Here is a 72,089-nt window from a genome sequence, read left to right on the forward strand (position 1 = left end):
TTCTCTAAATATACAATGCCAACTGAACATTACCTATACATTTACTTATATTCAACCCTTTTTGAATTAATACAATAATTTTATCATTCTCTTTGGAAAATAAGCAAAGGAATGAGTTTTATTAGAATAAACATAATATAGCTCTATCAAATCATTGAAATATTTTTGGTAACATTTTCGGTAATATTTAAATTACCCAGGGCTGAAGTGATAGCACAGCGGGTGGGGCGTTTGCCTTGCACGCAGCCAACATGGCTGACCGGAGTTTGATTCCTCTGCCCCTCTCAGAGAGCCTTGCAAGCTACTGAGAGTATTTCGCCTGCACACCAAAGCCTGGCAAGCTACCCGTGACGTATTCGATATGTCAAACACAGTAACAACAAAGTCTCACAATGGAGATGTTACTGGGCCCGCTTGAGCAAATTGATGAACAACGGGAGGACAATGACAATGACAATGACAATGACCAAATAGTAACTTAAATCCAATTAGTAATTTAAATCCTAAATAGTAGTTTTAATAAGTCAACTGTCAGCTCTAGAAATAAGGAAAAAATTTAGAGGAGTAACTATAGGCTTGGATTTTCTAAAGGGATTGCAACATATAGACTTCCTTGACATTTTTAGGTTTTCAAAAACAAGTTTGATAATGCAGTTTTAATGTGTCTGATATTATGTTATATTGATAATGCTATATAACAAACTGTGATATAGAATTGAGCAATTCAAAAAGATATAAGTAAATGATACTTCAGTAATACTAATTGTAAATTAGAATTAACTTACCACAAGTCAATTTTTTTGGTTTTTGTCTTGTTTTGTTTTGGCGCCACAGCTAGCTGTGCTCAGGGCTTCTTCCTGGCTCTGTGCTCAGGGATCACTTCTGAGGGTTCAAGGGACCATAGATGGACCCATGTCAGAAGCCTGCAAGGCAAGCTCCCTTTCTGCTGTACTGTCTCTCTGGCCCTGTCAATTTAAAATTTTTTTAAAAAGTCACTCTATTTCCAGCTATAAATCAAATAATAACTTACAGCAGATCTTTAATTCAAAAAATCATTAAATGCCAATAAATTTATTTGTATTCTTAAAAATTAAAAAAAAACTTAAGGAAGCTTACTATTTTCTTGTGTTGTTGTAAAAACATCCATTAGGTTTGAATTTGCCATCTTGCAGATTTTGTTTCATCATATCAACTGAGTCAAGAAGATCCATAGCACTGAAATACAATAAAATTTTTTTAAAAAAGCTCTTTAATTGTTCACATTTTTACTTGCTCAATTCTAAAAAGTACTATATAAATGAATTTCTTAAAATAAGGGCGTTTGCCTTACAAGCGGCCAACATGGCCGACCCGAGTTCGATTCCTCCGCCCTTCTCAGAGAGCCCAGCAAACTACCGAGAGTATTCGATATGCCAAACACAGTAACAACAAAGTCTCCAATGGAGACGTTACTGGGCCTGCTCGAGCAAATCGACGATCAACGGGAGGGCCTTTACCTTTACCTTTACCTTTACATTTAAACTGAGTTGTGGGAGGCGGGGTGAAGCAGCTGAACGATGAAGAACCTCATGTACATGGGCCTGGGCTCTATCACCAGCACAGAAACAGCACCACCAATACAATGAAACTCTTAGAAATCTTGCTGAACAGTTCCCAAAGTTAAAGAATGCAGACATCCAGATCCAAGGAGCCAGAAGAGTGCCAGCTAAAAGAGACCCGAATAAAAACACTCCAAGGCTAAGCGAAATGAGTCAAAAAGAGAGGGACAGACATAGAAAGATTGCGTTTATCTGGGAATATAAAGTAACAAAATAAGAGACTAACAACCAAGAATAGCCGAGATAAGTACCAGGAGGTTCACTCCATGACTTGGAGGCCAGCCGCACATGCTGGGGGGAAAGGGAAAAGGCAGCTCAGATAGAGAAGGGAGCACCAAATAATGGGTGTTGGGAGGATCCTCCCAGGATGGGAGAAACATGCTGAAAGTAGACTATAGACCAAACAAGATTGCCACTCAATGCCTCTTTTGCAAACCACAATACCCAAAAGGAGAGAGAAAACAAAAGGGAATGCCACAGGGGTGGTATGGAATGGGGGGAATGGGGCGGTGGGAGGGATACTGGGAGCACTGGAGGTGGAGAATGGGCACTGTTGGAGAGATGGGTACTCAATCATTGTATAACTGAAATCCAAGCACAAAAATTTGTACTTCTACAACTGTACCTCATGGTGTTTCACTAATAAAAATTAAAAAACAAGTCAAAAAATAAATATTTGAACTTTAAATTCAATTACTATGCCATATAACTCAATTTTCAGGTTTATTTTAGGGGCAGAAAAATAAGAATCAAGTTTGTCATCATCAGATATACTATAAAATATAAAATAATAGGAAAAAATTTAATTTTTTAAACTGAGCTATATTTTAAGTGATTCACAGTACTAAGGGGATCAAGTGTAAAGGATTGTTTTATTTACTTTCAATAATTCCTAGGTTCTCAAAGATTTGCTCAAATGAAATGTTCACTCCTAAATAATACTAAATAATACTATTTATCTTTGTTCTCGGAGAGCCTGGCAAGCTACCGAAAGCATCTCTCCCACATGGCAAAGTTTGGCAAGCTACCCGTGGTCTATTTGATATGCCAAACACAGTAACAACAAGTGTCACAATGGAGACATTACTGGGCCCGCTCGAGCAAATCGATGGACAACTGGTGGACGTTGCTACAGTGCTACCTAAAATTAATATTACTTCTTTTTTTGGGGGGGGGGGCATACCTAGCGATGCACAGGTATTACTCCTGGCTATGCACCCAGGAGTTACTCCCGACGGTGCTCAGCGGACCATATGGGATGCTGGCGACCAAACCCAGGTTGGCCTTGTGCAAGGCAAATGCCCTACCCGCTGTGCAGCTTAATTTGTGGCTCCAGCCTCAAATTAATATTGTTTTAAGTACAAAAAAAAGGTCAAATGAACTCTTCTCAAAACTCAAATATAACTTTTATAAGTGGAAGCACACTTCAAATAGTCTGATAAATTATTTGAATAAAAGTATAGCTTTAAGGAATGCATGCAGGTAAGAAATGCTGAAGAGAAAAAGCACACCACACTGTATTCTGATATTGGAGAAAACAGCAGCATTTTCCCAAATGACTGCTGCCATTCAGTTGTCTGGTGATGGAGACTGAATGTGTACATGGTCTGTTTCACCAGCAGGGTGAGCTCGGTCCTCTGCGATAAACGTTTCTATGTAAATCTCATGGAAGCTAAAAGAAATCTTTTCTATAGTTACAAGCATGGGTGAATACATGCATAAAAGCAAACTATTAAATATGATTGTAGACTAATACTAATTTATTATTTACTATTAAATATGATGGTATAAAAATTTCATAGAGCAGCCCTACAAAAAGAGCTTTAAAAAGTAATTACTATATTAAGATTCTACCACATGTTTTGTAGTCACAGTGTCTCCAAAATAAAATTATATTTTACTGAAGTATTTAAATCTCTCCTATTTTTCTTATTACTAATCTTTATTGTTTTCTCACTTGTATTTGCTAATTTTGGTTTTGCTTTTCCTATTTTTTTTAATTCCACGTGCTTGGTTTTTCATCTTTTATAGGATTATGGTTTAGCTCTATACTAAACATTAAAATAAAGTCAATTATTTTCAGTGTAAATATATAGTATACAAAGCATATTGAAAATATTTCAAATTTTAAGTGTACAATAACTTTAAGCAAATATTATTACCAAATACAAATTTTATTTATTTATTTATTTTGCTTTTTTTAGGTCACACCCAGCGATGCAAAGGGGTTACTCCTGGCTCATGCACTCAGGAATCACTCCTGGCGGTGCTCAGGGAATCATATGGGATGCTGGGAATCCAACCAGGGTTGGCTGCGTGCAAGACAAACGCCCTATCCACTGTGCTATCGCTCCAGCCCCCAAATACAAATTTTACATATAAAATATTTCAGAAAATTTAACCACAATTCTGAACAAACTGCCAAATATAGAGGACTATTTCATCAACATAAAGGAGAAAGTGCTTAATAACTGACCTAGTAGAAGAAGGCACTATGACCAAATGTCTTCCAATGCAGCTTCAAATGGTTGGGTATAAAAGTTTATCCATAGGATTATAAGATCAAGTTAACCTACATATGTATTAAAAAGGATGTTTAAGTCAATACAGTTCAATGCCACCTTAAAAATCAAACACATTAGTTTATAATGCGAAACTTACTCAGTATTGTCATGACATTATAAAATAAATAAAACTGCATCCTTAATAACAAATTGCAATCTTCAGATTAGTTATGTGGATAGATTATTGCCTTATTCACAGAAAAATTTTAGAAAACAAGAAAGCGTACATGCTGTCTGAAAACCCAGAAAACAGGAGCAGGTATTAAAAGCAGAAATAATGGTGCCTCACCTGGACTCCTTAACCCCTACTCCTCTATACCACATGGACGCTCAGACTGCAGAAAGAGCTGTCAGAAACCTAAGAAACTGAGATGGGACATTTTGGCTTTCAAGTAACTTTTAATACCTAATAATATATATAATTTCTTAGTCTTTTAACAAAGAATACACTGAACTAACAACATTTTTAAGTTATGCAACTCAGATTTATGTAAAAACAATTGTTTCCGATAATGCTCAATAACATTAAAGGTATATTACAGAGATAGGTATATTATTATGGCCATTCGCTTTGAAAGAAATTCCGAGAATAAACATAGCTTTCAACGTTAATTCACACAATGAATATATGACCAACTTTAATTTTATTTATTTATTTATTTTTTGCTTTTTGGGTCACACCTGGAGATGCACAGGGCTTACTCCTGGCTCTGCACTCAGGAGTTACTCCTGGCGGTGCTCAGGGGACCGTATGGGATGCTGGGAATAGAACCCGGGTCGGCCACGTGCAAGGCAAACGCCCTACCCGCTGTGCTATCTCTCCAGCTCCGACCAACTTTAATTTTAAATGGTATATCTGCTGACTAAAAAATATGCAAAACATATAAAACACATACACTTCAGCAAAATTAATGGATACTTCTTTTCTATAAAATTATGTAAAGGGTTTAAATTAACTTTTATCTTTGACTTTAGTGAATTTAAACTATGTGTAATAATAATATTATCATCCATATAGGAAAGGAAAAAATCAAGCTCTCACTATTCGCAGATGATATGATACTATATCTAGAGAATCCTAAAAGCCTCTACCAAGAAACTCCTTGAAACAATAGACTTGGACAATAAAGTCGCAGTACCCAAAAATTGTGCCCCAGAAAATCAAGTACCTCGGAATCAGCCTAAGGAGTAAAGGACCTCTACAAAGAAAACTGCAAAACGCTACTCCACAAAATAAAAGAGGACATGAGGAAATGGAAACATATCGCCTGCTAATGAATAGGAAGAATTAATATTGTCAAAATGGCAATACTCCCCAAGGCACTATACAGATTCAATGTGATCCCTATGAAGATAGCCATGAAATTCTTCAAAGAAATGGATCATCAAGCACTCCTAAAATTCATTTGGAGCAACAAATGCTCACGAATAGCTAAAGCAATTCTTGGGGAAAAGGGTGGGGAGGCATCACGCTCTCCATCCTCAAACTCTACTACAAAGTGGTAAGAATAGTTGTAATAAGTACCAGGAGGTCTGCTCCACGTCTTGGAAGCCGGCAGCACATGCTGGGGGAAAGGGCAGTTCAGACAGAAAAGGAAACACCAAGTAAAGGGTGTTTGGAGGACTCGCTGGGGATGCAAGATGCGTGCTGAAAGGCTGAAAGTAGACTATAGACCGAACACGGTGGCCACTCAATACCTCTATTGCAAACCCCAACACCCTAAAGGAAAGAGAGAGAAAAAGGGAATGCCCTGCCATAGAGGTGGGGTGGGGTGGGGGTGGGGTAGTGGGCAGGCTACTGGGTTCATTGGTGGAGAATGGATGGGCACTAGTGGATGATGGGTACTTGATCATTGTGTAACTGAAACCCAAATACGACAGTTTGTAAGTCTATTTACAAACTAGTTACCATGTAGCTGTACATGGTATCTCACTAATATATATATATATATATATATATATATATTATCATTACAACATATAATTATAAATTAAACTCATAAAAATTAAATTTACAAAATTCAAGGAGATTAATCTTTACAATATAATTAAGGGAAAAGTTTTATAGAAATACGAACTACCTAGTCATGCATGGTGTCCAGTATTTGATTTAACCAGTCATATATAACGTAAAATCTTCTTGAGATGCACATGTCAGTCATTTCTTGGAATTATTTAAAAAAAGGAAATCTATCAAAACAAAAAATAGATTAATTTCTTACATTTCAGATATTTATCATTTTTCTCTAAGAAAGCATCTTTAAATAAACTAGTAACTTGATAAAACAGAACTGAGCTTGAAATTCACTAGAACAAATTAACAGTAGGCACAAACTAGGCAAATTTTCAGCAACTGATTAGTTTCTCATATTTTATGTGTTTCTAAATTCTCTAAGAGTTTCTTTAAATAAACTACTTCATAAAAAAGAATTGAGCTTAAAAATTCACTAGGACAAATGAATACTAGGCACAAAATGGGCAAAATATCAGGTAGTGCAACAGGCAGAGTGCTCTCATTGAGCATGTAGCCAGACTTGATCTTCAGCACCCTGATCATCATCAGGACTGAGCCCTGAGCACAGGGACCGGAGTAAGTCCTGAGCACGCCCAGGTGTGGCTTAATCAAAGCCCACCCACAAATGTTTTCCCTCAATTCCCTGTTCTGTCACAATCACATCTCAGGGTTCATTCCCACTGCTGACTGTCAAATACACTTACTTTGCTTCTTCATCCTCCACATGAGGACGATCATCTGGCATTTGTCTTTTTCTTCTCAGCTCACTTATTATAACAGCTTCCAATTCCATCCAAGTTTCAGCCAGGTGAAGCTTTCACCTCTTCTCACAGTTGAGCGGTATTGCACGTGTGTTTGTACAAGCTCTTTATCCACTCATCTCTTGTGGGCACTTGCGTTGTTTCCAGATCCTGGCTGCAATCAACAATGCTGTGATGAGTACAGGTGTGGAGATGTCCTTCAGGCTGAGCCAAACCAGTCTCTCCAATGAAAAATGAGGTTCCTATCTGGCACACCCCCACTGGCACTTACTCATTTCTGGCTTTGTGTTACACATTTGTGAGTCCCCATGTGAGTGATGTTTTATTTTCACTTTGATTTGCATTTCCCTTATAATCAATGATGACGAATTTCCTTTGCCTCTGGGTCAATTTCACATCTTGAGACCATGTCATTCCTTTCCTTTCCACATTTTTGAATCGGTTTTTCTGATGGAGAGTTGTTTTTTTTTTTTTTTTTTTTTTTTTTTTTTTTTTTAGTGAAACATCATGAGGTACAGTTGTAGATTTACAAATTTTTGTGCTTGGGTTTCGGTCATACCATGATCAAATACCCATCCCTCCACCAGTGCCCATTTTCCACTACCATGGAGAATATCCCTCCCCCGCATCCCCTCATCCCCCCGTGCCACTGTGGCAGGGCATTCCCTTTTGTTCTCTCTCTCCTTTTGGGTATTGTGGTCAGCAAAAGAGGCATTGAGTGGCAAACATGTTCAGTCCATAGTCTACTTTCAACATGCATCTCCCCTCCTGGGAGGATCCTCCAAACACCCTCCATTTGGTGCTCCCTTCTCTATCTGAACTGCCCTATCCCCTAGAATACCCGGCTGGCCTCTAAGCTATGGAGTAATCCTCCTGGTGTTGATCTCAGCTATTCTTGGGTATTAATCTCATATTTTGTTATTTTATATCCCCCAGATGAATGCAATCTTTCTATGTCTATCCCTCTCTTTCTGACTCATTTCGCTTAGCATGATACTTTCCATATTGTACCACTTGTATGTAAATTTCATGACTTCATCTTTTTTAAGAGCTACATAGTACTCCATTGTGTAGATGTACCAAAGTTTCTTTAACCAGTCATCTTTTCTTGAGCACTCAGATTTCTTTCAGTTTCTGGCTACTGTAAAGAGTGCTGTAATGAACAAACAAGTGCAGATGTCACTTCAACTATACATTTTTGCCTCTCTGAGATATATTCCCAGGAATGGTATTCCTGGGTCAAATGGGAGCTCAATTTCTAATTTTTTGAGAAGCGTCCATACTGTTTTCCAAAAGGGCTGATCTAGTCGGCATTCCCACCAGCAGTGAAGGAGTGTCCCTTTCTCGCCACATCCGTGCCACATCAATTGCTTTTGTTCTTTTGAATGTGGGCCAGTCTCTGAGGTGTGAGATGGTATCTCATTGTGGTTTTGATCTGCATCTCCCTGATGATTAATGATGTAGAGCATTTTCTCATGTGCTTTTTTGCCATTTGGATTTCTTCTTTGAGAAAGTTTCTGTTCATTTCATTGCCCCATTTTTTGATGGGTTGGATGTTTTCTTCTTGTGGAGTTCAACCAGTACTTTGTATATCCTTGATATCAACCCCTTGTCAGATGTGTATTCGGGGAATATTCTTTCCCATTCTGTAGACTGTCTTTGTATTTTGGTCACTGTTTCTTTGGAGGTGCAGAAGCTTCTTAGTTTAAGAAAGTCCCATTTATCTATCTCTGTTTTCACTTGCTCAGTCAGTGGCGTGGCATCTTTGAAGATACCATTAGCTTCAATATCATGGAGGGTTTTGCCAACTTTGTCTTCAATGTACCTTATGGTTTGTGGTCTGATGTTGAGGTCTTTAATCCATTTTGATCTTACTTTTGTATATGGTGTTAGGCAGAGTTCTGAGCCCATTTTTTTGCATGTAGTGATGGAGAGCTTTAAGAGCACTTTATGTATCTTAGATATTAGTCCTTTATCTTGCGTATGGTCTCAAAATCCTTTCAATCAGCAGAATGTCTTTTAATTGTAGGGCACATTGCTCACAGAATGCAGAAGTGTTCTAGTTTGATATAGTTCCGTTTCTGTTTTTATTACCTTTGCCACTTGAGTTCTTACATTTCAGACTTCACTGTGGTCATGATTTTGGAGAGTCTTGCCTCTGTTTCCCCAATGGATTTTTCAAGATTCAAGTGCAATATAAAAATTTTAATTTACTTGAGTTGATTTTTGTTTACAGGGTGAAAGAGGGGTCTATTTTTCCCTTATTCCTTCTGTTTTATTCTTTTTCTTATTTTTCACGATTGTCTGAGATTTCTAACACCTTACTCTGAATGGAGCAGGTCAAGATCTCACAACGTTTCATAATTGCAAGCACTGTGGGAAAGCACAGTGTCACTCCAGACCCAAGTATGATGAAGGCTTGCACCTAATTTCATTTTTTTTAATTGTGACTATCTAGTTTTCCCGTAATCATTGGCTAAAGAGGTTTCCTTGCTCCAATTCATGCACTTCTTCATAAATAAATTGCTCATGCATCTGAGGGTTTCTCCCTGACTTCTCAATCCTATGCCATTGAGAAGAGACTTTTTTTCTTCCGGTACCAACCAATTTTGATTGCTAAAGCTTTGAGTCAGAATTTAAAGTCTGGGGACACAATGCCTCCCATTTTTCCTCAAGATTGCTTTGGCTATGTCAGGAGTTTTGTAGCTTAATGCAAATTTTAGAAAAATTTACTCCATGTCCTTGAATAATGCCACGGAAATTTTTTCAGAATTGCTGTTTCTGTAAACTACTTTGAGTTAAGATAGTCATTTTCAAGATGGCAATTATTATGATCCTTAAACCAAGAATATTTTTCTATTACATTAGTTCATTTTAAATTCCTTTCAGAAGTTTTGCAGTTTATACTAAATAGGTCTTTTACCTCTTTTGTTAAACTAAGGGGTTTCTGTTTTTTACATGATTGCAATCGGGTTTATTTCTATTCTGGATTTGGGTTTTTTGTTGTTGTTGTTGTTTGTTTACATGTAAGAATAAATTAGAATCCTGTGCACTGGTTTTGTAGCCTGCTACTTTACTACATAAATATATTGTGTTGAGGAGTTTTTCAGAGGAGCCTTTTTGGGTTCCTACATACGAAATTCCTAACAGTGCTTTGTAGGTTTTAATAAGTAAATCTTTCACCTCCTTTCTAAAAATTGATTACACATTACCTAATTTTTTTCATAACTATAAGCAGGATTTTTAAATTAAATCACTCTTTTATCATTGTTTACATATAAAATCACAAAAGATTTTCCTGTTTGCTTTCGTAAGCTGCAACTTTCCTGTAAAGATTTATTGCTTCTAGGAGTGTTTAATGAATGATTGGTTATGCAGTCTTAGGGTTCTTGATATGTCATTTGTAAACAGTGAATTTGATTTCTTTGCCAATTTGAACACAAATTTAAATTTTTTTCTTGCTTAATTTCTGTGGCAGCAGCTATCAGAACTGTATTGAATAATAGTGCTCTCAATATATTGTTACATCCATAACAGCGTTGGGAAGTCAAGCACTAAAGAAACAAATTGTGATTGAAGCCGACTTCAGGTTAACCATGTCACCATAACACTAGAAAATACTTTATCTGTGAAACAAACAAACAAAAAACTATAATGTATTTACAGAATAAAATAAGGGATTCACACTGTGCTAACACACACCTACAGAGAACAAAGGCAGTAAGAAAAATACAAAACCCAAGAAAAGTAAGACAGAAATAACATTTTTCCCTTTCTGATATTTGGGCCATTCTCAGTGGTACCTGAGAGTGACTCCCAGTTATTTGCTTGGGGTCTTCCTGTGGACCTTTGGGGGCCAAGCAGTGCCAGGGACCCAGCACAGGAGATTCATGGCAAAACATGCTCTCAAGCCATTTGAGTCATTGCTCTGGACAGAGGATTATTTTTTAAGGGCAATACTGACTCTGTCCCCAGTGGCAATTACTTTTAATATAAGTTTACTCTTCCCCATAAAAAAACATAAATGGCCAAATACATTAAAAAAAAATAAAGGCCCTCCCGTTGTTCGTCGATTTGCTCGAGCGGGCCCAGTAACGTCTCCATTGGAGATTTTGTTGTTACTGTGTTTGGCATATCGAATACATCACGGGTGGCTTGCCAGGCTCTGCCGTGCAGGCGAGATACTCTCCGCAGCTTGCCGGGCTCTCCGAGAGGGGCGGAGGAATCGAACTTGGGTTGGCCATGTTGGCTGCGTGCAAGGCAAATGCCCTACCGCTGTGCTAAATTTTTAAAAACACACAAAAGCCAGAAACCTACTTTATATTGTCTACAAGAAATTCTCCAGCTCTAGCGACACACAAAGGTCAAAAAAATGGAAAAAGATTTCCCATGATGGGAGAATTATGCTGAAAGTAGACTATAGACCAAACATGATTGCCACTCAATGCCTCTTTTGCAAACCACAGCACCCAAAAGGAGAGAGAGAGAACAAAAGGGAATGCTCTGCCACAAAGACAGGGAGGGGGGGGGGCGGGGGATGGGGCTATGGGGGGATGGGGGGTGGGAAGGATACCAGGACCCATGGTGGTGGAAAATGGGCACTGGTGGAGGGATGGGTATTTGATCATTGTATAATTGAAATCCAAGCACAAAAATTTGTAAGTCTACAACTGTACCTCATGGTGTTTCACTAATAAAAATTAAAAAAAAAATTCCCATGCAAATAATAGCCAAAAAGGAGCCACAAATGTAACCACAGTAATATTAGACAAACACTTACCAAGAAAAGCCTGTATGAGTGTTTGGATGAGCGCATGCGGCCAAGAGACCTGAGCGTTGGTGCTGGAGAAGTAGGAATCTTTAGAGCAGTGAGTGAATCCACGGAACTGTGAGGTCTGGAAAACGGGTCTGCAGCAGAAAATGAGGCAACCAGGGCATTTGCTCCCCAATGAAATGGGTTCATGTTTCCACGAACAGCCTTCACCAGGCATAGAAGAGGATGTTATCTGCTTAGATCCCAGTAGAAAAAGCTCCAGAATTTGTGCAATAGCTTAGAAAGGTCAAAGGAGTGAGAAGCTCTCTTAGATCTCCCATCCTGTCCAGCAGCAAAATCCTGCTCTTTTGTTTCCACAGGGCAACCAACAATCACCCTGATACCAAAAGCAGTCAGAGACAGCACAAAAAAGGAAAACTACAAACCAATAGCCCTGAAAAATAAAGATTATATGAACCTATCAATAGGTGCAGGGAACACATTTGACAAAATCCAACATCCATTAATGATTAAAAACTCTCAATAAAAAAATGGAGTTGGAGAAATTTCCCTCAATATAGTTAAAACCATTTAACACAAATCCATAGAAAGCATAGTACTGCATGGAGGAAAACTAAAAGCCTTCCCTTTCAGCTGAGGCACAAGAAAAGGATGGGCTTTCTCACAATTTCTATTCAATAATGTACTGGAAGTTCATGCCATAGTAATCACGCAAGAAGATATTAAGGTAACCAGATAAAAAGTCAAGCTCTCTTGATTTGCAAATTACATGATACTCTACTTAAAATCTCTGAACACTCTACCTAAAAAAAAAACCCTCCTAGAAACAAGAGAATTGAATGATAAAGCAGTAGGCTAGAGAAAAGACACCTCTCAGAGGAAGATAGGTGGAAGAGCAGTAGGCAAACAAAAAAATGCTCAACATCACTTATCAGAGAAATCCAAATCAAGACAACAAGGACACATACCACCTCACACCAGTGAGAATACAATCTGTTCATAGACTAGAAGGATTAATGTAGCCAAGATGGCAATAATCCTCCAAAGCATTATACAGATTCAATGAAATTGTATGATTCAATAAATCATTATAGATTCACTTCTTTATAAAAATGCCCCTTGAATGTTCCTGACATTTATATGGACTGACAAATCCCCACCAAAAATAGCCAAAGAAATCCTAGGGAAAAAGAAAACTGGAAGAATCACTCTGCCCAATCTCAACTATACTGCAAAGCTGTAGTAATTAAAGCAGTGTGGTATTAGAATAACACCACAGACCTTGGTATGTAAAATAATAAACAGACATTAAGACCAGTGAAATAGAACTGAAAACCCAGGAACAGATCCTCAGGTATATGGACAGCTAATCTTGAGTAAATAAGCAAAACATCTTAGGTGGAGCATGAGAACTTCTTCCACAAATGGTGCTGGGAAAACTAGTTGGTCAATGCAAAAAAAAAAAGAAAAGAAATCAGAACCTTTTCTAATACCATGTACAAAAGTCAAATCAAAATGGTTAAGTACCTCAATACCCAAAAAAACATAGTCAGAAGAACACTTACGGACACTTGAAGCTAGAGGCATCTTTAAGGAGCCAACTGCCACTGGCCAAGCAAACAGAAACACAGATAAGCAGGACAATATCAAAACAACTTATCTGAATGAAAACTGTTACAAAAACACAAAGATTCCCCCCAAACTGGAAGATAATTGACCATCATTCATTTGATAAATTGTTAATATCCAAGATGCATATAAGCACTGATAGAACCATGGGAAAAATCCAACCCCATAAACAAATGGAGAGAAGAGATAAAACGAAACTTCTTCAAAGACATACAAATGATCAAAAGGCATATGAAAAAATGCTATACATAAGTAATCATTATGGGAATGGAAATCAAAACAATGAGATAGCACTTTACACTACAAAACTGGCACATATCAAAAGATGAGGAAGAAGAGGCTGGGCTGATAAAATCTCAGGGCCAAAATAGGCTGCCAAAATGAAGAAGGACAAAAATGACTGTACTTTCAGTGCACGTATGCTGGCATCAGATGCATCCATCGAGGACCTGATGGTGCAGGCGCGAAAAATCAAGTAGAACATCATTTGTCTGACCGAGACGAGAAGGCATCAATCATGCCATTTTTGACACTGGGGAAGACCTGTTCCTCAGAACATGTGACAAAAGAGGCGTCGGTCTTGTCAGTGTCCTTTTCAACACAAACTTGGCCATAAACATTGATTCATTCGAATGCCTAACAACCCGAATTGGACAATTATACTTAAACAGACGTGGCTGGAGAAGTTCTATAAAGAAGACCACACCTTCTACAAGATCATTGTCAGTGATTTTAATACCAAGATAGGACCGAGAAGATCAGCCGAAGAACTCCACATCAGGACACATGGCCTAGAATGGAACGAACAGGGTGAGAGACTGTCCGAGTTCATCATGTCGACCAAGACCATCTATGGTATCTCACAATTGCAGAAGGCTAAATCTAAACGTTGGATATGGGAGTCTCCCAGTGGATGATTCCACAATGAAATTGACCACATCATATTCAATCAATGGTCTTGCCTGACCGATATTGCTGTCTGCGCTCTCCCCTCGCTCCAAAGAGGTGCATAATAGCAAAAGGATGCTTAGCGCGTGTGTGCATGTGCAAGAACTACGGGAAAAGGTCAGATTCCTGCACAAGACCAACCGGAGCTCAATCCTTGAGACCCCAGGTGTCCCTGAGGCCTCCAGGAGAGACCTCTAAAATGCAGAGCCAGGGTCAACCCAGGGCACTGTAGGGTGTGGCCGCAAAACAAATGAAAAAAAAAAAAACAACTGGAGGCAATTGAATGCAGCCTAAAGCTGCAGTGCTGACCCTCTCATGGCCCATAGTCATGGCCATGTCCCTGTGTGTGGCAGCTGCAGACTCTGGAAGTCAGTTTCCACACCAAAGTGTGGTTCATTTTGGGGATCCTTGTATGGTCACCATCCTCATGTCCCTTGGGGGAACTTGCAGCACTTGGTGCCCTACACGAAGCCTAAGTTCCAGAGGCCCATCATCAGGATGTTGCCCATGTCACACCCACATGTCACACAGCTGGGTGTCTCTGAAGTATCACCAAATATGTGGACACCTTATGGTAGTGATAGGAGGCCTATGTCCTCTACAAATTCACGAGCTTCCTAGTCAACTTCCTGAAGAGCTGTTTTCAACCTAAAGTCATGGGGAAAGGCAAAGAGAAGCACAAGTCCTCACTTCCCTTCTTCTGCTTCCTTCCGTGCTCCATGGGAGAAATTCTGCTGCCCTGGTGCAAGGGGGTTGTGCTACAGTATGTCACGATCAGACTGGCCACCACAACCACCTCTGAGATCTGTGAGACGTGCAACATCTATGTGAAGGAACATTCAGCTTGCAGAGAGCTTGCGTGCATTTGGTCATCATCAACGTGCCCCTGTTCTTTGCCATGTACAGCCTCCTGATATTTTATTAAACACCAAAGGAGGATCTGAGCCCATCTAGCAAATGGGGATGTTCTTTCATGTGAAGCTCATTATCTTCTGGAAAACAGTGGTGATTGCTTTGTTGGTAAAATTTCATGTGATTTAAGACAGCAGAGACAGAAACATTCTGCATAGAAATGTTCATTGCTGCCATAGTCCACCACTACACCTTATATGGGAGATCAAGAATTACGAGTGTGCAACTCTTCGTTCCTCGAAACGTCGCTTTTTCCACTTCACAACCACACACTGGTAATTACCACGAGCTTGGAGACACACTGATGGCACAGAATGTGCTCAGTACAGTTAGAGGTACCTGAAGACCTTTAAAATGACAAAGAACATCACATAAAAGCCGAAACTTCGGAATCCATAATCCAGTGCTGCACTTCTTTATGCTTTTTCTTTCTTCCTTTATTTCTCTATCTTCCTTTCTTCCCTCCTTCATTTCCTCCTACCGTGCTCCCCTCTCCCTTTCTCCTCTTTTTCTTTTATTCTTTCCTTTTTCCTTCTTCCCATCCTAGAGCAATGCAGAGGACCATGGGTTGGACAGCCAATCTATGGAGAAGACATCAGACATAAGGACGGTCGGTCCAGGTACAAGTTCCAGTTCTGCACAGACTCATTAGGCTCACCTTGACCTGCCTCCAGTGAGGCTCCCACACTCCCACAGGCAGAGAGGGAGTGTCCCAGTGTCTGCCCACAGGAACTGAGGGGGGGGTGTTCAAGAAAGAAAGAAAGAGAGAGAGAGAAAGAGAGAGTGGTCTGCCATAGGGGCAGGCAGATGGGGGGAAGGAAGACATATGGAGAACATGCATACTGGCATACTGCTGAAGAAATGGGTGTTGGAACATTGTATGACTGAAACCCAATCATGAGAAACTTTGTAACTGTGTATCTCATGGTGATTCAATGCAATAAAAAATATTTGAAGTGCCTCTCAAATCTGTGTGTGTGCGTGCGTGTGAGAGAGAGCAAGAGAGCGAGAGAGAGAGCGAGCGAGCGAGAGAGAGAGAGAGAGACTATCTTTTTAGTCACTGTATCTGTGTATATTTGAAATACTGGAACGTTAAAGCCAGGGTAAAATAAAAATTAAAGGCCCTTAGGACAAGCTGGAGTTCAGTTGTGAAGTGTCATGTACCAATATTTAGAACTATCTGGTTTTTGATATATTTTTAATGATTCTAGGATGAGGACTCCACCCAGCTACTTAGTGAAGTTGAAAGGAGAGCAAGCCAGCCATACCCTGGAGAACTTAGGGTTTACTTGTGAAGAGTTAGCCCTGATACTAACTGGAAGAGGCCACTTTAATATGGGAGCAGCCTGGAAGCTGTCTTTCCTTGCAGTTTCATTAAAGAACAAATCAAATAAATCAAGATAATTAATTGTAATCACCATTTTAAATTAAATTGTTAGTATGTATGTTAAAGTAATTGATTTAAATTTGTCTTGAAAGTTTTACAATTATGATGTTGAAATTAATAAGTAGCTATTGTTTTGTGAGAACTTTGGTGGAACAAGGCTTCCCAGAACTAGACTCTAAGGAAAATTTTGGATAGGAAGCAAGGGAAGTGCTCAGGAATAATCATTCCATGAAAAGAATGGAATAATAAAACATTGCATGATATTTGCTTTTATATAAATTAAGATCCATTTGGAAGACATTGTCGTTTTAAAAAAATCTTTACTATTTTAATTATATGACTATAAAGTTAAGTATATAACTTGTAGTTAGTTATATAATACAATAATTTATGTTATATTATTAAATAATTATTATAGCACTGTCACTATAACTCTGTCCTCCCGTTGTTCATCGTGTTCATCAATTTTCTTGAGCGGGCACCAGTAACATCTCCATTGTGAGACTTGTTGTTACTGGGGTTTTTTTTTTTGCATATCGAATACATCATGGGTAGCTTGCTAGGCTTTGCCGTGTGGGCAGAATACTCTTGGTAGTTTGCCGGGCTCTCCGAGAGGGGTGGAAGAATCAAACTCAGGTTGGCCATGTACAGGCAAACACCCTACCGGCTATGCTCTCACTCTGGTTCAAATAATTATTATGTGCTACATAATTTAAATTAAGTATTTGACTACAAAATTAAGAGAGAGAGAAGGAAAGCGCCTGCCATAAAGGCAGGCTAGGGGAGGGGCAGTGACAGGAGTTTCCCCCGGGTCATTTGTGGTGGGAAATGGACACTGGTGGAGGGATGGGTTTTGGAACATTGTATGCCTGAAAACCTGGTCATGAAAGCTTTGTAACTCTGTATCTCATAGTGATTCAATTAAAAACTTCAAAAAAGCCAATAATTTAACATACCTAGCAATATTTGATCTCTGAGATTTTTGGTAAGTTTAAATTGTTAGGCTGATTTGGTAACCTTAGCAATAGCTCCATTCCTCGATGCTCCTGAAGAGACTGGAGGAAGTCTCCAGCTCAGGAATTTATTGTTTCTTCACTATGGATTACAGATGAAAGGGAAGAGAAATGGGGGCGTTTTAAACTTCAAACTGCTAGGTTACCCTGTGACTTTGGGTGATTTCTAAAATAAAGGATTAAGTTTTAAAAAACGGGACACAGTTATAAGAAGAATTTTTTGTTTGTTTCTGAATTTTTTATTGGATTCTGCAAATCCAGAGAGCCCTAATAAGAATTTTTAGGCTATACTGCTAATTATTTTGCCTAGAACATGAAAATGCATTTCATTAACACAAATCATCTTATATGGTAGTTTTGACACCTGGTCTGAAACACAGTCATGACCTAAGTCTTAAGTATAAATATGAAATTTTTATAGTGCTTAATATGTGATTAAATTAAATAATTCTTGATATATGATAATATATGTGAGTTTTTAAAACTCTTTAATATGTTTTCCTAGAAATTGTGGTTTTAAGGATGCAAAATAAACCTAGGTTAATTTACAACAGGAGCAAAGCTTTTTTTGTGTTTTTTGGGTTTTTTTTTCTTTTTGGGTCACACCTGGCGATGCACAGGGCTTACTCCTCGCTCTGCACTCAGGTGTTACTCCCGGCGGTGCTCAGGGGACCATATGGGATGCTGGGAATCGAACACGGGTCGGCCGCGTGCAAGGCAAAGGCCCTACCCGCTGTGCTATTGCTCCAGCCACGTAGCAAAGTTTTGCTGGAGCAAAAGTGTAGTATGTAATAGTTAACTCTTAAGTATTCTAAAGATTTTGGCTATTTATAGAATAATGTTTTTGTGTTTGGTTTTTGTTACACTTGAAAGTTTTGTAATTTTCAGTGTACCAATATTGTCTGGTCTATGCATGTGAAACGGTGCTGTGAAACGGTGGCTCTTAAACCAAGTTTGCGAATGTCTCCAGTATTTTAACTCAGAACTGTGATAGGATGCGAACCCACGTGTCCATGCTTTTCTGTTACTACGTGAGACCACAACTTGGGCTCTTCATAGAAAGGTTCCCCTGATGAAGTAAAATGAAGAAAGAAAAAGGAGCACAACCTGATGACAGTTAGCTCCCCATCCCTCTTTGCAAAACTGAGAGCTGGGATTATGAAGACATCACCATCTCAGGATGGCGATGGTTGGATAGTATGATATTTTTAAGAACAGTTCTGAGTGCTTTATGAATAGGGAATTTTAGGAAAACAAAATATGTCTTAGGGTAAAGGGAACTTAGGATTTTAAATACTGTAGTAGAAGTTATTGTCTCGTGGGAAAATGGCCTTTTAAAAAAGGAGGAAAAATAGAAAGCTAGAAGAAATATTTGACTTCAAACTAAGGTAGACATAACTGATTTTAAATATTGTCCCCTTTCATAAAATTGTGTTAATTTTCAAGCACTGTTTTAAAGATATAAATATGAACAGTGTCTAACATTATCTAAACTGTGTACTGCAGATGGGGAAAATGTGGTTAAGCTAAATTTTACATCAAATAGAATGTTTTTACACAATTTTAAAGTTTAAAAGAAATAGAGGAGGCCCAAGCGATATTACAGCAAGTAGAGTGTTTGCCTTGCATGTGACAGGCCAGTTTGATCCCTATATGGTCCCCTGAGTCCTGCCAGGATCCCTGAGCACAGAGCCAGGCACAAGACCTCAGCTTCCTCACTCCCAACCTTTCACTGAAGTAAAGAAGAGAAAAAGAGAAAGTCAAAGAAAAGGAAAAATAGAGTTGTCATGCGTGTAACAAAATGTTGAAGATGAGCATAAAATTAAATAATTTGGTGCATGATCATACCAAATGTTTGTTTGAAATGAATTTAGAAACATTGTGTTCTTTCAGTTAATTACCTGAGTATTACACATCAGGATGTTAGTGAGATATTTGCTTGTATCTTTCCTTAATGCCTTTTGTGTGTTTTGCTCATGTCAATTTCTTGTTGTGTTGGACAAGGAATACTTATAAAGCTATGCTTTTTCTATAAATTAATGTATGAGTGGATTAATTCTAAAATACTAGCAATGCAGGTGGACTCTGATTAAAGAACCTGGGCACTCATCACATTCACTTATTTTAAGCTTGAGTTGCCTTACATTGGTCTTAAATCCTAATACCTCCTTGGATGGCCCTGAGACAAGCTCTATACTAGCCTGACTTCTACACCGGAGTGTGTCTGGACCCACATGAATTATAACTGGATAATGGCTCTTCTTTGGAAAAGGCTTAAGGAAGCAACTGACAAGGAAACTAAGGGGTTGGGAAAATGAAAACAAATTGGCCTGAAGCCAATTTGTAGTTTGGGGAAGAGGACCAGGTGTCCCTACACACCCAAAACTCCAAATCAACAACCTAAATACATGTCTCAAAATCTGGAGAAGGAACTACAAATAAAATAGCACTGTAGCACTGTCCTACCATCGTTCATCTATTTGCTCCAGCGGGCACCAGTAACATCTCCATTGTGAGACATGTTGTTACTGTGTTTGGCATACCGAATACGCCACAGGGAGCTTTCCAGGCTCTGCCGTGTGGGCGGGATACTCTCGGTAGCTTGTCTGGCTCTCAAAGAGGGACGGAGGAAGTGATTCCAGGTCAGCCACGTGCAAGGCAAACACCCTGCCCGCTGTACTATCGCTCCAGCCCACAAATAAAATACAAAGACTGAAAGGATAAAATTGAAGTCAAGAGAGGAAATCAATAATATAGAAAGCACAAAAGAAATTCAAAGAATCAATAAAACTAGCAGCTGCTTCCTCAAATGATAAGCAAGAGAGACAAACCTTTCACTAGACTCACAATCAAGAGAAAAGAAAAAAAGTTCAAATAAAATAAATCAGAGACCAAAAGTGTAGATCATTACAGATCCCTTGGAATTTCAGTATGTAAGAGGTCACTATGAAAAACTTTATGATATTAAGTTGAAGAATCTGGAAGAAATGAACAGATTCTTAGAATCAGCACTGTCTGTCCTCCTATTGTAAATTGATTTGCTCGAGCGGGCCCAGTAACGTCTCCATTGTGAGACTTATTGTTACTGTGTTTGGCATATCGAATGCATCATGGGTAGCTTGCCAGGCTTTGCCATGCAGGTGAGATACTCTTGGTAGTTTGCCAGGTTCTCCAAGAGGGGCGGAAGAATTGAACCCAGGTCGGCCTGGTTGGCTGTGTGCAAGGCAAACACCCTACCCGCTGGGCTATCGCTCCAGCCCTCTTAGAATTATATCATTTAAAAAATCTGAATGAGAAGGATGTAGTGTTTATTAATAGACCGATCATGACTAAGTAGTCTCATCAAGAACAACATTCCAGGTCCAATGGGGTTACTGGAAAGTTCTATCTGACTTTCAAAGAAGGTTTTTACTAAAATGGAAGAAAAAAATCATAGATCATATTGGTGAATGCAGAGATAACTTCTGACAAGTTTCAGAATCCATTCATGTTGAAAAAAAGAACTTTATTAAAATAGGGGTGGAAGAAACCCTTTTCAAGGCAGTAATGACCATCTGTAACAATCCCAAGGCCAAGATCTTTGTTTTTTTTAATTGTTTTTATTTTATTTTCATGATTTTTGGTAACACCCTTCAGTTTTCTTACCAAACTCAGGAGTCACTCTCCTGACTGATTCAGGGACCATATTGGATGCTAGGGATTAAACCCGGGTCAGCCACATGCAAGGCAAGCACCTTAATCACTGTGTTATCCATCCAGCCCAACAGCCAGTATCATTCTTAATAATAAAATATGCAAAATATTTCTTCTCAGATAAGGTACAAGGATGTGCACTATCCTTTCATCCTCCACTTTTATTCAATATTGTATTAAAAGTCCTGGCTACAGCAACAAGGCAAGAAAAATGAATCAAGGGACCCAAATTGTGAAAGAAGTCCAATCATTACTATTTGACCATGACATGATAGTATATTTAGAAGACCCTAAAGAGTCAACCAAATGCTACTAAAATTAATAAATCAATACAGTAAAACTCGCTGTAAAAAACCCAATGCACAAACATTGGAGTCATTCTTATATACAAATCAGTGAATGAGAGGAGTAAGCCACCAAGGAGTCTATCCCATTTATATTAGTGTCCAAAATAAATATATCAGTTTCCAAAATATCAAGAATCTCTGATTAAACCTAACAAAAGATGTAGATCTACATCATGAAAACTTTCAACCACTTAATAAAGACATAGAAGACCTTAGGAAATAAAAAACAATTCCATGCACAATTACAGACAGAAAGACTAAATTTATTAAAATTATTAATCTACCTTAGCTCATATATTCAACATAATGCCCATCCAAATTCAGATGACATTCTGCAAAGACCTAGAAAAGTCAGCAATATAGTTTGTACGGAATCACAAGAAACCACAAAAAGTCAAATCCATACTGAAAAAGAAGAGATTTGTAGGTATCTCATTACCTATAATTTGAAACTACATTTATAAAACTATACGGATCAAAACTGCAAGGTACTGGCCTAAAATTAGGCTTTATTCAAGTTACTGGAATAAAGGTACTGCAAGGTACTGGAATAACGTTTGGTTTTATGATCAATGTTAAGAATTGAATACTCAAGGTAAAAAATATTTATAGAGATAACTTTGATAAAAGGAGGTGAGAACATGAAAAGGAGTAAAGATAGCCTCTTCAAGAAATGTTGCTGAGAAAATTGGATAACCACAGGTAAAACATTAAAGCTGGATCCACAATCCAAAAGTCAAATCAAAGTGAATAAAAGATCTTGAGATCTGACTGGAAACTAAAGTACATTTAGGAAGATATAGGCAGAATAGTCTGAGATTTCAACCTCAAAGATGTCTTCAATAATATGATTGGCAAAGGAAACAGAATGAAAAATAAACAAATGGGACTATATTAAAATGTTTCTGCATGGAAAAATGAAAGGCTGAAACTAAAAGACAGCCAACGAAATGTGAAAAAACTTGCATTCAACACATCATAAAGGGTTGATCTCCAGGATATTTAAACTACTTAAAAAGATCAAAGAAAAATATCCAAAGACCTTATCAAGAAGTGGGTGGAGGAAAGGACTGAGCGATAGTATAGGAGGTAGGGCATTTACTTTCCCACAGCCAACCCGGGTTTAATCCTCAGCATCCAGTAAGGTTCCCTGATCATCGCCAGAAGTAAGTAATGAGGGCAGATCCAGGAGTAACCACTGAGCACTGAGGTATCCCCTCAAAACTGAGATGGGCCTAAGAGATGCTGCATTTGGCAAAGGAACCAATTGATAGTTGAGCAGCAGGAGCTGTTCTCTATCCTCACATGGGGCCACCGCCACCCATGGGGACAAGATGCCTAGGTTTCGCACCATCACTGGATCTGTCAGCTGTGCCCCAGCAGTTTGTCTTTTAGTCCTGGTTTTGCTACTCTCTAGCCAGGGCCATGTGTCTGCTGGTGAGAGTCCTGTGCTCAGTACCTTGTAACTATCTGGATGTCTGAGCCCTGTCTGTACCTGAGCTATCCTGAGCATCAGAGCCTTGCCTCTAACTGCCAGAATCTGGGCACGAGTGATACTGTGCCTCGTGTCAGGGTACACCATACTACCTAATCTATTGGGAGGACAGTATCCAGAATGCATGTTCTCAGAGAGAGAGACAGAGAGTCAGAGAGAGAGAGTCAGAGACAGAGAAAGAGACAGAGACAGAGACAGAGATACAGACAGAGAAAGACAGAGAAAGAGATAGAGACAGACAGATAGAGAGAGCACCCCAACTCGGGACTTCCTTTAATCTGCTGCCAAATCCTACCGTCAGCATTCCAATTCTGTGTTCAGATTGACTCCCTGTTCCATGGGCTGAGATTGGCTCCCTGTTCCTGGGACTCTACACCTCAGCTCCTGCTGTGTCTCCCCCCCCCCCCCCCGCCCCGAGTAGTGGTTACCTTAAATTCTTTTAGGGATTGTGGCAAAGGCCTGTCTTCTAAAACTCCTTCCTGTTGGCATGTGGACGCTCGTTTTGCTTGGGACTCCTAGGTGCCACACTTGTTCCCTAACTGGAACAGTGGGGTAGGAGTCAGTGTCCCTGATGGCTGGTCAGATAATTAGTGGGGCTCCAAGACTTGAGAGACAGACACGCTCAGACCTGTGACAACTAAAATCTATTTCACTAAGACCAGGGAACTTTGGAGGGAATATTCCCATATGAAGAAACAGAAAATATAAAAACATCCCTTAACACCCATAGAAACATATAGAACCATTTACAAGTGAAGAACACATTTAACTATTAGCCTTGAAGAGATATTTTGCATCTTCTAGATTTTGTGCTTCATAGTTCTTGTCCTTGTAGTTTGTGTTGGAATCTAAATAATTATTTCTGTGACCTGAGTTTTAGTGGGTAGTCTTCTAATCAGTGACTATTATCATGGAAATGGGTTTCTGCAGAAGTTTTCTCTAATTGCACATTTACTTTTCCAATGCCCTTCCTGATGGCAGTAATAACATCTCCCTTTGGAGCTGGTTTTGAAGTTCTCAAATGCAACAGCAGTTCGGGCTCGATTCCTGTGTCCTCTGTTCCCTATTTCAATCGACTTTCTTTCTCACTTTCAGTAGTTCTCCAAGGCTAACCCTTGAAACCAAGCCTACTATTTGAAACTTTCTCTGAACGTCCAGGGCAGTCTATGCTGCCAGTAGGCACAGACACGCCTCATTCATGGGTGCTCACCATCAGGCATTAAGGATGCTGAGTCTGGTGAGGGAAGGAAGGTATTGTCATTTGGATAATTTGCTCCTGTACAGTTATCAGACAGCTAACCTTTGATATAAGGAAAAAGCTTCTAATGCAAGCTGTGAGTTCCAGGCCTAGCCAATATGAAACCAGAGAGCACTGAAAAATGAGCAAAGAGACTTAAGGTGGTACAAGAAAATGTCTCCTAAACTGACTTGAGGAACTCAGGAAGGCTATATCCTCAGGCTTGTGTAATTCACTGAATGGTGACACAGCAGCCACCGAAATATTTCTTCTACTTGTATGTTTTCAGATGGAGAAACCACCAAATGGTTCCAGATGACACACCATCGGGCTGTCCAATGAACAACTGAGTAAAGTTTGATTTGAAGTTTCTCCATAAAGAAGGACTCAGCCACTTCTGTACCAAGTCTGGCCACAACACAATTTGGGAGGTCAAGTATGGCCAGCACAAGGAAGTATAAACCATAGTGCTGTCTGGGAACTCTATTAGTTTTGTAAAAATATGGGTAAGCACATTGTTCACCTTATGTTCACCTGCTTTATGCTTTATGAGAAAAACCTGGACTTTGTTGGAATTGTAAATTGGTACCCTCTTTTCTTGCCAAATACCATGAGACTAGAACAATGGACAACCCCTAAGAGCCCTCTTCCTGCAGTGCTCATAGCCCCAGAGTTGTTTCTCCCTTATCCATACCCACAAATGGACCTGTTGACTATCGGGAAAGCAGGAGACTTAGGATTTATGGCTTTGTGCCCACTTCAGGAGGCTCCCCAGGGATGCAGGAAATATCCAGGATCCATGTGCCTTTCTCCTTGAAAGTTATAGGCCAGGTAAAGCCAGATCTAGGGAGATTCTCGAATGACCCTGAGAAGTACATAATGAAGTTCCAGGGCTTTCTGCAAATGTGTGAAATGGCATGGAAAGTTATAATACTCATCTTAAATCAAAACTTAAAAACAAACAAAAGAGTACTGTACAAAAGTACATAACTTGATTATGTACTTATCTGAGTCATATAATCATTTCTGGAGAATTCAGAATCCTTTGATAAATAAAATATATTCCACAGCGCAGTGGCAGTCTCTCCTGTAGACTCAGGATGGAATTACAACCAGCCAACTGCTGCTTGGTGCCTAGACACTGTGAGTTACAGAGTAGGGAAAATAACAAGAAGCAGAGACTGACCCCTTAATTATGCTTTGTTGATCATTATTGAGCAGGAACCAGAGAAAACACCCACAATATCTTTAGAGTGTCAGGGAAGCAATTAGAAAATACACTACCTAAATCCTGATCCTATGCAAGGTGAACTAATCTCATGGAAAAAAATGTTTCTGCAGGCTGCCCCAGATATACGGAGAAAGTTTCAGAAGATAGGTGTGGGTCTGGAGGTTGTCCTTGGAGAACTATTGAAAGGGGCTTTTGCAATCTATTGCAACAGAGAACAAGAGGGCACAGGAAGAAATAGAGCCCAAGAGTGGTTTTGCATTGGAGGACTTCAACAGAAACTCAAAAGGGATATGCCATTTCTGCCATCAGGACGGGCACTGGAAAAGTGAATGTCCAAATAGGAGAAACTTCTGCAGAGACCCCGTCCATGATAATAACAAGCACTGGTTACAGGACTACCCACCAAGTCCTAGGTCCCAGAAATAGTTGCTCTAGAATCCAACACTGCAAACCACAGGGACAAGAAGTTTGAAGCACAGCATCTACAAAATAGATATATATTTTCAAGGTTAATAATTGTTTTCTTCTCTTGGAAATAGTTCTATGTCTTTCTATAGGGGCAAGGGAGTACTTTATACTTTCTATTTCTTCATATGAGAATATTTGCTCTAATGTTCTTTGGTTTTAGTGAAATGGGATTTAGTTGCCACATGTCTAACCATGTCTGTCACACTAGAGTCTTGAAACCCCAATGATCATTAGACCACCATCATAGAAACTAACCACAGCTTCACCAGAGCTCCAGTTAGGGAACAGGAGTTGTATCCTAGGGGTCCAAAGAAAGACCAGCACCCACATGTCAACAAGAAGTCATTTCAGAAGATGGGCCTTTGGCCCAGTCCCTAAAATAAATTTAGGGTAATCACTCCTGACATTAGGAGTTAATGCTTTAGGGGATAAATTAATAATTTAGGGGAATTCTTCAGCTGAAGCTGAGGTGTAGAGTGCTAGGTCACTTTCAATCTCTGCCTATGGACCAGGCAATCAGAACGTAGAATAGGATGGCTTGGGGTGGGACTCGGCAGTAGATAAAAGGAAGCCCCCCTCCCTCTGTCTCTGAGCACACATTCTCTGGACTCTCTCCTCTCTCCATGGATCAGGTCTTTCCTAGACATGGGGCTCAGACCCAGGCAGGGCTCAAGATGCCCTGTAGTGACAAGGCACTGAGCACAGGACTCTCACCCACACACACATGAACATGGCCAGAGAGTAGGAAAGCAAGGACTGCATGACAGGAACTGCTGGGATAGAGCTGTGAAGCCCATTTGATGGTACAGAACATAGGATCTAATCTGCCTGGGCAGCTGTGCTGGAGACAGAGGAAAGCTTAGATGAGATAGAGAGCAACGCAGGGACAGGACCCAGGCATTGTTCGTGGGGGGGCAAGTAGACAGCTTGGGACAGGACAGGGAAGTCGTCCACGGGTCCAGAAAGTGTCAGGGACAGGACATGGTTATCATTCACAAGTAAAGGTGAGGCCTGGACATCTAGGGAAGGACCTGGAACCATTTATTTTTCTGTACAAGAAACTAACTTCAATCTTCTGAGTTTTAGGTGCAAATATTTCATACAATTCTCCCAAACCCACCACCGCTTTCTTGCTAATGAGAGTGCAGCAGGTATGGCATTTGCCATTCTTTAGCTCTTTGGGTCACACTGGCAATGCTCATGGGTTACTCCTGGCACTCTAATTACTCTTGGCAGTTCTCGGGGCACCATACAGGATACTGCAGATCTAAGCCAGGGCGGTCTTTTTCAGGGAAAATTTCCCACCTGCTGTACTATTATTACTATTATTACGCTGGTGCGATAGCACAGTGGGTAGGGCGTTTGCCTTGCATGCAGCCAACATGGCCGACCCGAGTTCGATTCCTCCGCCCCTCTCGGAGAGCCCGGCAAGCTACCGAGAGTATTCAATATGCCAGACACAGTAACAACAAAGTCTCCAATGGAGACGTTACTGGACCCGCTCGAGCAAATTGATGATCAACGGGAGGGCCTGTACTATTATTACAGTAGGGCATTTGTTTTCTACACAGCCAACCCAGATTGGATCCCTGGAAATTTATGTGGTCCCCTAATCACCAATAGGAGTGTTCCCTAAGCGGGGACTGTGGAGTAAGCCCTGAGAAAAGAAGATAAATAAAGGATAGAATTGGTGAAAAAGAAGAAGGAAAAGAATGGTGGGAGGAAAGGCTAAAAGAAGACAGAATTGAAGGAGAAGGGAATAAGCAAGAATGAAGAAAGAAATCAAAGAAAGAAAGTTAGAAATAAGGGAAAGAAAAAACAAAAGAAGCAAGTATCAAAAGTAAGAAAGGAAAGAATGGAAGGAAGAGGAGAAGAAGGAAGGAAGGAAGGAAGGAAATCCAGAAGGAAGGAAAGAAGAAGAAAACTGGAGGATTCCAGGACTGAAGGAAGGGAGGGAAAGAAAGAAATCGGATGGAAGGAAGAAAAAAGAACGAACGTATTAAAAAAAGGGGGTAAATGGAGAGGGGAGTATGGTAGGAGGGAATGAAGAATGGAAGAAAAAGGAAGGTAGAGAAATAAAGGAAGAAATAAAATAGAATAAAAGAAACAAAAGAAAGAAAAAGAAATGGGGAGGAAGTGAGGGAGGAGGGAATAAATGAGTGAAGAAAGAAAGGAAGAAAAATAAAAGGAAGAAAAAGAAACGAGGATGGAAGGAAGGAATGAAGGAAGTAAGGAAAGAAAGAAATGGAAGAGAAAGAAGGAAAGAGTTAAGAACAGAGGTAGGAAGGTGTAGAGAGAGCAAAAAGGAAAGGGAGAAAGGAAAAAGAGAGGAAGGAAGTAAAAGAGAAAGATGAAGGACGTAGGAAAAGAGGGAAGGAGAGAAAGGGAGAGAGGAATAAGAAAAAATAAAGGAAGAAAACAAAAGAGAAAGAAATAGAAAAGAAAGATGGTATGAAGGAGAAGGAAGGAAGGAAAAGGGAAGGAGGAAGTGGAGGGAGGGAAGGAAGGAAGGAAGGAAGGGAGGGAGGGAAGGGAAGAGGCAGGGAGGGAGGGAGGAAGGAAGGAAGGAAGGAAGGAAGGAAGGAAGGGAGGGAGGGAGGGAGGGAAGGAGGGAAGGAGGGAGGAAAGGAGGGAGGGAGAGAGGAAGGGAGGGAAGGAGGGAGGGAGGACGGGAGGGAAGGAGGGAGCCAAGGATGGAGGGAAGGAGGGAGGGAAGGATGGAGGGAAGGAGGGAGGGAAGGAGGGAGGGAAGGAAGGAACAAAGGAAGGATAGTAGGAGGGGACGTAGGGAGGCAGGGAGGGAGGAAGGGAGGGAAGGAGGGAAGGACGGAGGGAGGGAGGAAGGGAGGGAAGGACGGAGGGAAGGAGTGAAGGAGGGGAGGGAGGGAGGGAGGGAGGGAAGAAGGAAGGAACAAAGGATAGGAGGAGGGGACCAAGGGAGGGAGGAAGGGAGGGAAGGAGGGAAGGAGGGAGGGAGGGAAGGAGGGAAGAAGGGAGGAACAATGGAAGGATACGAGGAGGGGAGGGAGGGAGGAAGGGAGGGAAGGAGGGAAGGAGGGAGGGAGGGAGGGAGGGAGGGAAGGAGGGAGGGAAGGAGGGAAGTAAGGGAGGGAGGGAGGGAGGCAGGGAGGGAGGGAAGGAAGGAAGGAGGAAAAGAATGAAAGAAAACACCCCCCCTCAGTTCCTGTGGGCAGACACTGGGACACTCCCTGTCTGCCTGTGGGAGTGTGGGAGCCTCACTGGAGGCAGGTCAAGGTGAGCCTAATGAGTCTGTGCAGAACTGGAACTTGTACCTGGACCGACCGTCCTTATGTCTGATGTCTTCTCCATAGATTGGCTGTCCAAGCGATGGTCCTCTGCATTGCTCTAGGATGGGAGGGAGGAAAAAGAATAAAATAAAAAGGAGAAAGGGAGAGGGGAGTATGGTAGGAGGAAATGAAGAAGGGAAGAAAGAGGAACACAGAGAAATAAAAAGGATTAAGTACAGCACTGGATTATGGATTATGGATTCTGAAGTCTCAGCTTCTTCCATGTGTTCTTCTGTGTCATTTTACATGACTTACGTATATGTAACTGTACTAGGCACATTCTATTCTACCAGGACTTCTTCAAGCTCTTGGTGACTACCAATGTGTGGCAGTGATGTGGAAGAAGTGACTGAAGTGTCTGGTGACGAAGACAACAGGTTGAATTGCTCATCTTCGTCCATTGGAACAGTTTTACTTTTTGGTTTCCCCCTTAACGTTTTGCTAATGTTCTTCGCCTGCTTAGAAATGTCACTTTTGATGTCAGAGATATCCCATATTTCTAGGAACAAAGAGCAACATGTTCCTCGTTCTTCGTCTCCCATATAAGGGGCATAAGAGAAGGTGTAGTGGTGGACTATGGCGGCAATGAACATTTCTATGCAGATGATAAAGTCCTGCAGCCCCGTGGCCACTGTCTCTTCTGTCTGCCACTCCCAGGTGGAGTTCTGGGAAATTACACCAAATTTCACCAGCAAAGCAATCAACACTGCTTGCCAGAATGTGACAAAAACGACAAGCTTCACACAAAGGAACTTTCCTATTGCCTGGATGGGCCTTAGCTCCTCTTTCAGGGCTTTATGAAATATCAGGAGGCTATACATGGCAAAGAACTGGGACACGTTGTTGATGATGACCAAATACATCCAGGCTCTGTGCAAGCTGAAGGTTCCTTCACTGTACACCTTGAATATCTCACAGATCACGGCAGCGTAGGTGGTGATCAGTCTGATGACGATGTACTGCAGCACTCCCAGCTTGCACCGGTACAGCAACACCTCTCCCACGGGGCAGGGTGGGCAGCAGCAGAAGGGTATGGGGGGCTGCGTCTTCTCTTTGCCTTGCATCATAGCTTCCAGGTTGGGGTACTGGCTCTTCAAGTAGTTGAATAGGAAGTTCATAAAGTTGTAGAGGACATACGCTTCGTAACACTCCCGCATGGTGTCCACGTAGATGGCGATGGACGGATACTTAAGAGCCACCCAGCTGTCTATGCTGTACACGGGCACCATCCAGAGGATCCTCATGATGGGTTTCTGAAGCTCGGGCCTCGTGTAGTGCACCAAGTGCTGCAAAATCTCCCAGAAGGTCACGGGGATGGTGAACAGCACGAAGATCCCGGCGATAAACCACGCCTTGGTGTGGATACTGACTTCCAGTTTCTGCAGGTGCCACACACCCAGGGGGATGGTCACGACCACGGCCAGCAGATAGAGGGTCAGCACTAACGGTCGGATCCAACGCCTCCAGTTCTTAAGTTTAGGCACGCACGTGTCGAGCATTTCTCAAAGGCTGAAGGCAAAGAGCGCAGAAAGTCTCTGAGGCCCCTGCGCTGAGGTCCAAGGTTATAGGTGGATGCGCATTCCATGTAACAAAGCAGCAGTGTGACATCAGGGGTACCGCTGGGCGCCGCCCCCGCTGTACCACTGAGGGCCGCCGGGGGCGCTGCGGGCAGCATCCTCGCTGCTTGCCTGCATCTGGCCCCTTACAAAGTCCTGGGACCCCTGGCGCGACCCCTTGCCCCTGAACCCCTGCACTCTGTCTGGCCTCTAAAGGAGAGCAGTGGCCTACATTGAGATGGTCCCGGCCCCTTCTCTCGGGGCCAACCTTCCACCCTGGCTCTCCTGGTCCAATCTTGCTGATGATGTACAGGGGTGAGGCCCAAGAGGGTCCTTCACTCCCTGGGAACTCCCCGGACTGTTTGTACACTCTGGAGCTGCTTCTGCAGCGCTCTAAGGAAATCTGCCTGGAGCCGCAAACCCCGAGTCCAGTTCATCAGAGCAGAGCGCCCTGGTTGCCTCATTCCCGGGCAGATCTGCTTTCCCGGCCTTAGGTTTTTGTGGAATCATCTACTACATACAGTGTTCCTGTCTCATTAAGCACATTAAGCAATTAAATAAGTGGAGGGAGTTAATCCTTCCCCTAATGCTGATCATCCTGGCATTCTTAATGATCGTGGTATGTCCTGAATGTGTGATCGCTGCAGAAGCCTAGTTTGGAACATAAAACCCAGCAACAATCCAATATAAATACTGATTTCAAGGGCTGGATTGATAGAACAGCAAAAGTGTTCTTGCCTTGTAGATAGCTGACCTGGCTTAGATCCCCGATACACAGTATGGCTGCTCTGACCTCCACCAGGAATGAGGCCTGATCATATGGATTGCAGTACACCCAGAGCACTTTCAGATGGGACAAAAAAAAAACACTGATTTTGTTCTCCAAAGCTCATAATGAATGCTGATAAAATGTAACAAGATTGAAAAGATTTCAAAAATTTATCCTCTGAAAAACCTGGCTTAAAATAGAAATTAGGAAAAGACAGATGTTGGAAAAGCATCAATACCCTTGTAAGTTAAACAGTAAACTTCCAAAGAAGCATAGGCATGTGGAATACAAAATTCAAATCAGCATTTTTAGTTGCATAAACATGTGAAACAAATTAGTGTGATTAATGCAGTCTCTCGAGGAAAAAAAAACTTATAAATGCACTTCTAGTGAGGTGTAGAGATATATCACAGGGGTTAAGAGACTGGCCTTGCACATGTTCAACCCTAGTTTGACCCCCAGCACCACATATGCCCCCCAGAAATGCCAGCAGCAACACGCACAGACTGAGGCAGGAGTAGTCAATAAGTACCACCAGGGACTTGTGGACTCTCTGAGCCCAAAGGGCAAGTCTTCAAATAGATCCCCAAAGTTTCTACCCTTAAAAGCTAGAGAAAGGGCTGGGCGTGAACTACACAAGATGGAAGGCATGACTTGTATTGGCACGGCCTGGGCTTAATCCTTAACAACCACATGGTGCCCAGCACCATGCAGAGGCCCTGAGTACTACAGGAGTGACTCTGGAGAATTTCTGAGGAGAACCCAGCAAAAGTAAGAAAGTAGGCCATGAAGAACTACCATATCAAAAGTAGATGAAGGAAATAAGAAATAAAGACATGATTCAGCTGACACAGAATATATAATGTTGAAATATTAACACAACTGAGAAATCTCAAGATAGACTCACCGAGAACAACAGAAACTTATCTCCTACCCTGTCAGATGAGAACTAGAAACTCATCTCATACACTGTCAGACTACAGTTACAACTGAAAATCTTACCTAAGGGCTCTGGTTTAACTGTAACTCTCCAATTCCATAACAGTTAAAGAATGTTACAAACTTAAACCCAGTAACAAAATCTCCTTCAATCCCTACCTACTCTATGTAATAGACATAAAGGCTATACAAGTAAGCATCATATGAATAAATTACTTTCAAAAAATAGCTTCCATATTCAACCTGATTTCAAACTCTTTGTGAAAATAAGAAACAGGCACAAGTTTACAGCATTTCAAGATACAAAAAGTTATTAAAATATGTATGCTTCTATGCATAATACTGCAATTACCTAGCAAGGGTTGTGGTGGCATAGTGAAGGGATGGACTAAAAGTATAACATGGTTCTGGAGGTGGGAACATGGCAATTGTTGGCCAGGGAACTGTTCTAACTGTTTGTCAAACCCATAGCTGGTATTAAAACTATTATAAGCACATCACCTAAAATGTGTCATATTTTTTAAAATTTCACTAGTGTTCCCCACTTTTAATTTTCTCAAAACTATGCTCCAGCAATAACCACTTTACTTACCTCTTAATAAATACTTAGTTTTCATTTTTACAGAAACAGACACAGGGAAAGTTCATTTGCTATTACAATTACAAAGGAGCAGTTTATCTTAAACCCAATTTTGTAAGTTCAGAGAGATATAACAAGAGTAAAGGTGTGTAGCTGAACACAGTTTGATCTCCAGCTCCATATATGGTCCCCCTGAGCACTGCCTGGAGTGATCCCTGAGCACAGAGCCAGCAATTAGCCCTAAGCACCACCAGGTCTGACCCAACCCCCGCTCCCCACTCCTACCACCAACACCTCATTATGTAAAAAGCCAAATCCATACACATGACTAGTCTCAGTGCTCATAAACAAAGAGAGAGGGGAAAATATTAGTCCCAAGGGCTCCTGGGTGGAGAAGTCAATAAAGCACAAGCAAGTCAAATGGGAACAAACAAAAAGCCTGGAGACAGAGCTGGACCTTGAGAAAGCAGGAAGGACAGCAGCCCGGAGCAGGTGACACAGTAACCCCAGGTCATGGCATGGCCAGAGACTTGCAGACACCTCCCTCCTCTGGGCACATCATTAAGCACTGACCCCTTTAACACTTCCACAAGAAGAAAACATCCGACCCCATCAAAAATGGGGCGAGGAAATGAATAGAAACTTTCTCAAAGAAGAAATTCGAATGGCTAAAAGGCACATGAGAAAATGCTCTACACCATTAATCATCAGGAAGATGCAGATCAAAATAACAATGAGATATCATTTCACACCACAGAGACTGGCCCACATCCAAAAGAACAAAAGCAACCGGTGTTGGCACAGATGTGGAGAGAAAGGGACCCTCCTTCACTTCTGGTGGGAATGTCAACTAGTTCAACTCTTTTCAAAAACAGTATGGACGATTCTCCAAAAATTAGAAATTGAACTCCCATTGGACCCAGCAATACCACTCCTGGGAATATATCCCAGAGAGGCCAAAACGTTTATCAAAGTGACATCTGCACTTGTTTGTTCATTGCAGCGCTGTTTACAATAGCTAGAATCTGGAAAAAACCTGAGTGCCCGAAAACAGATGACTGGTTAAAGAAACTTTGGTACATCTACACAATGGAGTACTGTGTAGCTATTAGAAAAGATGAAGTCATGAAATTTACATACAAGTGGTACTACATGGAAAGTATCATGTTAAGCGAAATGAGTCAGAAAGAGAGGGACAGACATAGAAAAACTGCATTCATCTGGGGGAACATAAAGTAACAAAATAAGAGACTAACACCCAAGAATAGCTGAGATAAGGACCAGGAGGTTTACTCCATTGCTTGGAGGCCAGTCACACATGTTGTGGGTAAAAGTCAGCTCAGATAGAGAAGGGAGCACCAAATAAAGGGTGTTGGGAGGATCCTTCCAGGATGGAAGATGCGTGCTGAGAGTAGACTATAGACTGAACATGATTGCCACTCAATGCCTCTTTTGCAAACCACAGCACCCAAAAGGAGAGAGAGAACAAAAGGGAATGCCCTGCCACAGAGGCAGGGTGGTATGGGGGGTAGGGGAGTGGGAGGGATACTGGAATAAGTGGTGGTGGAGAATGGGCACTGGTGGAAGGATGGGTATTCGATCATTGTATAACTGAAACCCAAGCACAAAAATGTGTAAGTCTACAACTGCACCTCATGGTGTTTCACTAATACAAATTAAAAAGACCCAAAGAACTGTGTTTTTCAGGAAATTTTGACACATGGTAAATCCTAAACATATGCTACCAAGTGAGTAAACCAGCAAGAAACAGAAATGCTATGTTGATTCAGCCGAGACAGGTACTCTAATGAGTTGGAATCTTGAAGACAGAATGAAGAGTTGCAGGTTCCTGGTGAGAAGAGGGAGGAGCGTGTGCGTTATTTACAGAGCAGTCTCCACCTGGAAGAGGCAAGGGGAGAGGAAGATGGAAGGCAGAACACTAAAAATTTCTCAGGTACAGCAGTGAGTAGGGAAACAGTGAGAAGTACAGCTCCAAGCAGAATTCCAGCAACAAAGCTCCATCCTAATAACCAGGTTGCACTGAAGGAATGTGCAGCAGCATCGTGCTAATGAGAACAGTATCTCAGAGCCCGTTCAACTCTCCTAATCTGACTCAAATTTCCACATGAGTTTCTTGTCAAAAATAGTTTTAAAAAGCACGTCATGGCCCAAATGAGCAACTACCTGACAGCGGACACCTGCGGTTTTACAAGTGTTCTAGAAGTGAGACTTGAATTGTAAACCAGGATCTGCACCAACGCAGGGACCCTTCCCCCCAGGTATACCCGTGGCAGGGGTCATGGCCTCTTGGGTTGCTGCAGATCATGCATATGACAATTAATTTCCCTTTCATGCTGCACTGGACCCATATCTCAGCCTCCTTTACAGAACTCTCATGACTAAAGCCTGGCTACCCCAGCTGCATTAAGCCAGTAGTCTGCCATTCTATTCCAAGCAAAATTCAACAAAATAACTGTGAACACAAGAATCTGTACAAACCTAATTTAAAAGAAAATATTGCCTGGATCAGTGTTAGAGGTCCCACAGAATTCGCACAGGAGCACCAACGTACTATACTTGAAAGAGGAAGATACTATACTTGAAGGGGGAAGAAGAGAACACTATTGATCAAGCTGAAGCCTCAACAGGGAATACCCACATTAAGAATCTCTCTGATAAAGAATTCTGAGGTGAAGCTAAGAGGATGTTATTGAGCTCAAAGAAACAGTGGAATGGACATCCAATAAAATAGAGAGGATATGAAAGAAATGGTGGAAGGGGCAGTCAATACAATACAGAAAGAAATGAGAGCATAAATTTTTAAAAAAGCTACAAACAGAATTGTCACTAATAAAAAATTTGGTAGATGAAATAAAAAACTCAGGGGATGCCCTCAACAGTAGAATGACAACGGCTAAAGACAGAATCGGTGAGCTTGAAGATGTGCTCCGGAAAACATAAAGGCAACAACAGAATATGGTAAAAGACTTCAAAATAGCTCAATGGTGAGTAAGAGATATATGGAATGAGTTCAAAAGGCATAACATAAAAATCATCTGAGTACCAGAACAGGGAGGCAAGCCCAATTACTACCATTATTGGTAGTAACTGTTAAATACATCACTACTGAGAAGTTCCCAGAGCTGGAGAATGCAGGCTTCCAGATCCAAGAAGCCCGAAGGGTACCAGCTAAAAAAGACCCTAATAAAACGAATCAAAGAAACATAATGAGAACGACAAATAGCAAAGATAGAGACACAATACTGAAAGCAGCAAGATCAAAGAAGAAATCACATACAAAGGAGAACTTTTTAGATTTTCAGCAGACTTATCAGACGAAACGCTCCGGGTCCAAAGATATTGGAATATAGTTTAAAAAAAAAACTCAATGAAATGATTTCCTCAGAATACTGTATCCAGCTAGACTCTCATTCAGATTTGAATGATATACTACTTCATGAATTAATAACAGCTCAGGAATTTTGTAGATTTAAACCTTAAATGAAAAACTGAAGGGGCTAGTGTAACACAAAATAAAACCCCAAAATAAAACAATCTTCTACAGAATGTTGGCACAAAACCCAATGAAAATATTCTCTCTTATCGTCAATGGTTTAAGTGCACCAATAAAGAGTCACAGAGTTGAAAAATGGATTAAAAATCTAAATCTATCATTCTGCTGTCTATAAGAAAATCACAAACAGTCATAGTAAAAATAGACTCAAGGTCAAGGAAGGAAAACGAACTTTCAAGCAACCAATTTCTTCAAAAAAGCCAGGGTAGCCATACTAGCATCTGACAACATAAATTTTAGGATGAAAAAGATAAGAAGTGACAATAAAGGCCATTTCACAATTGCTATCACCCCATTGTTCATCAATTTGCTCGAGCGGTCCCAGTAACGTCTCCATTCATCCCTGTCACATGCTAGTGTAGCCCGATGACATATTGGGGGCTCTTTCAGGGTCAGAGGAATGAGAACCATCATTGTTATTGTTTTTGGCATATTGAGTATGCCACAGTTGACTTGCCAGGCTCTGCCATACGGGACACTCTCAGTAGCTTGCCAGGCTCTCCGAGAGCAATGGATGCTTTTGGTGCAGCCTCTAATCACCTTTACAGGTGTTCCCAGTCAGTAGTATATGCGAGAATGATACTCTCAGTAGCCTGCTGGGTTCTCTGAGAGCAAGAGCTTGAGAATAAATGTGGCCGCACACTTCCGGGAGCTGGGTTTTATTTTATTTATTTATTTATTTATTTAATTTCACAATAATCAAGAAATATGTACATCAGGAAGAAATTACACTCCTAAATTTATACATGCCCAAGAGGGGTCAGCAAAATGCTTAAAACTTCAAGGAGGACATTGTTAGCAACACAATAGTAGTCAGAAAATTCAGCACTGCTTTATCACCTCTTGATAGATCAATGAGACTAAAACTAAAAAAGGAACTACTGGTGCTGAAGGAAGAAATGGAAGAGAGAGGGCTAGTAGATATTCACAGGGCTTTTAATCCCCCAAAAGCAGAATACACATTCTTCTCCAATGCACAGGGAACATTTTCCAAGATTCCTGAGTGCAGAGACAGGAATAACCCCTGTGCATCGCCATGTGTGACCCCCAAAAAATAAAATCTAAATTAGCTAGAATGGTACTAGGATGAACTTCAGAATAAGAAGAATCACCAAGGAGAGAGAAAACCATTAATAATCACAAAGAACTGATCACCAAAATGCAACATATGTATGCATATGTGTATATATATATATAAAACCACAAATATATTATCTCAATATGAGTAAAATTTGATGGAAGAGAAAAATACTTTAATATCCAGAGCTGACACTTGAACCATCTTAGTAATCTCCAGAACCAGTGAACAAAACTAGTGGCCCAAATCGTTGTTTCTCACCCTTTCACTGACTACAACTCCCTTCGGGCCTTGTTTCTTCTTGTGGCACCCCGTTCTATCAGTTGGTATTCTAACCTTGTCACAAGACTAGAGGCAAAAATCACCCATTTATAGATTTAAACCTGTGTTCCCCTTGTAACATCCTGGAGGGCCCCTAGGAGTTATTTGATCTCTTGTTGAGTAATGCTGGTCTACAAAGTTCTATCATCTACTCAATCTGCTTAACAATTATGGAATATACATATACATATACATATACATATACATATACATATACATATACATATACTCGTTTACATGTATTATACTGCTCTCACCAAGCAAGGGATGTAGTGGGGGAATGAAGCGACAGACTAGAAGTATCATTTGAGGTGGGGACTGGGCATTGGCTTCCAGGGAACTGTTCTAACTATCCATTAAAACCATAAATGGTATTTACACTATTATAAGCATATCACCTGAATTATCATAATAATTTTTAATTGGCTAGTGTTCCCCACATTTAATTTTCTCAAAACTAAGTTCCAGAGGGGCCGCCGCGGGCCCTCGCGGCCGCTGTACTTGGGCGCGCCCGCGCATGCGCCCTGAGCCGCCTCTCGGCCAGGCTAGGCGGGTCAGCACCAAGAGCGCAGTGCTGCACCAGCTCTGCAGCAGGCACCCAGCTGGGCCGCCGTCCGGGTTGTTCTGCTAGGGTCTGTCACCTCCTCCTAAGGATGCATCCTGACTTATCTCCACACTTGGCAGAACTGAAGAGTGCAACATCTTGATACACTTGCTTGAGGAATGTCACAAAAATCGCGGCTCTCTGAAATGTTTTGGTCAATGCAATGATCTTGATTGAGAGATGAGAAAAATGCTTGAAGAAGGAGCAGAGGCATGGTAATACAATGCGAAAGAGACTATTTAATTCCCCAGAGGATTCTGAAAAATAAATTGTATTTTCACTGGATGTCTTGGCTGAGAGAAGACCTAAAGCCTCTTGGTTGACAGCTGAAAGAAGTCTCTCATTTGGTTCTCCGGAACCCTTTGCCGATCCGTAGACACAAGGCATGGAAAGATCCGGAAAAGCCTGGATACTGACAATGTTGGCAGACCCTTAAGTTCTCACCAGCAAACTTGACTTCCCACTTTCCCCCTTTCTCTCCACCAGGGAACACTGGAGTAACTTCTCTCCCTCAATAAAAGAACTGATTTTATTCATAAAACACAGACACGCGCACACACACACACACACACACACACACACACACACACACACACACACTATGTTCCAGCAGCATCCCTTTTACTTACCTCTTAAGAAATAATTTGCGTTTTTAAATAAATGGACCCAAGAAAAGTTCATTTGTTAATGGTCATACAATGACTAAATAGCAGTTTATCTTAAACCGGATTTTGTATGATCAATGAGATAGAACCAGGATAAGGCTGTGTAGCTGACCCCAGTTTGTTCTCCAGCTCCACATATGGTCGCCCAGAGTATTCCTGCTTCCTGGAGTGATCCTTGAGCCCAGAGCCAGCAGTAAGCCCTACGCACCACCGGATGTAGTCCAACCCCCCTTTTCACTCCTGCCATCACCACCTAATTATGTATAAACCCAAATCCATACACATTACTAGCCTCAGTGCTCATAAACAAAGAGAGAGGGAAAAATATTAGACCCAAGGGCTCCTAGGTGAAGAAGTCAATAAAGCACAAGTAAGTCAAAAGGGAACAAACAAAAAGTCTGGAGTCAGAGCTGGACCCTCACAAAGCCAATGGGAAAGACAGCAGCCTGGGAGCAGGTGACACAGTACTTCCAGGTCACGGCATGACAGAGAATTGCAGGCACCTCCTTCCTGACACATGTCCAGGACTTGATGTCCAGACACACCATTAAGTACTGACCCTGTTGACTCCCACATAAGGAAGGTTTATTTGGTAGAACACATACCAGACTGGCTACACACTGTGACACCATATCTGTCAGTGTTTCTGCATCTCCTCTAAATACGGACCCTTCTGGTCTGGCTTCCTTCCAGGACCCATATCTCCCAAATACAAAATAATGATAATAATAATAATAATAGCGGTAATTTAAAATGAAATTCTAAAGACAAAATTTAGAATAAGATTCCCATATAGTACAGCTGCTTGACTCCAGGGTAGTTGCCCAAAAGACTGAAAAGAGTCAAATATAGATATTACAACCAAGCACACAGCATTATTCACAATAGCACAAGCATAGAAGAAGCAACGCACAAGTGTCTAGCGGTAGAAGAGGAAGTAGCAGAATGCTGTATAGACATAAAACAGAACACTACTGAGCTTCTCAGAAAATTCTGACACATGGTGAACACTAAAGACATGCTGCCAAGTGAACAAATCAGTGAGAAACAGAGAAACACATATTGAATCAGCTTAGACAGGAACTCTAATAAGTAGCTGGAATCTTAGAAACAGAACAGAGTTGTGGTTGCAGGTTCCTGGAGAAAAGAGGGGAAAGCATGTGCATTATTTACAGAGCAGTCTCTGCCCTGCAGAAGGAAGGGGAGAGGAAGATGAAAGGCAGTTGGTTGCACGACATCATCACTGTAGTTAGCATCGCTGCACACATAAGAACAAAGATGCCAATTTTTTTTTTTGGCTTTTTGGAACACATCTGGTGATTCTCAGGGGTTATTCCTGGCTTTACACTCAGGAATTACTCCTGGTGGTGCTCCAGGGGACCATATGGGATGCTGGGAATCCAACCAGTGTCGGTCGCGTGTAAGGCAAATGCTGTGCTATCGCTCCAGCCCCTGAAGATGTCAATTTTATCTTTTAATAATGTCAACTGGTTCAGCCCTTCTGGAAAACAGTATGGACGATTCTCAAAAAATTAGAAATCGAGCTCCCATTTGACCCAGCAATACCACTCCTGGGAATATATCCCAGAGAGGCAAAAATGTGTAGTCGAAGTGACATATGCACTAGTTTGTTCATTGCAGTACTCTTTACAATAGCCAGAAACTGGAAGAAACCTGAATGCCCAAGAACAGATGAGTGGTTAAAGAAACTTTGGTACATCTACACAATGGAGTACTTTGTAGCTGTTAGAAAAGATGAAGTCATGAAATTTACATACAAGTGGTACAACATGGAAAGTATCTTGCTAAGCAAAATGAGTCAGAAAGAGAGGGATAGACATAGAAAGATTGCATTCGTCTGGGGATATAAAGTAACAAAATATGAGATTAATACCCAAGAATAGCTGAGATCAGCACCAGGAGGATTACTCCATAGCTTAGTGGCCTGCCGGGCATTCTAGAGGGAAGGGCAGCTCAGATAGAGAAGGGAACACCAAATAAAGGGTGTTTGGAGGATCCTCCCAGAAGGGGAGATGCATGTCGAAGGTAGACTATGGACTGAACATGTTTGCCACTCAATGCCTCTTTTGCATACCACAACACCCAAAAGGAGAGAGAGAAAAAAAGGGATTGCCCTGCCACAGAGTCAGGGGGAGATGGGGGGATGGGGGTGGGGGGGATATTATCCATGGTGGTGGAAAATGTGCACTGGTGGAGGGATGGGTATCTGATCATTGTATAATCGAAACCCAAGCATAAAATATTGTAAATCTACAACTGTACCTCATGCTGTTTCACTAATAAAAAAATAAATAATAAAAAAGAATTTCTCAATGTTTCTTGGGCAGGGAGGGCTTTTACCCGCCCCCCTTGGGGCGCCCCGAGTGAAGCAGCCTGGCGCAGAGTCTGGTGGCTTGGCTATGTCAGGCGTCATGTTACTCCCTTCAAGGAGAAAAAGCTGGGACCAAGCTCCTGCAACCGAAAGCCTCGAACCCAACTGCCACCACACTCAAGGATGCTCCCCACATGCTCAGGCTGTCTTAATCACTTAACTTCCTGTTAGACGTTGATTTGCTCGAGCGGGCGCCAGTAACGTCTACATTTGTCCCTGTCGTGTGCTAGTGTAGCCCAACGGCATCTGTTCACTCTGGGAGCATGAAGAGCCTCAAACTGATCGTTTATGATCTTGATGAAGAAGTCTGACCATCTGGTACGTGGGCGGCCACACGGTCTTTTGACATCCCGTGGAATCCAGTCGGTAACAGCTCTAGTCCAGTGGTCGTTTTTAAATCTCATTACGTGACCAGCCCATCTGATTTTTGACACCTATGTAAATGAGACAGCGTCCCTGATTCTTGATCGTCGACGGATGTTGGAACTCCGGATTCTTTCTCTCATTTGAGTGAAACGTGATATTCCAAGCATAGCTCTCTCTATTCTTCTTTCCGAGACCTGAATAGCATTCTCATCCTGTTTGCGTAGGGCCCAGGTCTCTGAGGCATATATTAATGCCAGAAGAATAGTGGAATCAAAGAGATTCAAAAAGAAGAACAGTCTAATCAAAGAGAGTCGGCTCAGGCCGACTAGTGAACATATTCCTGGACCGTGCAACACATCATAAGACATTCCCTGCCCATTCTCCATAAGTACCACACCACATTTGATGGGGTACAAATACTAGGCAAAAAATCTTTTAGGGAAATATATATATGCATAGATACATATTTTCATATATATAAACGAAAGCTCATATCACTGAACCTTTAATAACATGTTAGTGATATCCTAAAGTATGTTTTAATGGCCCCTGACAAAATAGAACAATCTTCACACTGTTTCCTCTTTGGAGACTTTTTTTGTAGCATTTTCAGTGGTTTTTCAAAACAGACAATACAAAATGTATTATTTCAGTTGTGTTTTGGGCTGGAGAGATAGCACAGCAGGTAGGGCGTTTGCCTTGCACACAGCCAGCCCAGCCAAGCAGGGTTCGATTTCTCTGCCCCTCTCGGAGAGGCTGGCAAGCTAACGAGAGTATCTCGCCCAAAGGGGTGACATTGAATATAAGGTATATTCAATATGCCAGTCATAGTAACAATAAGTCTCACGATGGAGACGTTACTGGGCCCTCTGCTTGAACAAATCAATGAACAATGGGAGAACCGTGACCCTGTTTTGGGACAGGGACTGGGGCTTGGGATGGAAACATCCCAAATTGGGTAGTGGGAAGGTGTAACGGTGGTAGAATTGGTGTTTGAATATTAAATATAATCATTTATTGTGAACTACCTTACAAAATTTTAAAAAATTTGTTTTTTGTTTTTTGTTTTTCTTTTTGGGTCAAACCCGGCGATGCTCAGGGATTACTCCTGGCTCATGCATTTAGAAATTACTCCTGATGGTGCTTGGGGAACCATATGGAATGCTGGGAATCGAACCCGGGTAGGCTATGTTAGCTGCGTACAAGGCAAATGCCCTACCTGCTGTGCTATCGCTCCAGGCCCAAACATTTTTAAAAAGAAAAAGAATTTCTCAGTGTTCCATGTAGGAACCTGTCCGCTAACAAGTTTCAGAGAAATGACTAAAGCAACTTGGATGATGCCAACAGAGAGGAGGAGTTCTGGTTTTCTTGCCACTAAAAATCAAACTGTCAGGGACCCCTTATGCTCTCTTCCACAGAAGCTATTAACCCCTTGCTTCCTGGGGAATGGAAATCTTGGTAAAATAACGGTGAGTTTCTGAGGATAGATAAGAAAGACGAGTAACTCCAAAATATTTCCTCCCACCCTCCTAAGACAGAAAAGTTGCTCACTCCTCCACACGCAGAGTAATACGAAAAGAAAGTCTCAGCTCACCAGATGAAGAGGGGTAAAAGGAAAGAGAAAAAGATGGTGAGCAGGGAAATAAATACAGGATCCCTGGGAATTTCCCAAAAGAAAAAAGACAAACACAACACATGGGTGGCTAATTAACCCTTCCTCACACTGAGTAGGTAGGTGATCAGTCTCTCCCAGGCCCCTGAGTGAGAACCATTGTCAAGGCGCTGTTCAGACCAGGCAGCACTCTGTGGGCCGCTTGGGGCCAGTCCTGGCACCTGAGAATCAAACTCCATCCAGAAGGAAACTCACTGCCCACATTCTGAAAAGGACTCAGAATCCAAACCCTCCCTGGGAGAGGAGCTAAGGGCTTTCCTGTAAGTCTGTCCAGGTAAGGTGTTAGGGAAGTTCCTGTTTTCAGTGAATCCCATTGTTCCCTAGCCCACCTGCCCAACTTCTCCTGGAGTCTGTGGGCTGCTAAGAAAGGCTGGTACCCTCAGGCACCTTCTATAAGGACCCAGATCTCCTTTCACCCACCAAGCCAGTAATTCCAAGTTGTCTTAGCATCATACCAGGGCCTCCAAATGTAACAGTTCGATTAATCCATCACACCAAAATAAACTTTGGGATATTAAGAAAGGAGAGTGAATTATTTCATGTTAAGACAGACCACAACCAGGTAAACTTCTAGAACTGTAGCCAGACAGGGGCACTGAGCATTTGACATAGGAACATTCCTGAAACCACTCACTGGGGGCAAAGAGAAGAGGAGCAAATAAATGGGGCTTTTCAATTGGTTGTGTTGTGACAATACACTAAGTTACACTGAGGCAAGAGGGGTCTTAGTTGTGGTTCCTGTTGCTGGAAATCTTTGTTATGGGCACATTCCTTTAGGTCCCATAGAGACATCTATTAATTGACTAATTCTTTCTTTGACCCTTCACTACTTCTCCACCCGGGTAACAGGTGGGTTTGGGTCCTTCTGCTCCATTCTGAACCAAGACTTATTACTGATGATCAATTCTTCTCTGCTAGGTTCCTAGAATGAGCCACTCAGAGTTCCTGCCTCTGGCTGTCTCCTGGTTGCCTTTGCTTAGCTCCCGCTCACATTTCTAACTTTGCTGTCACTATAGCAATACATCATGAGAAGGTATTTCTTAATTCAAGTGGTACAGCAGAAGCAGAGCAAAAGTACAATTTAATCCTTATATATTAATGTAGCCTGATACACCAATGGGAACAGTACATCACTGCTCAGACCACCTTGAATCCAGGGTTTAACCCAAAACTCACATGAAGCACTAGTAATAATGAAAAAAGTTAAGAAATTTCACCATTCTTTGGACAGAGACAGAAGCCCAGAACACTTCTCAAGTGCTTCATAAATTCTGACACTGACTGACATGACCTAAAGCAACAAAATGTTCTACATAACCACTGAACTACTAAAGCATCACAAGAGTCAATGAACCTACAATAAGACCGAGGAGAGAAATAATAAGTAATTGAATAGAAGAGGTAAAGAATACAATAGTAGGACTCAGCATTAGAATGGAACAAGCCAAAATTGAATCAGTGACACACGTGGCGGGGGTGGAGGGAGTATGATTCTGCCAGCAGGTCAACCTGTACCTTCAAGCGAGCGCATCAGCAGCCTGTTGGTGTCTTCATTGCTGCTGTGCCTTTGGTCGGACCCCAACAACTTGGGTCCAAGTTTACCAGGAAAGTAAACCAACAAAAGTTACATATGTGGGAGCTACACAGACAAACCACAGCTGACTCAGCTATACAGGCTCCTTTATTGGCCTTATTTTCAGAGGCCCATAAATTTCGAAAGAGAACAAAAGCCATAGTGAAGGCCGGTGGTGCACTGTGGGAGAGCAGGCGTGCCCTACATGGCATATGCCAATTTCTCTGAAAAGATGGAAACAAGGGCCATGATCCAGAGACACAAAAGAGTCTCGAACAGAGCAGCTCACTGCAGAGATGCCTCCAGAATTCAAGCTAGACCAACTTCACTGACATGCCCAGATTTGGTGGTGGTGGTGGTGGGGGCGGCAGGCATTGTCCCTCCACCTGCCCCCTAAACCCCACCTCCCTGGCGGTTGCCAACTTTCAGAACTCAGAGAGAAGTGCAGGTAAGTGGGTTCAGAGACAACAAACTCCTGGCGTCAAGGGTTAGGGGATGGGCCGGTCCCTCTCTTCCCCCATCCCCATAGGACCCTGGTTGTCATGCCCACAAACTGCCTCTGGCTGCTACTTAAGCTTCTTAATGGCCATGATCCAGAGGCACACAAAATAATCTCTAATCAAGCAGCTTGCTGCAGAGATTTTACACACCTTACTTCTCTAGAATGTTAGAATTCCAAGAGCACGCTAAGGCTCTTGTGACCACGAGACCTCTTAAGTGAATCATAACAAGCAATTCAAAAGGGAGCAGAGGGGAGATTGTCTGCCATAGAGGCAGGGGGAGGGGTGGGAAAGTGGGGATACTGGGGACATTGGTGGTGGAAGATGTGCATTGGTGGATGGATGGGAGTTTGATCCTTGTATGACTGAAACTCAAACAGGGAAGCTTTGTAACTGTCTCACAGTGATTCAATAATTTTTTTTAAAAGACAGTACACATGTCCTCATCAATAAGCAAGAGATGGAGGCCAGAAATATAGCAAACCAGGTAGGGCACTTACTTGCACATGACTGATCTGTTTGATCCCTTGTTCCCCATGTGGTCTGCTTAGCCAGTCAGGATTGTTCTCTCCATGCAGAGCTAGGATAAGCCCAGAGCACCAGTGGATGTGGCCCACAAACAAATAAAAAAGAGGTCTAGAAAAGAAAATTTTTAAATAAATAATGTAAGCTATTTAACTGACAACAGAAGAGAAAAATCACTGAATTATAGAATTTCTAGAAGGACAGTAAAGAAACAAATGCAATAGTGTAGTGGGTAAGGTACCTTCTTGCATGATGCTGACTTGGATCCAATATTGAATATCACCCACAATCCTCCAAGTCCCACCGAGAGTGACCTCTGTGTACAGAGCTAGGAGTAAGCCCTGAGCACTGCTAGTGTAGACCCCAAACAAAAATTAAAATAAAAAAAAATCAGTATAAAACCTCCCCAAGCAAAACTACAGATCCAAAATGGATTCACTAACACACAGCCATGGCAAATTAGATCCTCAGCACCCACATATTTTCCCAAGCCCCCTGGGTGTCACTCACAATCACTGAGCCAGCAGTAAGACCTGAGCTCCTCTGGGAGTGATGCAAAAAAAATAACCTAGAAATCAAACTAATATTCACAACAAATGTAAAAAACTACATGAGTATTATCAGTCATTTTACAAAGGAACAGGAAAGGAACCCCGGGAATGGGAAAATACTACATGTTTATGGGTATGAAAAATTAACATTGCCCAAATGATAATACCCAAATTATACGTATTTAATGCAGTTGTTCAAGATTCTGATGACATTCATCAACAATTTAGAAAAACTTTTAGTGAAATTAATACAGAATCATAAAACTCCTGGAGAACTAAAAGCAATTCTAAGAAAAAAAGGAGGGGATTATTGCTTTTCCTGGCTTAATATTGTACTATAGTAAATTTTCCCAATATAGGATGTACGGTTGTCAGTGAGATCCCAGAAATACCCAAAAGGGCCATGGGTGAAAATTAGTTAACTGGAGGTGGTGGTGGTGGTGGGGATAGCCTAAGACTATATGGTTAACCAATAAGATAGGAAGATATAGGAAGAATCAAGATTGGAAGGGGGCACATTAAAGATAAGGTCAGAAGCAACGTTGCAAAACATAGTAATCAAAATTGTGATCTATTGAAAAAAAAGCAAACTCTCAGGGCCATGGGGTAGAATTGACAGCACACAGACATAACTTACATATTTATTGAAAAATCTATGACAAAGTTGCTAGGTACATGAAGTGGGGCAGGCAAGTCGTCTTCAACTAACATGTGTGCAAAACTGGAAAAAAATGTAAAAAAAGAGAAAGAAATACGTATCTCATATCCACCCAAACTTAATTCAAAGTGAGAATTTAATTCAAATATAGCCTTTGAAATTGGACCATAATCCATACAATACATTTATTTATTTATTTATTTATTTTTTAACGTTTTTTTATTAGTGAAACACCATGAGGTACAGTTTTAGATTTACAATTTTTTGTGCTTGGCTTTCGATTATACAATGATCAGATACCCATCCTTCCAGCAGTGCCCATTTTCTACCACCATGGATAATATTTCCCCATCCCCATCTCCCCCATCCCACCCTGCCTCTGTGGCATGGCAATCCCTTGTGTTCTCTCTCTCCTTTTGGGTGTTGTGGTCTGCAAAAGAGGCAATGAGTGACAAACATGTTCAATCCATTGTCTACTTTCGACATGCATCTCCCCTCCTGGGAGGATCCTCCAAACACCCTTTATTTGGTGCTCCCTTCTCTATCTGAGCTGCCCTTTCCCCTAGAATGCCCGGCTGGCCTCTAAGCTATGGAGCAATCCTCCTGGTGCTGATCTCAGCTATTCTTGGGTATTAATCTCATATTTTGTTACTTTATATCCCCCAGATGAATGCAGTCTTTCTATGTCTAACCCTCTCTTTCTGACTCATTTCGCTTAGCATGATACTTTCCATGTTGTACCACATATGTAAATTTCATGACTTCATCTTTTCTAGCAGCTACATAGTACTCCATTGTGTAGATGTTCCAAAATTTCTTTAACCAGTCATCCGTTCTTGGGCACTCAGGTTTCTTCCAGTTTCTGGCTATTGTAAAGAGTGCTGCAATGAAAAAATAAGTGCAGATGTCACTTCGATTATAGGATACATTTTTGAAAGAATATACAGACCTGTCTAGGAAAGGAACCTCATAGGTGTGTGCAATGGTTTGATTTCACTGGTAAAAGAAATAAAAATACAAAGGTGATTAAAACAAATGTACAAGTGATTACAGAACAAATAAAACTTGAAATAAAATTTTAAAACTGCCCTACTGAGTGGGAGAAAATATTTTCAAACATATAACAAATAAAGGACCAGTATCAAGATGTATAAAGCATGCAAAAGCTCAACAAAACCCTAATCATCACATCAAAAAAGGAGAGAAGTGAGACCCATCCACAAAGGGGACATACAAATGATCAATAAGTGTATGAAAACATGATCAGTATCAAATATTACGAGGATATTGCAAGTCAAAACAATGAGATATTATCACACACCAGTGAAAATGGCATATGTCACAAAGAGTAGAAACAACTACTGTTGGCAGGAATGTAAAAAAGGATCCCTCACTGGGAAACTGAACTCCTTCAACTTCTAGGGTAAACACTCCAGAGATTTCACCAAAACAATAAAAATGTAATTTCCAAAAGTTTCAGTGATTTCACTTGTTGGCATTGCCCCACTAAAAACAAAAAATATTAATTTGAAAAAATATTTGTATACCTGTGTTCATCGAAGCACTAATTAGAATAGCCAGGATATGGCGACAACCCAAACATCAATGATGGATGAATAATTTAGGACACACGTGCACACATGCAGACATACACAATGGAATTTTACTAAGCTATTACAAAATAATGAAATCTCTGACTGGAGCTGGAATAAGTCAGAGGGATTAAGACAAAAGCCTTAATTTCAATAAGTAAGTTAGTTGAAATAAGTAAGAGAGATTAAGACAAAACTCACACAATCTCTCTCGTGTGTGATATTGGGAGTCAGAAAACAAGGAAAGAGAGAGTGTCAAACATGGTAACCCCTTAACCTTGAATTCCAAGCCTGAGATTACCATGCACTTGGGGGAGGAGTGGGATAAAACAAGAGGTGAAGCTGGAAGTAGCACATGGATAGTGGTGGAATGTCTTGGGCATTTTGGTGAGATGAAATGCAATGACTGTAATAATAAATACTGTTCCCCCCCCAAAAAGCAGTGGTTAGAACTGTTGGTTATTAATTATTTGTTAACAGGGAAGGCACATATGACCTGCAAAGATTAACCTTAGACCATCATCCTCATTTAGGAGGACTTGAAATGCTACCGACTGAAGTAGTGATGGTTTGCAATGAGAAAAATTCTCTCTAGCTTTCACATGACTCAAACTATGCACACAGGCTTATTATTTTAACCATCTTAGACATATATATATATATATGTATATCACTGTTCCTGTCCTCCCATTGTTCATGGATTTGCTTGAGCAGCCCAGTAACGTCTCCATTTTGTGACTTGTTGTTACTTTCTTTGGCATATCGAATAAATCACGGGTAGCTTGCCAGGCTTTGCCTTGCAGGCAAAGTACTCTCAGTAGCTTTCAGGGCCTTTGAGAGGGACGAAGGAATTGAACCCGGGTCAGCCACATGCAAGGCAAACGCCCTACCGCTGTGCTATCGCTCCAGCCCAATATCTATGCACAAAGGGCTGAACCTTTAACAACAGGCTCATAATCTCTTATAAAAGGGTTTAGTGGTTCCTGCGTGAAATACAACAATCTTCACACACTTTTCTCTAAAGAAACATTTTGGAGCATTTTTAGCATTTTTTTACCTTTATTCATAACAAATAATGCAAAATAAATTATTTTGGTTCTGCTATGGGGCAGGGGTTGGGGTTTGGGGTGAAAACATCCGAAATATGGTAGTGGGAATGTGTAATGGTGCTGGGATTCGCGATCAAATATAAAATCTAATCAAATATTGTGAACTAATTTATAAAAATAAAATTAAAAATAAGAAATAAGAAAATTCTCAAATGAAAGGAATAATTAGCCAATTCACCAGTTGGTTCTGGAAGAATAAACAAAATTGACAAGAAAAAAATATCCAAAGATGAATAGCCTAAGATGCAGTGTGGGCAGGATACTCTCAGTAGATTATCGGACTCTCTGAAATATATAAATATAATACATATTTATATAATCTATAAATGTAATATATGTAATATTTATATATTTATATATTTATTTATGGGCTGGACCTGTTCTCTATAAATGAAGTGCCTGTGTCTGTGTCCAAAAATACTACAGATGATGAACACACATTTAAGAGGTTTTTAAGGCATTACAATATACAAAAACACAGTTTCACTGTCAATTTTGTAAGCTCAACTGAACCTTACATATCTCTGTCGATATTTACTTAATTCTTGCATCTCTTGCCAAACAGGCTACCAATTGCACAACAATTGGATGTCAGATTATGATTGTTTCAATATTTTAAGTCAAGAAAACTGTTTCAATTATTGACGAAGAAATAGTGATGGAACCTAATTTTTGGTTTCTAAAACGTTTCGGGAAACAAAGGTGAAGCTTTTCTATGTATGTATTTTCTATGTATGTCAGAGCTTCCCATTTTCCCCATTTAGGAGTGACCTGACTTTTTTCATGTTCAAGGGCTAAAGTTTTCAATAAGGAAAAACTTTGTGTTTGCTTTTGCATCCTACACAAAAGGTCCACATGGTAGTAGGGCTTTGTTTGCTCCTGCTGTTTTATTGCTGTTGTATTTTGGGATTCTTTTGTTTTGGTTTGAAGCCACACTAGCTGTGCTGAGGAATTCCTTTGCACTCAGGAATTACTCTGGCGGTACTCAGGGTACCATCTGGGATGAAGAGGATGGAAGCCAGTTTGGCCATAGGCAAGGCAATGGTCCTACCCCGCTGCACATTCGCTCCGACCCCAAGTAGCAGTTTGAATGGTCCCAGGAGTCCTTTACCACCCTAGCTCTCAGCGTCCAGATCCGGACCTGATCTGGCGCAGGCGTGCGGCGCTGCCATAGCCTGGGGGAGACGCGCCCCCGAGACAGCTGGACAGTGCCACATACCCCTCTGTTGAGCCCGACATAGACATGGGTGCGACTATCTCAAAGAGGAATCATTACACCCATAGCTTGTAGGACATTGGCAGTTGCAGACCCCGCGAGAGATGCAGGTGCGCGTGCGTGTCCGTTACCTCTAACTGCTTAGAACTGAGCCAGGACAGTCCCAATGCGCGCGCACCTACAGGCTGCAGTGGTGCAAATGTCGGCCAGTCATGCACGAGATTGGTGGCTTTTCAGGCATAACAAGGATTCAGTTAGGGACTGCAGAAGTTCATGCTGTGTGGATGGAGTCTCCTGAACAAGAGAGAAGCCGTTTGACCAATATAAAGAAATCAATACACATGCCAGCTAGTAGAATGTACATGTACTTTTAATCAGTTATGAGTTCATAAAAATGAGATCCTTAGGGGTTTCAGTTCATAGTACATGTCTAGATATATGTTAACAACAGAAAACCAGTTTAGTGTGGGAGAGAGCATTGTATTACAAGGCGAAGTTGAAGGGAACACCCAGCCATGCATTAAAAACACATCATTGAGCCTTTGGCAAAACTTAGCTTTGAACCACTAAAGATATTCCTCAATTCAACATTATATTTAGGAGGCAAATCATACATAAAATGTATTGCAAATACAAAGAAGTAAGTTTGAGATTCGTAGCTGTTTTAACATGAAACTTCATGGCTATTCCAGGAAGGATAAGAGCTTCCAGAAGAAAGAAACTTTGAAAAAGCTAGTCAAACATGTTAGACAAATCTACATTACTTTCAGTCCTAGGGATTGGACCCTAATGAAGGATCAGCAAAACAAAGAAACAAAAAAGCAAAACCCAATGCATTTGCTTGGGAAAACTCCTTTTAATTTTTGACCTCCATGGGTTCACAAGTCACAAATGACTGAATATTGCAAAGAAATCGTAGACTCTGTTGAAGGAGGTCAACAGGAAGAGGGGAAGGAGAGAGATTTGAGGGGCACACAACTAGACTGGTGGATAAATTATTGAGATACAGCAAAGACCAAGCCAACCTGTGTGCTGAGAATCGGGAAACTTTGTCTAAGTGGCTGGAAGAGGCCATGTGAGCTGCTCTGCCTCTGAGCGGTTTGAAGGAAAGTTCTGGTTCTGGCCGTCCAATCAGAGCCCTTCATGGAATGTTTCCCCAGCCAGGCCCTCCTGGCCCTCCCCTCCCCCACTGCAGAATGTCTTGGGCCCAAGATTCTGAGGTTTGAATTCAAACTTCACCCTCACCCACTGGGATCCTGAGCGTCTGTGTGAGCAGTTCACTCTCTGATCCTGGTCCTGATTTTTGCCGTTGTGAAGGCTGATAAACTGCAGTGGCCTCTGGCCTCATCAATGGCGATGGCGTCAGGAGGAGGTAAGCCTGTGAGGGTGTCTGTGTATGTGAGAAAGTCTCTGCCACCCTGAAATCGTTTGGGTTCATAGTCACCCTGAGTGGGAACACCACGTTTTGAGTGGGTGAAAGAGGAGAAAGACCTGGGCTCCATAGATAGCTCACCTGTACAGCAAAGGGAGCCCAGGAGAACCTGAGGGGTCTGGGAGGGCATCCTTGGAGGTGTGTCAAATTAACTGGGGGAAGGTCATTGGTATGGACAGAGGGAGGCAGCAGGCATATGGCTGCTTTATATGTGAGTGTCCCGCTGGTGTATGGGGGAACAAGGCCATTTGTCATGTGTCTGGAGGGACTGTTTTGTGGAGGCACAGGGAAGACCCAGGCATGCTGAGTCCATGTCCCCTCCTGTGCTCTAGAATAAGTTTAGAAGTAATTAGACTTGGGCTGAGCTCAACCTGATGTGGACAGCTCAGCCCAGATGGTCCAGCCTGAACCTTGTTGAGTGAGGCTGTCTGTGTGTACTTCTGACATAATGCGTCCTCCCCAGAGCTGGGCTGCAAGTGACTAACTGCCACAGTCAGATCCTGACACTTCTGCAGACTTAAACTCTATGCTGGCTGAGCCCAGCAGCTGTCTTGGGTCAGCAGGTTGGAAGACAGGTGACTTCAGTGTAGTTACGACTCAGCTTCCTGAGTTGTTCTGGATTGTTCTCCTTTTGGTGAAGTTTGTTCTTCCATGGTCTGGCATCTCATGGTGCCGCCCCAGCAAACATTTCAGCTCTGAGGTGAAGATTGATTGAGAATTGCATACTTCCTTCACAGACAAGGGATAAATGGATGTGTGAGTCTATGTGTGATTTTGTGATAATGAGTGTGTGTGTGTGTGTGTGTGATATGTGGGCTTTTCCTGAGAAAAGTCTGTGAAGGTCTGTTCCTTGCGGAGAGGTGAGTGTACTGAGGCAGAAAGAGCATCGTCAGAGCAGTTGGAGACATCAGGGCCTCTGTCCTGGGCATGATGCGCACAGGCTCTGGGACGTCTCTAGGGCGAGTCTCTGCGTGAATTCCTCCTGTGTAATGATGGTTGCAGATAATTTTCTTTCCTGGCACCTGGTTTATGCCTGATGTTTATTATCCTGTATCTGCCTCTGGGATAAAGTCTTAGATTATTTAGAAGTTGTTAACAATTTTCAATCTAACATGATCAGCAGCTCCAGAACTCTGGAAACATCCCCAAGTGTCTGACTGGTGCAATCTCTGGCCATTTTCACACCTGCTGCCATCCCTGATGGAACTCTCCCAGAACACAAGAACCCTAGCCTTAGGATCTCCACGAAGTATAACCCAGCTGGAGGGGAGGGATGGCCTTTGCCCGGGACTCAGGGCTGAGACAGGGCACACCACCTCATTCCTTTCAAAGGGCCTGCTCTAGAGATGGTTGGGCCAGTGAGGCCTTGCTCCCCCCTACACCGTCTCCCTCTCACTCCCCTCCCTCCTCTCCACAGTGTCTCCTGTGCTGCTCCCAGAGATGACCATGAACCTTGGGGTCTCCGGTTCTGCATTCCGGGTCTTGCCCTTTCTCAATCCAGGGCTCCCCCAGCCACCACCCTGGGAGCCGATCCAGATGCCCCATCTGGTGACCTCGGCCATCGCTCCTGGCAACCCTTTGGTGCTGTCACCTTTCCCCATGATGCCTGTGGTGGCAGGAGCGGCCAGCCATGGACCCCGAGTTCCTGAACCTTGCAAGGTCATAATGCAGGTCAGCCCTGAGGTGGGGCTTGTGGAATCAGCCCAGAACCAGTCTGTCACCCTGACACAAGCTTCACTCAACTGGGGGGGCCCAGAAGTTCCATCTGCTGTGAATGGGCATCCTGCACCCATCTACCTGGTGTCATCTGTGACGGAGACCGTATTGCCTACCCCAGCTACTACTGTCACCCAGGCTGGGACAGGAGACTATCCTCTTCAGGCTCCACTGCCAGTGGCCCAGGTGATTCCCATCATCCTCCCATCCAGTGGTGGACCACTGCCCCAGTGGGTTTGTGGGGAGAGTGCTCCGGCCACCACCAGGAACCAGGCATCACCTGACACCTCCAGCAGCCCCAGGAGTGTCTATGAGAACTTTCGGCGCTGGCAGCGCTTCAAGGCCCTGACCCGGAGGTACCTTGCTCAGACTCCGGACACTGAGGCCGTTTCCTGCTTCCTCATGTAAGTCCCTCGGGTGTCCTAGACTTAATGGGAGCTTCACAGGAAGGGACTGGGGTGACCCCCATGGTAGGGTCCATGAGAGCATGACCTCAGGAATGCCATCCGGGGGTTTCGGCTCAAATCCCATAGTGACCAGTCATGCCCTAAAGCTTCAACTCAGTCCCCTCATCAGGGTTGGTCCCGACCTGTGATCTGTAGGACAGACATTCTGTTCCTAAGACCAGACACAGCACAGATGCAACAGAGTTCAGACAGGCCATGAATGCTCGGCCTTGGCATCTCATGACGTATCCCCAGAGCTGAGGGATCACACCAGCATGGCCACTGAGCTGCGGTGTGGGAGGCAGAGTCAACTCTGCGTGGGGAGACCGGGCCGCCATCGGGGGTCTAGGCATGGGTGTAGGGCAGCGGGGGCTCCTGGCAGATACAGACCCTGACCGAGCCTGTCCTTGCAGCCCGGTGCTGCGCACCCTGGCCCGCCTGAAGCCCACCATGAGCCTGGAGGAAGGCCTGCGCCAGGCCCTGCGGGAATGGGAGGGCACGAGCAATTCTGACCGCATGATCTACTACAACATGGCTGCCAAGTAAGTCAGTCCTGGGCAGAGAGTGGGGGTTGGGGCTGGCTGCGGGACCGGCCTTTAGGGGCTGCTCCCAGATGGCCAAGGGGTCCTTGGCATCCCCGTGAGGCCCTTCCCCTGCGGAAGATTGTCCCTCCTGGGGCCAGGACACTTCTCCCCACCCCACTCTGCGGCTCCTGACCACAGTCTGAGGGTCACAGTCCCTTATTTTCTGTGACCCTCTAAAGGCTGATGTGGGGAATCACTGGGGGCGCTGGGGTCTGTGCCCACCCATTCTCCACCCTCCTGAGGGCTTGGCCATGAGTGTTCCCTGTCCCTACCTCATCCAGTGTGGTCTAGGCCAGCCCAACTCAATGGGGTCTGTGCTCCCCATACCAGGTTCATGGAGTTTGAGGCTGAGGAAGAGATGGAAGCGCAGAAGCTGCAGTGGATGAACGGAGTACAGGGCCTGCCAACCACTGCCTCACCCAGGCCTGAGCCTCAGGGGGCTCCAGGCCCACCGCTAGGCCAGCAGCCAGGTACCGATCCTGTTCCCCAGCTAATTTTCATAGGCCCAGGAAGGTGCTAGGGTTCCTGCCCTGCCAGGGAGCCTTCACTCTCCCGGGGACACCCAGGCCTATGCTCAGTGGCCCCCCGTTCCTGGGTTTCTCCCTCTCCCTGAACACAGCACGTTGCCTGAGGGCGTCAAACTCACCTTTGAAGTGGGGTTGGATAACCTGGGGACACGGTTGACCCCTATTCCTTTTGAGGGCCCCCTCATCCTTCACGCAGTTATGGGATTCTAGTACACACAGATGTAGACACACACCTGACCTGACCCAGCCCACAGGTATCCGTCCCCATTTCTGTGCTCAGTGCTGTGTGTCTGCGGGCAATGGACGCGGGGTCCCCTCATGTCCCTCTCTCCTTCTTCCTCCTCAGCCTGTGTCCCTAAGAAATCCAGACCCCGGGCTCGGGCAGCCTGCCCCAAGACGCACAAACCACAGCGGGCCCCCCAAACCAAGGCCCCCAAGGAGATCCCCCCTGAGACCGTGCAGGAGAACATGGATATCATGGACGAGCTGCTAAAGGCTCCTGACACAGTCTGCAGGGCGCCGCTTGGCCTAAGTGCAGCAGGCAGGAAGGAGCAGCAGGAGGAAACCGGGACCTGCCCTGACGTGGGGCTCCTGAGCTATGTGTATGAGCTGTGCTCCCAGGAGGCCTTTGTCACCAAGGTGGGCTTTGGGCGCTGCTGTAGGGTGGGGAGGGCGCAGGGTTGCTTCTGTCCAGGGCTTGGTAGTGACATATTTCTACTTGTGTTTGTGTACATGTGTGCATATGTGTCTCCCTGTGTACAAACATGGCCCTAGTTTGTGAATTTCTGGGTTTGGTCGATGTGTAAACATCTCTGTGTGTCTCCATCTGTGTGCACTGTGTGGGCTCTGCGCAGAAACGTGGGGATACATGTACATGTGCCTAGAGGTGGAAGAGTGTGTGAATTTGTGTCAAGTGTGTACATGACAGAGACTTTATGCAACAGTCCAAGACCCTGCACTGTGCTGAGAACGGGTGTGTTTGCATCTTAATTCCTTCCTAGTCCTTACGAGAACCCTCACACCTGCTTCCCCCTCCCAGGTAGAGGCAGTCATTCACCCCAGCTTCCTGACGCACCTGCTCTCCCCAGAATCCCAGCTAGATCTCCTGGACCTGGCTGAGGAGCTCGAGGAGGAGGAAGGACTCACCCCCACACAGGTGAGGCACATAGGTCTCTGGGGTCCATGCAGGACCCAGGGGAATAATGTGAGGGTTTCCTGTAAGGCAATGGTTAGCGGCTCACGGCAAACAGGAGGCATTTTGCATGTGATTGCTGGAAAAGAGAACCTGCAGGGTACACAGGGGACAGGTCCCAGGGCACTTAGAGCAGCAGGTGGGTCATGAGTCAGGGAGGGGCGCCCAGCACTGGGGCCTAGTCACTTGGTGCCCTCCCTGCCCAGGCCATGGGCAAGGGCCTCTCTCTGAGTCCTCAGGGAAGATGAGGACATGAATATGGGGTGAGAGAAGGGTTGGCGGGGGTGAGGGCCCTTAGTGGACAGAGATCTGGGTTTTCTACTCTGGGAGGAGTCACGGTCACTCTCTGTCCCACCCTGCACCCCCACATGCCCACACTGTCCTTCCTCCCTTCAGATTGTGGAAAAGCGTCTACGGACTGCGCCGGACAAGGAGGTCCAGAAGGCTTGTCCCCAACACCAGCTGACTCCAAAGGACTCAAGTCCATCTGAGAGTGCAGCAGGTCACTGCAAACCAACCCCTACCTGGGGCCATAAGCCAGGGGCCAGCGCTGAATCCTGCCCCCCTGAGACTGACTTTGGACACGCCTCAAGTCCTGTGCAGGCTGAGGCCACTGGGATGGCACCTCGAGCCTCTGTCCTCTCTTTGGGGAGCCTGGAATCTCCATCTCTTCAGGCAGAACAGGCCCCCTGTCCCGGCCTTGCTGCCCCTACTCTGGACATCAGGGTCTCCCTCATGCTGGGAGAGGCCCCTCCTGGCCAGGGGCCACATGGGGCAGCAGAGGGCTCCAGTGAGGAGGAGGAGGAGCTGCCCAGCCTGGCCTTCCTCCAGGCCTCTCAACACAGCCTTCTGCCCTGGGGCTTCCCCATGAGCCCTGGCTCAGACACTGGCCCCCGCTGCCCGAGGGCCTGGGGGGCTTCTCGGACCCAACCCACTCAAAGAAGGGCCTGCAATCCTGCTGCCCCTGCTACTGCCCCTTCCAGGAAGCGTCCTCTGTGTGGGAGCGCAGGACTGGGCACTACTGAGAAGACCCCCTTCCCTGGGGAGCACCCCATGGTGTCTGGGGGCTCAGCCTTGACTGTGGAGCTGGTGGGCCCTTCCCTGCCCCCAAAGAGAAGGTTCCAGCCTGCTGTAGCCCAGAGGAGTACAGTACAGGATGGGTACAGCATCCAGTAGGACACTGGGGGGCTCCCTCCTGGGCCTGGCTGCCCCTAGCAGCCTTGTCTTCCACCTGATCTTCATCCAGCTAGGACTTTTGTGTATTGTTTGGCGGGCCCAGTGGTGGGGTTGTGCTGGAGCAGCCCCTTTGTGTCATTGTGTAAATAGTTAATAAATTTCATTTCATTGAAAACACTCTTGGTATCTCCTGACACTCATGCTCCTTGGACAATCCTGAGATGAAAACAGGTAAGGGCGTTACAGGGGTTGGGTCCTGTGAGACATTGTGATCCCTGTAGCAGGGAGGAGTCCTCCCCACCCATTGGGAGATGTGCTCAGTTTCACCAGACCCACCCAATTCTGTGGACATAGGCGTGGCTCACGTTTGCTGCCTTTTCCTTGGAATGCATCAAAAAGCACATCAAAGATTGAGAGCATCACGCTGGGAAAAATCACAGCATGGGAGAGAGCAACACAAAGGAGCTCTCACAGATGTGGGAGACAGACTCTTTCTATTTCTTCCCTGAGTTCGTGGGTCACACCCAACAGTGACTGCTCTACAGAGCTCCTTGTCCTAGGACTCACTCCTTGTATAGTTCAGGGGACAACGTGGTGCTAGACATCAGTAGAACGAGGGCTGTGCACATGCAACACAAGCACCTTAATGTGTATACAATTTTCCCAATTCTCAACATTCAATTTGATTTGTTTTAGTGTCACACAAAATGGTTCCTGGAGCTTACTCTGGCTCTGCCCAGGAAGTACTCCTTTCTGGGCTCAGGGGACCATATGGAGTGCCAGGAATCAAATCCAGGTTGGCCATGTTCAAAGCAACTGCCCCATCATCTGTACTGCTTCTTCAGCTCCAAAATACCTTTTAAAACAATTTCACCACACTTTAAAATAGAGCTCGTATCCTCAGAAGGTGTGCATAACCTCCTCCACTCAGCCATCACCCTCTCTCTCCCCATTGATCCTTGAGTCTTTAACCCCATATTCCTTTCTTCCTCTAGTTTCCCACACTCTGGCCATCTAGCGTTCTGTGGTTCTGTGGCCTCTTTCACTGAGAACAGCTTTTCCTGGTCCACCTACATCAGCTCATGTCCACAGTTCAAACGTTAACTACAGAATCATATTCCATGTGCAGAAGGGCTACATCTGGCAATTCCTTCAATGGTTGATGAACAATGAGCTTCTTTCTACTCCCTTGTGCTAGCTAACAGCAGATACGCAGACTTCAAGTGAGGTTCTCAAAGAATTTTATTGAGAACGCAAGCCTGGGAAAAACCCTCTCACTGCTGGCAGAGAACCCCAAATTTGGGATTGTGGAGTAGAGATTTTATGCACTGTGTAATGCAACCCAAGCACGAAGATTCTGATAACTGTATTAGCGATGCAAATATTTTTGTTATCCAGAGAACATTTGTCCTCTCTTGGTGTTTTCTTTACACTAAGACAAACAGCAAGGTCCTTAATCTTTCCTTCTCTGTCCCGTCTCGACTTCTGGAACTGAGCATGGTGTCCTGAACCTAAAGTTTTCTTTATCCCTGATAGTTCAGCATCTATATTGCCTTTGGTGCTCTGTTACTTTTTGCCTATTTGGAGAGAGTTCAAAATCACAGGTAATTCCTGTCAGGAATAGGGTTTTTTTGGGGGTATGCAAAATAATTTTTTAAATTTTATTTTCATAAAGTTATTCACCATGTTGGCTGCATGCAAGGCAGACGCCCTACCTGCTGTGCTATCGCTCCAGCCCCTGGAAATGCATTATGATGTCGCTGGAAGTGAAAGTCTGAAATCGAGGTGCAGCCTCTGATTCCTTTAGATGGTGTATGGCACATGGTCGCTTTGGCTATTCCAGCTTCCAGATGCTGCCCCCATTCCTGGCCCAGTACCCCTTCTGGCATACTCAGTGAACAAATCTGAGTCTTCCTCTCTCACCCCATCTGTTCGCTCACCTAAGTCTCCTGCCTCCTTCAGCTGAAGGACCCTGTGATGATATAGGTCCCACTGACATGATCCAGGAACATCTCCAATTTGCCGGTCCTCAATTCCATCATGGAGTCCCTTTGCCATGATAAGTATGTGTCCCTTGTTGCAGGGATGGGGATGCTTACATTGTCACATTGTTTGCACCATCTTATTCAGGTTCTGTGCTCCGTCAAGACTGACACCCAAGGAGAGTAGACACAAGGGCCAGGAAGGATTGCTCCACAGTTGGAAATCTGCCTTGTGAGTTGGGGGAGAAGGCAATTGGAATAGAGGAGGGATCAGTAGGTCAATGATGGTTGGATAGGTCGACCGGGATGCTGGAAGTAGATAAAGGACCGAATGTGATAGCCTCTCAGTATTTATATTTTAAACCATAATGCCCAGAACTAGAGAGAGAGAGAGTATGGGGGAAATTGTCTGCCAAAGAGGAAGGGAGAGGCTAGGCTCGAGGAATAATGGGGACATTGGTGGTGGAAAATGTGCACTGCTGGAGGGATCGGAGTTCGATCATTGTATGACTGAAACTCAAATATGAAAGTTTTGTAACTGTATCTCATGGTTTTGTAACTGTATCTCATTTAGAAAAGAGGCACATCCACTTCCTCCTCTCCCTTACATCTGGAGAGCTTGCTGCCTCTTCTTGAGAACACAGAGCAGTGGGATGGCAGCCACTGATGTTCATGTCCTCATCTCTGCTCCCCTCACCCCTGCATCTTCATCTCTCCACGCCTCCACAGTGCCCCACTGCTGTGGTCTGCTCTGGGTGAACAAAGGCTCTCCACCTCAGTCTTCACAACACTCTTTCCTTGCCAAGAGCAGATGCGCAGGTACAGTGTCTGGTCTGCTGCCTCCCTCTCTCTGTCTACCTTTTTTGGGTCTCCTCCTCCTCACCCTTTGTTTCTTCAATCCCCACACCCAGTTGTGTCTCCATTCTGCCCTCATCACCCTGAGTTCAGTTCCTCGACAGCTGTAATCTTGCCACTGATGAAGTTTACATAGGTGTGCATAGATCTATCCCTCATATGTGGCATATAAAGAGACATAATAAGGAAATAATAAATGCCAGACACTATAAAAAGTAAGAACTGACTTACAGAATGGAGTATCCTGAGTGGCAGGGGAAGAGAATCTGGGGGAGAGGAACTGGCTGGGGAGAGGGGACTGGAGCCATGGCTGGGGTGGGCAGTGGGCCCTCTGGTGCTGGTGTGGTGGAGGGACACTGTGTCCATGGACATCTACCACTGTAGCAGTGAGCAGTGCTGAAAGGAGGTAAAGGGATACGCATGATACCCTTTCAGTAACAGTATTGCTAACCATACTGCCTAAAAGGGAAATGAGATGGGGTGGGGGGAGACAGACAGACAGACAGACAGACAGGCGCTCTGGTCTGGTGTGTAGGACACTGTGTCCATGGTCCCCTATCTCTGTAGCAGTGGACAGTGAGCAGTGGGCAGTGTGTGGTCTGGTGCTGGTGTGTAGGACTCTGTGTCTATGGGCCCCTATCACTATAGCAGAGGGCAGTGGGCACTCTGGTGCTGGTGTGCTAGAGGGACACTTTGTCCATGGAACCCTATCGCAAGAGCATTAGAAATCATGGTACCAAATGTTTTAGAAATATAAAGAATTGCTCATGGCGCCCCCAGATCATCTGAGCATCATATGGGTAGTCTCCCCAACCCCAAGAGAGGAACCAGTCCAGTGGTTGCACATGCATACTGAGGGGCGCAAAGGCCATGTGCTTCCAGACACACGCCCAGCCCCGCACCACTGCCAGGTTGTGTCCTGTGCTCTTGCAGGCCCAGCAGTCAACATAGCCTTCCTGGGGAACATAGCCGAGGTGCCCCGGGCCTCTGCCCAGGCGCAGCACCCACAGAGGGGCAGTCCTGTATGGGGCAGCAGACAGGCACCTTCTGAGGCAATAAGGCCCCAGGAGGCCCCAGATGTCTCCCAGGGTTTAGCAGCAGTGTAGGGTAAACTCACAGGCTTGGTCCCCGGCACAGTGTACGTTCACTGGAGCATTCAAGAGTGACTCCTCAGTACAGAGCCAAGAGGAGCCCAAGCACTTCTTGGTGTGTCTCAACTGAGCTCAAATTGTTTTAATATTTCTGCTTTGGGGGTATATGTTATTCACTTCCATCTCCACTAATGTGTCCAAACACCTCTGCCACTGATTTTTGTCATGTCTAGTCTGTCCCTTCCCTCTCTACAATGTAATTTTATATAAATTTAAATTCACTAAATATTTTAGGAAACACATTTTATGCTTAACTTTTCTTAAATAGTAGCACCATAGCACTGTCCTCCTGTTGTTCATCGATTTGCTCGAGCGGCACTAGTAATGTCTCACAACAAATTGTGAGGCTTGTTGTTACTGTTTTTGGCATATTGAATACATCACGGGCAGCTTGCCAGGCTATGCCGTGCGGGCGAGATACTCTCGGTAGCTTGCCAGGCTCTCCTAGAGGGGCAGAGGAATCGAACCTGGGTCGCCCGCATTCAAGGCAAACACCGTACACGCTGTGCTATCGCTCCAGCCCTCATTAATAGTAATAAGTGCAAATAATTAAAATGTTTAACACTGAAGATTTGTTTTCCTACTGTTTCTCAATGATTAGAGTTGTAAGTAGTTTTGAAAAACTATGTTGTAGTCTAATTCCCTGAGAATCTATAAGATCCTGAGTTTCAAATATCTTGTCACTGAAAATAAAGAATGGCTTTCAGACACCGGTTCTACAGGTACCAGGACCATCACGATCATGATCACTATCAGCCTGTTGTTTGTCGATTGCCTTGAGCAGGCACCAGTAATGTCCTCTTTCTAGCCCTGAGATTTTAAAAGAGCCATATTCAGTGCTCTTTCAGGGGTAGGAGAATGAGACCTATCATTTTTTCTGGTATTTGGCATATTGAGTATGACACGGGAAGTTTGCCAGACTCTACCATGCGAGCAGGACACCCTCAGTAGCCTGCCCGGTTCTTCAAAGTCAGAAGGAGATAATAAGATTAGTGGCCACGCGCTTCCGGGAACTGGGTTTTTATAGTCTCTGGGTCTTAGCCGTTGATGTTTTTTCATACATGATTATATTAGGATTCTTTACTTCCTCAGAAGGTCTTTGCTGCCTCCTTGCAGAGAGCCCTTCCTCACCAAGCACACAGCTTTAAACCCTGATGATTCAGCCTGCTAGAGCATGCCTACTCAGGGCTGTTAGGGAACTTCCCCCTGGAAGCAGCCCCACACCTGCCTGATTTAGAAAACAGTTTCTCAAGAGACCCCAGAAGCAGTGGCTCAAGCCAGTCCCCACCAAGAATGAAAGCCTTGCCCTGAGTGCAGATTCAGCCTCTCACATAAATGGCGATTTCTTACTGTTTGTTTTGTTTTGGAGTCACACTCAGTTGTGCCCAGAGCTTAGTCCTGGCTCAGAGATCACTCCTGACAGTGCTCAGGGAGCCACATAGGATACCTGAAGTGGAGCCTGGGTTCACCATGTGCACAGTAATTGTCCTATGTGCTATACTATTTCTTCAGGTTCCCACTTAGGTATTTAAAATAAACAGTTCCTTCTGCTGTTTTGTACTCCAGACAGCATCCTAAATTGCCTGTTGGCTCTCGAAGAGAGATGTGTGTGCACACAGGATAGGAGACGCCGCAGGGCTAGAGACTCAGGAAGAGGGCGTCCAACAAAATCCTAGTTTCAAGGTATCTTATCCACACCAATAATTCTGCATTGATTACAGTCAGGTGATCTATGCTTATTTAACAGTCTGTATCCAAAGGGGTTTTGCTGAGGGGGTTTAATGTTCCTTTTTTATACATGTTTTTATCCTCCATTGTCAGATATAAATTAAGGGGCTAACTCAGATCTGGCTATTTCATGCTGAAGAAGATCACAATGAAAGAAGTGTGAACAGAATTAATTGATCTGGTGAGGAAAATATTCCTTCAACTGTAAACTACATTCTATCTTCAAAATCCCTGCCATGAAATTCACCTTCAGTCCAAGACATATTTTGCTTTTGCTCTTTCATTTTGAAGGGGCCACACTGGTTTATGTTCAGGGCTTACTCCTGGTGAGACCAGACGGGGTTCTGGCGACTGAACCCAGATCAGTCTTTCTGCTCTACCATCTCTCCAGAAACTCAAAGACACAGTGGGATGTTTTTGTTTCTGTACTGTCATATCATTGAAAATTCTTGAGAAGTTCCTTAACTCAAAGCTGTTTCGTCCAATTATTTTAGAAAATTCTTTTAACAACCCATACCAACGGTTTAATCTAATCTTACGTAATAGTCTCAACTGAATAATCGCCACCTACTTAACTTCAATTTTCAATACTGAACATAGCCAAACCTATACCTTCACTAAAACAGAACACTAGTCATAAGCCTAACCAAAGGCTTGACCTAACCTTATCTATTAGCCTTAAGCGAACAATCTCCCTATACTTTACTCTCATCAAGTAATTGTGGGTGGAGTGATAGCACAGTAGATAGGGCGTTTGCCTTGCAAGTGGCTGACCCAGGTTCGATTCCTCCGTCCCTCTCAAAGAGCCCAGCAAGGTACTGAGAGTATCCTACCCACACGGCAGAGCTTGGCAAGCTACCCATGGCGTATTCTATTTTCCCAAAACAGTAACAAGTCTCACAGTGGAGATGTTACTTGTGCCCTCTTGAGCCATGAACAATGGGAGGACAGTGCTACTACAGTGCTTGTACTTGTAGCCCAGTCTATATCCTTACTCAAACAGAACTCAAACCCTAATAACAGTAAACCAAAAACAGCAAAGCCACGTTCTTATAATATCCAACCTAAAGGCTGGGCATTAATTTATCTATTATCCTCAACTGAACAATCTCCCTAGACTTTACTTCATTTTCAGTTTTAAAAGCAGTCAAACCCTTATCAAACAAAACTTTAATCCAAACCCAAACCTGAATGCAATCCACATTCTTTAGCAACCCACACCAAAGGCTCTGCCTAATTAGCCTCAAATGATCCAACACTCTTTCTCTAATAACCCCAGCCACGTCCTAATTCAAATTGTTATAATATCCCATATCAAATACTTGGCCTAAACTGCTGTCCTAGATGAACAATTGCCCTATGTATGATTTTCTCTTTTCAACTTTAAACATAGTTAAACCAATACTTACTTTACAGAACCCTACCCTACCCCAATTCTCATTGTTTTATTTTTTTTTTATTGGATCACCATTATATGTAGGTACAAAGCTGTTCATGATTTGGTTTCAGTCATACAATGTTCCACACCCATCCCTTCACCAGTGAACATTTCCGACAACCAATGTCCCCAATTTCTCTCCTGTAGGAGAACATTGGTTTGCCTTTCCTTCCTAGCCACAGGGAGTTTGGGTTTGTTGATTGCTCCCCCAACCTGTCAATTACATTTGCCTCCTGATCAGACTCTGCTGACTTGTAAATATTGTTTTTCTCTCTTAATGTCCTTTGCATAGTTAGCTACCTCAGAGCAATGGCTTTTTGTATGGACACAGGAAGACAGTTAAAAAGACATGCTTTTGTGACTTGGGATTTGATTGACTCCAGATAATATTACCTCCTAGACATCTGCTCTCTCAACTTAAGCCTCAGTTGCCCTTACTGCCTAGATCCCCCAAATCAGGGCCCTGATGAGGGACTGGATGGACCCAGGGCAAGCGGTAAGCTACCCTGGCATCCAAATGGGCCTGGTCAAAGTTGCCTAATACTAAACTATAAGTTAAGAACATGGTCATGGACAAATTCTGTCATGATCCAAAAGTAACAACTAGATTTGGGTCCTGCTGGGGTTAGGAATTATTGATCCAGCCTGAGCACTGTAGTCTGAGTCTGTAGAGAGATGTCCCCAGGAGAGTTGTCCTACAAGCCTAATTGTGTCTATTACTGTGTCAATACAGAATGGCAATTTTTAGAAAGTTGAATTAAGATGTTAATAAACTTTCTGGTCCAAAGAGAGGAGAAACACACCTTAATTGTTGTTTTGGCCTGGTGGGCTGCAGTGGTCAGAAAGGCGTGAAGAATATGTTGATTGTACCTGGTGTAGGGGGAGGCACGGTTTGGAAGGCTTGGTTGGAGAAGAGGTGGTAAAAACTGTGGTTGCAGAGAGTTGGTGAAAAAAGAAAGAGAGGTAGAGTCGGAGAGAGGCAGAGTTGGAGATGTGGGCAGAGCAAGAGACAGAGTTAGCGAGTGAGGGTTGGAGAGAGAATTGTGGAGTGTGTTAAAGAGAGATTGGAGAGAGTTGGGAGCAAGTTGTGGAGTGAGTCATGGCTAGATGGGGAGAAAGTGGTGGAGAGAGTTTGGGAGAGACAAGAGATGGAATAAGGCAACTGATTATCAACCAGCTTGGCCTTCCTTTCTCCTCTGTCGGCCTCAGTCAAAGGTCATCCCAGGTGGGGAAGCAGTTCAAGAGCACTGTACAGCCAGAGAGAGCCACCAGGAGAGCCCATGAACATCCGCTAATCTGTGATCATTCCTAGAGACACCTGGGTAAAAGGAGTTTCAACAGTCAGGGAAAGGAGCTTAGGGAGGAGCCCAGGAGAGGAGAGCACTGGGAGGAGTCCAGGGCAGGAGAGCACATAGGAGCCCTGAGTGACAGCAGGGCAGGCCGCCCACCAGGTGCGGGGTAGCCTGGGAAGCAACCCACTGCTCACTGCCTGCCTGAGGACGGCCAGCGGGGTCTGCACCAGTAACCGGCGTCTGCATGGTGACTGGGATCTGCACCATGACTGGAGTCTACACTGGGCGACCATGGTCTGCACCGGGTGACCCTGGTCTACACGGTGACGGGGTCTACACCGGGAGACCCGCGGCTGGAGCCGGACAGGAGGGAGCCGCGCTGGGACCCCTGAGTTCGACCCGGCACCGCCTCCTCACCCAGGGCCGCACCCTCGGCTCCCCTCCTGCGACCGCCCGCGTGCCTGGGGTCTTGCAAAGACCCCCGCAGCATGTACAGACACCGTAGGCTGGTCATACTCAGACAGGAGCGACCGGAGCCGGAGCGACACAGCCCGGCTAGCCCTGCGCCAGCAGCGGGACTGGACTTGGCGCTGAGGGTGAGGAACTTGCACTGCGCCTGCGCACTCTGAACCTCGCGCTCAGTGCGTCAAGCCCAACACATGATCCCCCAAGCACCACCAGGGGGCGATACGGAGCCCGGAGTAATTCAGACCTTCACCAGGGATATCCCAAAATGTCACATATTTCCACTCATATTAAATTGCCTGTATTGGGGGGCGGCGGTTGGGGGGCCGAATTTCCCTTCTAGCACTGCATTCTAAAGCCAGAATGTATTTTAATTACTTTTGCCACTATCGTCTAAAGCAACAGGTTTCAGGACTGGACAGATAGTTCAATGGGTAGGGATCTTCCATTGCACATGCGGACCCGAGGTCCTTGTGGACCCGAGATCCATGCCTGGAATCCCATATGGTCGCTGAGTCCACCAAGAGTAATCCCTGAGGAAAGCCAGGTGTGAACCAAAATCCAAACTATAAAGAGCAGGAGGTAGGATGCTTGCCTTCATGCTGCAGATCCAGTTCAGATCCACAGCACCACATGTGTTCCATGAGAGCCAGAAAAATAGGAGCACTGTTGGACGAGGTCAAATTGACCACCACCCAAATACTATTGATGCAGGTGCAGCAGAAGTGGCGGCAGTCGGTTTCTATGTTCATTCACGAATCCAGGTTCTTCAATATTTTCAAGAATGAAAATATTAAATACTAAACATTCTCAGGCTGGAGTGATAGCACAGTGGGTAGGGCGTTTGCTTTACCCACAGCTAACATGGCTCATCGGAGTTCGATTCCTCCACCCCTCTCCAGAGCCTGGCAAGCTACTGAGAGTATCTCGCCCGCCCGACAGAGCCTGGCAAGCTAACCGTGGCATATTCAATATGCCAAACACAGTAACAACAAGTCTCATGATGGAGACGTTACTGGGCACGCTAGAGCAAATCAATGAACAATGGGAGGACCATGACTGTGAAAGATTGTCAGAGTTAGAAAGTAGAAAAGTTTATTGATAAGTAGAAGAGAAAGGAATAGGAGATTCCCAGAGTGGGAGAGAACTTAGTGTGGGCCTGTGGGTCTTTTTGTGAGACTTTTACAGAAAAAAACAGGTCTTTGTGTAACAGAGAATGCAGGGAATCTACAGGGTGGTCATGCTGATTTATCTTTCGGATCATCTGCCTCAGGTATTGTTCCTTATCTTAGCCTTGTGACTCCTAATTCTAGGACAGGAGAATATGGTCCTGGGGAGCTCCAGGAATGTTTAAGATTTGTCCTTGCAGATGAGGTGGAGTAGATCAATGGGGGAAATGGAACTGCTGGTGAGGGGAAACAGTGGACACGCCTCTTGTTGGCAAGGGTAAACTGAGGATTCCTCTTTTACTATCAAATGGTGATATATTCATGAAGGTGTACTTGGTTACATGAAACACGTTATTAAGTTTTTCAACTTTGTTTATATCTAAGTTACAGGATATATCAGTTTGGACTCATTAGTGAGTGAGAAGCAGACTGTCACTATTTATTTGGTGAATGAAAGCTCAATTGAGTCACTTAACACTCTTCTATTCTACTAGATTTTATCAAGTATTTCTTTAACGTTTTATCGTTTATTGGTCATTATTTATCTATACAACCTCTGAAATGTAATTAATCAAAGAAACATTATGGTAGGGCTGGAGCAATAGTACAACGGGTTGAGCACTTGTCTTATATGCAATTTAACCAGGTTTGATCCCTGGCACTCCATATGTTCCCTTCAACCTGGCCAAGAGTGATATGTGAGCACATATCTGAGAGTAATTCCTGAGTCCTCCCAGGTGTGGCCCCCAAAACAAACCAAACAAAAAGAATTTTTATGGATCAGTAATATAATGGACTGAGTGCATGCAAGATTCTCAAGTTTAATCCCTGAACAGATCCCGGCCCCCCCAAGCACTGCCAGGAATAATGTTGAAAAACAAAGCAAAAAACACCCATAAACTCAAAATTATTTATTATGATGTGGATTCTGTCTTATCTGGAATGAGAGGCTATGTGTTAGATGACATCCTAGGGATCATCCACTGGGTGGAGTTATCACTACACCATAGTAGATCTCTAGACAGAGACATTAGAGATTTGCTTAAACAAAGGATTATTTTGTAGACATGTGAAACGGTGATATTTCTGAACAATTTCTCAGAGTGGAGCTTAATTTATCTGAGTTAGATGACCAGATACTTAAAATTTAACACAGAGCAAGGTCTAACTTACCATCTCCTTTTCAAGTTCACTGCCTTAGCAGTGGTAGGTTGGTGAGTGGGTTTGAAGTAGAGCATTAATCACTTTTTGGGTTACTAATTGTTTTTTTCCGTCTTTAGTATTTTGCCATTCTGGCCCCGGCTAATTTGAGTTGTATTTACTAATGTGATTGTGTAGTTTCCCCATCTTAGGGGAACATTTGCTTTTGTTTCAATATCTCAGCTGTGCTCCTGTTCTTTCCTCCACCTAAACATTTTCTAAAAAGTGTAACTTCACCATTGCAATGAAGCGTTAGTTAACTCTCTCATCCTTCTAGAGGCTTTTCAATTTCTCTGACTCCTTCTAATCCATAAGTACCCCTTTGCAGTGCATCCACATAAGATATAGTTCTGAACTCTGGAGTACTGTTTGTGGCTGACTTTACAGTCATATAGCTCTGTGTCAGGTGAACTTGATCTGGCACCATTTAATTATTTCTAAGCCATTTTGGGGGTTTGATGGTGGTGGAAGGAAGTACAGTAACTTTATACATGCTAAACATGAACATTAACAATTATAAAAAGCAATAATCAAATAACAATACCCATATTTGATGTGTGTGTGTGTGTGTGTGTATGCTTATGCCCAGGCATTGTTTTAGCAGAAGAGAAGTGTTTCATTTCTGGCTGCATTTTCTCCCAGTAACCAGAGTAAAAGTGAACAAATGTGGGAGTGCAACTTAGCTTTCAGGATGATATGTTCATGGTTTTATCCCGTTTTAATTGTTTTAAAATGAGTCTCACTCAGTATTGTGAAAAAATCAAGTTTCTCTGATGAACTCATTCTAAGGATATTTCTTGGGGATATTGGGCCATGTATGTTGCTACTACCTCCCAAATGGTGCTCTGAAGATCTGGGACCCTTCTTGGCATTTCCTGGACAGCTGGGCATGAAGTTCATTTCAGGATGCTGCTTGTGCCCTGAGAGTTTGGCCAGGCAACCCTGTTGGTTGTCAAGGGCCTCGAGACCAGAATTTACAGGTCCCAGGGATGAAGCTGGAGATGGGTGGGGGATTTTGTGATGTCAGGAATCAAACCAAGTTTCCTTTCATGCAAGGCTTGCACCTTAATCCATGTACTGTATCCTCAACCCTATTCTAAGAATCCTTAGATTTATTTATATGATTTAAATCATAGTTTTAATTATTCAAAGTAACGTCTCCCCCCTAGCACAGCGGCAGGGCGTTAGCCTTGCAGGCAACCAACATGGCCGACCCGAGTTCGATTCCTCCGCCCCTCTCGGAGAGCCTGGCAAGATACCGAGAGTATCTCGCCCGCACGGCAGAGCCTGGCAAGCTCCCCATGACGTATTCGATATGCCAAACACAGTAACAACAAAGTCTCCAATGGAGACGTTACTGGGCCCGCTGGAGCAAAATTGACGAACAATGGGAGGGCTTTTACCTTTTACCTTTACCTTTAACCTCCCCCCCGCCCCTTAACTTCTGAAAGTCTTATATACTGATTGGAAAAGCTAGAACATACTGAAAATTATATGAAAGCAAAAAGATCTATAAATCACCTAGATAATTGCTGTTAATTCAACTTTTATTTCTAACTAGTCTTCCATATTTTTGCACTTTGTATCTTTAAAGTGTTCAAAGAGAGACGCCTGCAGAAAAGTAGCTCTGAGACTCAGTCTTTCCCTCTTCACCGCTCACACTGCACTGATCTTGTCCCAAACCCAGCAACATGAAGAAACAATGCAAATCTCCACCACATGGGGAGGACAACAAAAAGAATGCAGAAGAATCTGTCAATACTGTTCACCTAAGGGACCTCTCAGACAAAGAATTCAGATACGAAGTCATGAAAATTTTCTATCAACTCAATCAGACAGTTAGACAGATATCCAGTAACATGACAGAAAAAATTGACAAATTGCGCTAGGAAATGAGAGCAGAAATGTCACGAATAAAAGATTCCGTAGATGAAATGAAAAACTCAGTCTCTTCTCTCAAAAATAGAATGACCACAGCTGAAGAGAGAATCAGTGAGCTGGAAGATCAGCTGCACCAAGCCAACAGGCAACAACACACAGTGGCAAGGCACCTCAAATGAGCTCTACAGAGAATCAGAGTCCTAGGAGATGATTCCAAGAGGAACAACATTAGAATC

At 43.3% G+C, this 72,089-nt stretch overlaps 1 protein-coding gene and 1 non-coding gene across 2 annotated transcripts; both read right to left on the reverse strand.

The window, feature by feature from the left end:
• Nucleotides 1-9,235: 9,235 nt before the first annotated feature.
• Nucleotides 9,236-9,362, reverse strand: LOC130037226 (small nucleolar RNA SNORA9). Its single transcript, XR_008794479.1, has one exon. It is a non-coding gene; the product is annotated as a small nucleolar RNA SNORA9 (small nucleolar RNA).
• Nucleotides 9,363-29,660: 20,298 nt separating this feature from the next.
• On the reverse strand, nt 29,661-30,878 carry LOC130037217 (transmembrane protein 184C-like). The gene has a single exon (XM_056128900.1). It carries the CDS (start codon nt 30,876-30,878, stop codon nt 29,661-29,663), a length of 1,218 nt encoding a protein of 405 aa, XP_055984875.1.
• Between the last annotated feature and the right edge of the window lie 41,211 nt (nt 30,879-72,089).

The sequence above is a fragment of the Sorex fumeus genome, unplaced genomic scaffold, assembly GCF_029834395.1.
Source record: "Sorex fumeus unplaced genomic scaffold, SorFum_2.1 ptg000071l, whole genome shotgun sequence".
In the NCBI taxonomy this organism is placed as follows: domain Eukaryota; kingdom Metazoa; phylum Chordata; class Mammalia; order Eulipotyphla; family Soricidae; genus Sorex; species Sorex fumeus.

Excerpts from the sequence above, each read along its gene's own strand:
- LOC130037217 (XM_056128900.1), bottom strand. The coding sequence starts at position 30,878 with ATGCTCGACACGTGCGTGCCTAAACTTAAGAACTGGAGGCGTTGGATC.